This window comes from Peromyscus leucopus, chromosome 23 (genome assembly GCF_004664715.2).
Source record: "Peromyscus leucopus breed LL Stock chromosome 23, UCI_PerLeu_2.1, whole genome shotgun sequence".
NCBI lineage: Eukaryota > Metazoa > Chordata > Mammalia > Rodentia > Cricetidae > Peromyscus > Peromyscus leucopus.
Window position 1 is genome coordinate 4,143,426 of NC_051082.1, and position 69,690 is coordinate 4,213,115.

Here is a 69,690-nt window from a genome sequence, read left to right on the forward strand (position 1 = left end):
GGAGGACAGCCATTCCAGGGGAGCTACTGCCCCCTGGTGTCCACACAGCCAGCCTGCTTGCTGCTCTGATGCTCCCTATCACGTTCCCCTGTGCATTCTGTGGTTTTGGATTGTTGTTACGTTTTAGATGTTCTACCTATATATTTTGATCATATCCCTTCCCTTTTCCCTCAAGGCCTCCAAGATCTGCTTCTGTCAGATTACAGCCTGGTCCACAGACGTGCCGACTATTTAAAACTGTAGAAACTTTACTTAATAATCCAAGCCGGATGAGTCTTCTGAAAAACGGGGGGCTGGGGGTTTCCTGTCAACTGTCAGAGTGCACCCAGCCTAAGAGCTGTGGGTTAGAGCTGAACATGTTCCCTGCAGTCCCTACCTCTCCTCAGTGGCCCTCAGAACTTCTGAATCAGCCTCTGGTGGCCTAAGGTCATTAGAGACTATTTATGTTGGCCTCTCAAGAAGCCCGGAGAGAGGAGGGCTTTAAATATGAGGATTTTAAAGCAAGGCGTTGGTGGAGCATGCCTTTAATCCCAATACTTGAGAGGCAGAGTCAGGCTGATCTCTGGGAGTTCGAGGCCAGCCTGGTCTACAGAGTAAGATCTAGGATGGCCAGGGCTACACAGAGAAACCCTGTGTGTGTGGAGGTGGGGTGTGTGTGAAGATTTAATATCTGAATGCCTCTGCCTGGTAACTTCAGAGGGTAAGTGACTTGTCCAGGGTGGTGGCCCAGCATTTGAACGGCCGTCAGTCACGTGAGAGCCCTCTTGTCCTCTGTGACAGCAACTGCCTCCCTCTTCCCTTACACCAGGTGCCTCCTCTGGGAGAGGCTTTTACAAAGGTGTTACCACTTAGGGCGTCAGGCTGAACCCTCAGAGGATGCTGAGAGAACAATGGTGAAGAGCAAGGTTCAACATAAGAACCAGGCGCTTGGCTGGCCAGTGCTGTGCCAGCTCGACACGTGCTGGAGTGTTGTCGGTTGTTTTTGCTTTTTGGGGGGCCTGCCACCCAGCTTCCAAATAAATTCACACATGGAGTCTTATTTTTACTTATGAATGTCCGGCCTTAGATTGGCTTATTTCTAGCCAGCTTTACTTAATTATCCATGTACCTTTTCCCGTTCTTTTACTTCTGTAAATCTTACTCCTTGGGTTCCTGGTTGTGTAGCTGGGTGGCTGATGTCCTGACCTTCTCTGATTCCTTCTCAACCTCCCTTTCCAGATTTCTACCTCTATATATTTTCTCTGCCTGCCAGCCCCACCTGTCCTTTCTCCTGCCTTGCTATTGGCCTTTCAGCTCTTTATTAGACCACCAGGTGTTTTACACAGACACAGTAACACAGTTTCACAGAGTTAAACAAATGCAACATCAACACAAGTAACACTGTAGCTAGAGTTTCCCTGCCTTGCCCACAGTCAGGACAAATCTTTGTCACCCACCAGTCCCACAGCCGCTCAGACCCAACCAAGTAAACACAGAGACTTATATTGCTTACAAACTGTATGGCCCGTGGCAGACTTCTTGCTAACTGTTCTTATAGCTTAAATTAACCCATTTCCATAAATCTATTCCTTGCCACGTGGCTCGTGGCTTACTGGCATCCTCACGTGCTGTTTGTCATGGCGGCGGCTGGCAGTGACTCCTTCTGCCTTCCTGTTCTTTCTTTTCTCCTCTCTGTTAGTCCCACCTATACTTCCTGCCTGGCTACTGGCCAATCAGTATTTTATTTATTGACCAATCAGAGCAACACATTTGCCATACAGAACATCCCACAGCATAACACACCTTAAAATAATAGTCTACAGCACTAGAGCAGCAGTCCTCACCGTTCCTCATGCTGTGGTGACACCCAGCCATAAAATGATCTCATTGCTACTTCATAACTGTTATAAATGATAACATAAATATTTTATATGCAGGATATGATATGAGACCCCTGAGAAAGGATCATTCTACCATCCACCCCCACCCCCTCCCTCCTAGGGGTCAACCCCCCACTGGTTGAGAATCACCATGCTAGAGTTATATGGAAGGAAGGAACCTCAACTGAGAAAATGCCTCCATAAGATCCGGCTGTAGGCAAGCCTGTAGGGCATTTTCTTAATTAGTGATTGATGTGGGAGGGCCCAGCCCATGGTGGGTGGTGCCATCCCTGGGCTGGTGGTCCCAAGTCCAGCACTTGGGACGCAGAGGCAGGAAGATCTCTGTAAGTTTGAGGCCAGCCTGGTCTACAGAGTGAGTTCCAGGACAAACAAGGCTACACAGAGAAGCCCTGTCTTGAAGAAAAAAAAAAGGAAGGAAGAAAGGAAGGAAGGAAAGAAGGAAGGAAAAAAGGAAGAAAGAAGGAAAGAAAGAAAGCAGGCTGAGCAAGCCATGAGGAGCAAGCCAGTAAGCAGCACCCCTCCATGGCCTCTGCATCAGCTCCTGCCTCCAGGTTCCTGCCCTGACTTCCTTCAGTGATGAACAGTGATGTGGACACGTAGGCCAAATAAACCCTTTCCTCCCAGCATGCTTTTTGGTCATGGTGTTTCGTTGCAACAACAGAACCCCTAACTGAAATGACCAAGACAATCACCACCCTAACTCTGTATCCCGAGAACAGTTTGTCCTGCTGCTGGTATTTCCAATTCAAGTGGCAAAGTTTCTTGAGCATCTACTATGTGCCACACTGTATGGATGGGAGGTGAGAAACTGGAGGGCCAACAGACAAGGATGAAAGCTGGTCCATCTCTTCACAATGTTCCTCCGGTGTCTGTCACAATGGGTGACTCTGGCCATAAGTCTCAACTCTGGTCTGGTCCCAGGCACTGTAGTTTGTCCTGAGGGTCAGCAGTTCCCCTCCACCAGACTCAGAATGAGGCTCTCCTCAGGGCTGGGGCAGCCTGCAGCTCTGGAACTTTCTTCTGTGGAGAAAAATAAAGTAATGACCCCTTGGTGTTTTTTTTCAAGACTCTGATAGTTTGGGCATGGTGGCCACATGGTTAACTCATCACATGGGAGGCAGAGGAAAGAGGATCTCTGAGCTTGAGGCCAACCTGGTCTACATAGTGAGTTTGGGGCCAGCCTGGGCTACATAGAGAGACCCTGTCTCACAAAATAACAGCAGGGAAAGGATAACTCTACTGAACAGACAGAACTCATCAAACGCACTATCCATCAGATGTTTAGACTCGCACTCAAAACCCCAGAAACATGATCACTACTTGGGAGGTTGGGGCAAGAGGACTGCTGTGTGTTTGAAGCCAGCCTGGGCTACACCGTGAGTTTCAGACCAGTTTGAGCTACCATCTCAAAATAAAATAAAATGAAAAATGTAAAAAGATTCCACAAGCACATTACCTGCAGATGACAGATTGGCAAACTGGATTGGCATCATCAAATCAGTTCAACTCAATTTGCAAGTGGCAGAGCTGGGATTTGAACCCAGGGCTGTGTGGCTCCACAGCAGAGTCAGCAAATTAAGTGAGAGGGCCAAGCAACTATCATGACAGGCCCCTAATAACTCAGTTAAGAAGCAGGCCTCACCGGGTGGTGGTGGCGCACCCCTTTAATCCCAGCACTTGGGAGGCAGAGCCAGGCAGATCTCTGTGAGTTCAAGGCCAGCCTGGTCTACAGAGCAAGATCCAGGATAGGTTCCAAAACTACACAGAGAAACCCTGTCTCGAAAAGTAGGCCTCAGTTCCTACAGTACTACGCCTGGGCCAACCCCTCCCCACACACAGATAATAACCAAATAAGGACAAAGCCTGGGATTTGTCCAGGCCTGCCCCCAAATGGAAAAGCTGTAGCCCTAATTAGCCCTTAATTAGACCTGGCCAATTAGAACGTACTAATATGATTGCCACTTGCTTAAGCCAATCATATCAAATGAGCTAGCTGCCCTAGGAACTCCCCTTAGCTGTGCTTAAAAGGAGCCCACCCGTCATGGCCATTTTGTACAGGTGTGTGGTGATATTGTGTTCCCCAAAATATTGTGCACCCTAATTAACTTATCGGGGTCAGAGAACAGAAGTGCCACTAGATACAGAGGCTAGAACATGGTGGCGCACACACCTTTAATCCTAGCATTCTAGAGGCAGAGATTCACCTGGATCTCTGTGAGTTCAAGGCCACACTGGAAACAGCCAGGCATGGTGACTCGCCATGGAAGTGATGGCAGAAAGCAGAAAGGTATATAAGGTGTGAAAACCAGGAACTAGAGCTGGTTAAGCTTTTAGGCTTTAGAGCAGCAGTTCAACTGAGAACCATTTGGATGAGGACTCAGAGGCTTCCAGTCTGAGGAAACAGCATCAACTGAGGAATTGGCAAGGTGAGGTGGCTGTGGTTTTTTTCTGCTTCTCTGATCTTCCAGCATTCACCCCAATACCTGGCTCCAGGTTTGTTTTTATTAATAAGATATTTTAAGATTTGTGTTACACACATGAGCAACACCACATGCATTTGATATAATAAGTGCTCTTGCTGATTGCATCGTTGTGACTGGTGGTCTTTGGGGGACTTCTCAAGGACCCTAACATCCAGAACCTGAGGGCTAAAACAAGGTAGGAGCCAGTAGATGGGAAAGAACTCTTGCTACCAAGCTTGGTGACCTGAGTCCGATCCTCAAGCCCATATGATAGAAGGAGAAAACCCACGTTTGCAAATTGGCCTCTGTGCATGCACACGCACATAAGCGTCGATAAAACGTTTCTTAGAAATTAAGAAAGGTGGGCTGTCGTCCCATTCTGCAGGAGGGAGTTCCTTGCTCAAAGGTCACAAGAGGCTGAGGGTAAAATCTGCATCTAGCGGGGCGGTGGTGGCGGCGGCGGCGCACGCCTTTAATCCCAGCACTCGGGAGGCAGAGCCAGGCGCATCTCTGTGAGTTCGAGGCCAGCCTGGGCTACCAAGTGAGTCCCAGGAAAGGCGCAAAGCTACACAGAGAAACCCTGTCTCGAAAAACCAAAAAAAAAAAAAAAAAAAAAAAAAATCTGGATCTATGGGCCCACTAACTTCTCAAAACGAGCATTTTCTAGAGTAGGCAGGCCCTGGATGCTTCCTTTCAGTGTTTGTGGTTAAGAGGGAGACTTCAGCTCTGCACCACGGAAACCTAAACCTATCTGTAGCCAAAAGGCCAAGGCAGGCTGCTCCATGGAATGCAAACTAAAAAGGTCAGGGAGGGCACGGTGGATCAGACGGATCTCTGTGAATTCTAAGCCAGCCTGGGCTGCACAGTGAATTTCAAGCCAGCCTGGGCTGCGCAGCGAGACCCCGTCTCAAAAACAGCAACAAAGAAAAACAGAGGGGAAAGAAAAGGGTCAAACGCCGAAACGGGGGCTAAGAGGTGGAAAATGTTGGGTGGCGTGGCTACCGCCCAATGCACACCAGAGAAACTGAGTCACAGGAAGCCTAAGCGTAGGCCAGGGAAAGCTGGGTAGCAGTTGCCAGGGAGGTGAGACAGGGCGCGAGCACGCCCACCGGCCTGGGACCTCGACTCCGCCCCCGCCGCCGCTTATTGGCTGCCGCCTGCACGCGACGCGCAAGCGACAGCCAATAGGGGCGGCACACGGCGCGCCTTTTCCCAGGGAGGCCGGGGCGAACTTGAGAACCCGGAAGCGCGGCGATGGACAAGGGGGATCCGCCAATTCGCCGCGGCGAGGGCGGCGGGTCGCCCAATGGCGAGGCGCCGGGGGCGGGGCCGACGGCCGTAGCCCCGAGGAACGGCCGCGCGGGCTTGGATGGTGCGGCGGGCGCGAGCCCTGGGCCAGTTTCTCAGCGGCACCTTGCGGCAGGCCTGGCGCCACTCCCAGCCTCAGTTTCCCCCGCTGCGGGAGCTAAGCCCAGCGTGCTGGGCTGCAGCAGCTGCACAAGCCGCGCGCAGTGATGACGTGGCGGATCAGGCCCTGGAGTCCCGGCGCCGCCGCCTGTCAGAACCGCGGCGTCCCTCTTCCGTAAACCGGAGCTACAGGTAGCTTGCTTGCTCTTCTTCGCAGGGGTTGCTCTGACAGGATGCAAGGCTAGCGGCCAGCGCGGGGCTCGGCGCACCATAGTTGCCCCATAAATGCTTATTGTTGGCCAGACGGCGTTTGCATACCTGCACCTCGCTCCCCCAGCCAGTCCCCGAGCCGGTGTCCGCCCTGAACCGAGGTGGGGCGTCATCACCCACTGTTGTTGCTCAGGCCCTGGGCTCCTGGTCCAGGATGGACAAGCTAGGGAAGGAAGGCCAGAAGGGACACAACACTGTGGGCACTGAGGCGGCGTTCGTGTGGTAACAGATCAGGACACCAGCCATTCGTGCTTAGCGAAGAATGTGGGGGGGGGTGTACGTGTGTACACGCGCGTGTGCAGGAGTGGCGGCCCCCAACACTAGGTGTCCAGTGGCAACACACACTTATGGGAGTGAACTGGTGGACTTCGTGGCTGAGAAGGCTTCACTTCGGTTTCCCCACCTGGAGGGGGCGGGGTGGAAGCATCACCTGCTGGGGTTATCGTCTATTATGGGAGTTAATGTACACAGTCGGTGCTCAGTAAATGCATGAGATTTCCGTCTCACTGCCCAGGAAGAGCTAGGGGTTAGGATTAGAGTCTTTCCAGGCTGACCCTCCCCTATGAGTCTCCGTACCTTCCCCCTTCCCCCTGGTCCCTAATACATTAGAGGATGTGACGATTCTCCACACCTGTGTCCCCACCAGACATCACGTTACTGGGAACAGGTCCATCCCCCTGCCTCATTCTCTACAATGCTTGGTTCCTCGCAGATTCGGCTTTTCCTCTGTGGCGGGACAAGTGCTCCGGGCCCAGCCCTTAGTCCAGATGACACTCATGCCCATGGCTTCCGTGATGGCGGTGGCTGAACCCAAATGGGTCTCGGCCTGGGGCCGCGTCCTGTGGCTCACACTGCTGAGCATGGCTCTGGGGTCGCTGCTGGCCCTGATGCTGCCCCTGGGAGCCGTGGAAGAGCAGTGTCTGGCCGTGCTCAGAGGTTTCCACCTGCTCAGGAGCAAACTGGACAGGGCACATCACGTGGTCACCAAGTGCACCAGCCCATCCACGGAGCTCAGCGTCACCTCTGGGGACGTGAGGCTGCTGACGGTCAAGACTAAGACATCTCCAGGTGAGCACACTGGCCACCTCGCCCTTGTCAGTTAAGATATATTTATGGCATGCCTGCAGTGCCCTGGGTGTGGGCATCCTGTGTGTGGGCATGAGGGTGTTATGGTGAATGCGGCCGGCAGTCTGGAACGCCTGTTGGGTGAGTGGCCGAGAGCAGGTGTCCCCGTGTGTGGAGGGAGACTCACAGAGGGTGAGGCCTGAGCTGCATCTGGGCTCTAAGTGGGGGTGGTTTGAGGAAATTTGCCTGAGAGCCGGGCTCTGGCCAGAAACCGCAGGGCGTGGAACCTGGGGGCACCTGAGGGGTTCAGAGAAGCTGGGTGTGCGTGCTGAGCCTCAGAGACAACACAGAGCTGGGAAGAGGGCCGCCTGCCCAGTGGGATCGCTCCCCTAGTGTGCCCCGTGTAACAGTGACGCGCCAAAGGATGCCAGCAGCACACTGCCCCCCAGTGGTGACAACTAGACATTGCCACAAACTGGAGTCATCAGGGCTGGAGGCATGGCTGGATAGAACACTTGCCTGGGTGTGTACAAAGGCCTGGGTCTCATCCTCACAACTGCCAGGAACAAAAACGGTCCAGGCATGGGAAGGCCCCAGGAATTAGCTGAGTGGAAGGTATTGGCATCCCCAGGCCTGAAGGGGGTGGGGCTCAAGAGATGAGGCCACCTGACCACAGGGAGGGCAGGCACCTGGAGTTGCCACACTGTAGGGAGAACACAGGGATGGTCAATGCCCAGACTATGTCCAGGCAGGTGGCAGGGGAGCCCAGCTGGTGTCTCCCAGGGTAAAGTGGCTTGGGACACAGCCCAGTGACCAGCATTCCCACCCCACAGGGCTGTGGAGAGTGGCCGTACCGGGGCATGTTTAACACAACCTGCATGGTAGACCCACGCGGGGACATCTCCTGAGTGTCCCCCGCGGCCACCCTCCTCATCAGGCCTCTCTGGCTCTCTCTCCTCCAGCAGGGAAGCTGGAAGCCAAGGCCGCTCTGAGCCAAGCCCTGGAGATGAAGCGTCAAGGCAAGAGGGAGAAAGCCCACAAGCTCTTCCTGCACGCCCTCAAGATGGACCCTGGCTTCGTAGACGCGCTCAATGAGTTCGGCATTTTCTCCGAGGAGGAAAAGGACATCATCCAGGCGGATTACCTCTACACCAGGGCACTGACCATCTCGCCCTTCCACGAGAAAGCGCTGGTCAACCGGGATCGGACGCTGCCGCTCGTGGAGGAGATCGACCAGAGGTATTTTAGCATCATCGACAGCAAAGTGAAGAAGGTCATGTCCATCCCGAAGGGGAGCTCGGCGCTGCGCAGGGTCATGGAGGAGACCTACTACCACCACATCTACCACACGGTGGCCATCGAGGGCAACACCCTCACCCTCTCGGAGATCAGGCACATCCTGGAGACCCGCTATGCCGTGCCAGGGAAGAGCCTGGAGGAGCAGAACGAGGTGATCGGCATGCACGCGGCCATGAAGTACATTAACACCACCCTGGTCTCCCGCATCGGCTCTGTCACCATCGACGACATGCTCGAGATCCACAGGAGGGTGCTGGGGTACGTGGATCCGGTGGAGGCCGGAAGGTTTCGGAGGACCCAGGTCCTGGTGGGACACCACATCCCACCGCACCCCCGGGACGTGGAGAAGCAGATGCAGGAGTTCACGCAGTGGCTCAACTCGGAGGATGCCATGAACCTGCACCCGGTGGAGTTCGCAGCCTTGGCCCATTACAAACTGGTGTACATCCACCCTTTCATCGACGGCAACGGGAGGACCTCCCGCCTGCTGATGAACCTGATCCTCATGCAGGCGGGGTACCCCCCCATCACCATCCGCAAGGAGCAGAGGTCCGAGTACTACCACGTGTTGGAGGTCGCCAACGAGGGTGACGTGCGGCCCTTCATCCGCTTCATTGCCAAGTGTACGGAGGTCACGCTGGACACACTGCTCCTCGCCACCACCGAGTACTCTGTGGCGCTGCCGGAAGCCCAGCCCAACCATTCTGGGTTCAAGGAGACACTCCCTGTGAGGCCTTAACCTTGTGGCCAAGGGAAGCCAGGAGACGGCCTCCTGAGAACACCTTTCTAGAAACATAGCTCTCCCCAGTAGCAAAAGGAGACATTCATTCTTTACCTCCAGATGTTTTTTAGGTGGGAAAGAAAACTAAATTATTAAGCCTTGTCTTTGGGGTAATTTATACTTCAGCCAAGTTATTTATTTATTTTTTGAGTGAGCTACCAGTGCCGAGTGGTGCCGCGATCCCAGCGCCCTGCAGAGGACCATGCTCCTCTATGCCCTGAGCCTGGCTTACAGACAGAATTTGCACTAAGTGGGGGCAGAGGGGCCAGATCTGTGGGGCGAAGCCCAGGGCCACAAGGGTCCCTTAAATGCCTTTGAGGTCCTGTGACTTCAGAGGGAAGGCTGCAGTCCTGGGCAAAACCTGCCCTGCTCTGTGGCGGGCTTTCACTCCTGAGAGGCTGTGGTGGTGGTGGCCGCTTCCACTGACAGAGCAGCCCTCTGAAAACAGGAAGCAGACGCCGCCATCTCCAGCGGGAGACTGCAGATTTCCAAAGACCCTCTGAGCCATTAACTTGCTAACCTGAGGGGCAGGGGCTGTTCTTTTCCTCTGCAGACTTTATAGAGGGCGGCCAAGCTTGGCTTTTTCTTTCTCAGTACTTCACTTGCGCCAACTCAGACCAGATGCTTTAGACAGTTCTCCAAGCTTGTCAGCCTGCTCCATCAGGGCATAAAGCAGGTCTGCTTCTGTTCCCATTCAAGTCTCCTGCATGAGGACCCTAGAGGACGTATCTGAAGACCTGGAGGTGAGGCTCAGTGGTGTAATGCTTACCCAGCATGCACCACGCCCCAGGCACCATCCCTAACATCAAAAAAAGAATGTATCTAAGATACATACCTATCCCAAATAAGCATTTCTGATAAAAAGCATTAAAAGCAGACACCTGTGACCACAGCCCAGACTGCTCCCTTCTGTCCTGTGTTTTTTAACCCCCTTCCCCTATAAAGCCATTATAGGGTCCGACGTCCCCTTGGATAGGTAGAGCCTCGGAGTGGCCTTGCTTTTCCAGTAACTTGTAACGTGATAGTTTTGTGCCCGATACAGATGCATTTCAAAGTTGTCATCTTAGGAAAAATAACCTTTTCCAATCAGGTGGCTAAGTGCCAATCTGCTGCTGCTATTGAGTCGGAATGGCTAGAGGTCACTGGGCTTGTTCTGAGGGACAGCCCACGAGTCGCACACAGTCCTGCACTTTTCTGTTTGGATGATGGTAAATTCACACCAGGGGTCAAACCCCAGTTAGGTTCTGCCAACTGATGTGTTGGTGTTTATAAGATACTCATGGCAGTTTCTGCGGGGCCGTGAAGAGTGAAAAGGTGTGTGTGTGTGTGGTGCCACACACAGCTCTCCAGCCTGCGATGTCACACTGCACACCACCGCACGGTAGTGCGGCCCCAAGCTCTTCTCCGAACACCTGTATGAGAACCTGCACTTTAGATACACGTGAAAGATATTTTAACAAATTACTGGTTCTAATAAAGTATTTTATTACATAAACATTGATTGCATTGTCTTATTCAGGGAGGGAGTTCTGAGCTGCCACCGTGTATCTTGCTCTGAGAACAGATCTCAGAGGATGCTTGCCCTGAGCTAAATTCACTAAGTTTTTACCCAGATTGAAAATGATTTTTGTTCTCTTTCCGATGCCCTCAGTGGGCCCTTCTGCGTGTGGAAAGGCTCCCTGGTCATGAACCCTGTGGAGAACATTAAGTCATACGTGTGTACTGGCCACCAGTGAGAACCAGATGGTTTCTGGGAGACCATCAGGAAATCCACACAAACCTAGTAGGATTAGCTCACGGCCACTGTCTTCTCAGCACACCCCCATGTGCACACTGAACTGCCTAGTCAGCTCACTCACAGATCCAGGAGCAGCCCAGGCCACAGCAAGGCCCCTGCTATCCATAGCTGTTGTCTAAGTGAAAGGCAATGCCTAGAAAAAGGTCTGTGTGCGATATGCAATAAAGATGGAGGAGACCTACACCTTAAAAACTGATTTACAGGAAGGGTAAACTACCATTTACCAGATGGGAGCTGAACTTGGGCTAGGTCCTGGCAGCGTTAGCTGTTGGCTGATGGGTGCCCTGCTGTCTGGAAAGGGAGATGGCCGGAAACCGAGAGGGGGGCAGGAGCTGAGTGCTAAGAGCCCCAGGATGCACACAGCCCCGGCTACACTTAAAAACGTTACAGGCCTGGAGAGCTGGCTCAGCGGCTGGGAATGAGAGTGTCTGTGGCTCTTGCAGAGGACCTGGGTTCTGTTCCCAGCATTCACATGGCAGCTCACAACATCTCTGACTTCAGTTCCATGGGATCCCTTTTCCAAACTATGGGCACCAGGCATACACATGGCAAAACTCATAAAATTTTTTAAAAGGGTTTTTTTTTAAATGTTAAAACTTAGGCTGGGCACGTGGCTGACGGATGCATAGACTCACACAGGAGCAATGTCCAGCGCGCGCGCGAACACACACATACACACACACACACACACACACACGCTCCCTAGTGTTTTCCTCCGAAGTCCTTTTACCGTGAGATATTTCCCCACGGCTCTCCCTGCCCCTGCTGAAAGGCTTTCCGAGCAGGGGCTGCAGGGCGCAAAGTGAGAAGTAAACTCTTCCAGCAGCGTCAGGGCCGCTACAACCAGGTCTGCGTCACTGCTGGATAGTAATCACACTGTCGCAGGACTGGACTCACGCAAGCTGTTAGCGCACTCCTTAGGAAAGCGGTGCATCCCTGTGGAACACACCCGCTCTAAGTGAACACAAACCCAGCAGCACTGTGCAAGGCTTTGGTAAGAGAGAACTTCACTTTAATAAACAAAGCTAAGTGGGGGACGACTTTGCGCTGGACACAGCATTTAGACACAAGGGTGGACAGAGGACACAGGTCTCCAGTCACCAGGCAAAGAAAATGGTCCACAGCAGTGGCACACGCATTCCTATATAAACAAATTCCGCAGACATTCCGCTTTGGGAACATAAAACAGTTGATGTGTCAATTACAAATACATAATAAAAAACTCGCGCCTCTTTGGACAAAAGCCCATCATCACGTGTTCTCTGCGATGGCCCCGCCCGCCCGCACTGTACTAGCCAGGCCATCCTGATGAGTGACAAGCATCTTCCACTGTATCTTTTTAGGTCTAAAGAGCGATGGGCACTCGTGCTGTGCAGGGCTTGGGGGGGTAGGGGGTTCGTAGAAAAGGGGCCAGAGGTGGTCAAAGTATCAGGACAAGTGGGCCTCAAAAGCTGAGTCCCTCCTTGTTCGACACTGAAGTCCCTGGGGACAGCCCGTAAAGCAGCTGGCCTCCGCCCTCAATGTGAGGGAATACTCCTCGCCGCCATGCTCAGTGTAGGCTCTTCCTTCTCGTCTCCATCAGAGGAGAATCTGGGAGGCAGGTGAGTGCCCAGCCCTCCTGTCTCCAGGGCCCACAGTGACCTGTCTGGCCAGCATGAAGGAGTAAGTAAGGCATTTCCCATCTCTCAGAGTCCTCTTCACTTCCTCAGAAGCAACTTCGCAAAATCAGCATTGGACATCTTAGGAGCCTCGGTGGTCATGGAAGCGGTGGCAGCCGGCCCCCACAGCAGGGCCGTTCTCGGCCTGAGGAGCAGCAGTGTGGCGCTGCAGAGCCCGAGGAAGAAGAGAAAGCTGGGTCCTTCCCTTCCCGCGCCTAGAAAGAGCAAACACCATGACCCTTTGGTTAGCAGATTCCATTGCCCCAGCTGGACTGCTGGGGGTATCAGCCAAGCCAGAAGATGGAAACGGGAAGAACCACGACTGGTCAGCGTGCATGCGGCTGAGCTCCACCCCCACACCAGGAAAAGCAAGCACGGGAACCACGAGACACCCTCTGCCAAGTCACAGAGGTGACAAGAGGCTGCCTCTGCGGGGTGACAGCTCCGCCGCAGACTGGCTGGCAGGCACGCGGTTCCAGTTCTGCTCCAAGCGTGGATTAGTGACAAAGACACCACGCACATGCGCTGCCCGCGCTCACCTCAGCTGGATGCCTGTGCTCCCAGCTCTGAGGAGGCGAAGGCCCTGTCTCAAAATTTTCTCAAAAGCTAAGACTGTAGCTGGCTACGTTTTTGTTAACTTGATACAAGCTAGAATCATCTGGGAAGAGGGAACGTTGATTGAGAAACTGCCTCCATCAAATGGGCCTGTGTGCACGTCAGTGGAGCTTTTTTTTTTTTTTAATTAATGTGGGAGGGCCCAGTTCCCTGGGGTGGTGCCATCCCAGGCAGGGAGGTGTCCCGGGTTATGTCAGAAAGCAGGCTAGGGCTGGAGAGAGAGCTCAGCAGTAAGAGCACAGGCCGTTCTTCCAGGACTGGGGTTTGAGTCCCAGCACCCACACAGTGGCTCACAACCACTTGTAAGTCCAGTTCTAATGCCCTCTCCTGGCCTCTACAGGTACTGCACACACATGGAGGGCAGACATTCGTGCAAGTGAAACACCCATATGCGTAAAAATAAATAAATACATCAATATTAAAAATGAAAGAAGGCAGGCAGGATGAGGGGTTAAGAGCACATCTTGGAGATGACCCAGGTAATTCCCAGCACCCATAAGGCAGCTAACCACCACCTGTAACTCCAGTTCCAGAGGATCTAATCCCCTTTTGGCCTCTGTGGGCACTGCACACATGTAGTGCACAGACGTATGAGCAGACGAGATGCGCATAACACAAAAAATGAATGTAAATAACAATAAAACTTTTTTAAGAAAGCAAGCTGAGCAAGGCCTGGCGTGAAAGCCAGTAAGCTTTCTGTGGCCCTCCACGGCCTCTGCCCCAGGTTCCTGTCTTGGCTTCCTGGTAATGGACTAACTCTAAGTGGTGAGCCGCATAAGCCTTTCTTCCCCATGGTTTTCATGGCAGCACCAGGAACCTAATAGCTGCTCTGCACGTTGAGGCCCTGGGCTCCATCCCAGTGCCCCAAGGAAAGGTGTGAACTGCAAACACCACACCATGCCACCAGGGCCGCTTCCCTTTAGAGACCTGCATGCACATCTTGGCCGGTGACACCAGAGATCACTCAGCAGCAGGTCCTGGCGTTTCCGACCTAACTCACTGACCTCCAGACATGACTCACCCCTGCCCCCAGCACTAGCCAGGACAGACCTGCACCAAACAGCAGTAGACACTTACGCTCCATACATCTGCCGGGGTACCATAGGGGTCCTCACTTCCGGCTTCTCTGGAACCTTCCGCTGAGGGGGATTACTGATTGCCACCTTAATGACATTCTCTTTAATGGTCATGCCATCCATCTTCATGACTGCCTGGGACGCCTGGGACTCGTTTTCATACTCCACATAGGCCAGACCCTGAAAGACAATTCACAGCTCGGTCAGATGTCAAGGACCTGATTTCCTTCAGGAGAGCAGCACCCATCGGCAGGGACCTCCCTAATGCCACCTCCTGGCTGCTGATTTACCCCCAGTCCAACCATTTGCCCTGTGGCTGTCACTGACTGGAAGCTCAAAAACCTCCGGGCTCGCCCCAAAGACAGAAACAGTGTAAGGCCAGCGAGGTGGAGAGACACAAATCCCAGACGGTCAGGATCCTCGGCCTCTTCTTCCACCACACTCCAACTCTCCAAGTGGGTAGAGTCGGGGCTTGAAAGATGACCCCAAATGTGTCACACGAAGGATCCAACAGAGCATAGAGAGGAGGAGGAGGACAGGGAAGCCCAGGCTGGCCACTCCTCAGCAACAGACCCAAAGTCTGCCCGCACCCACTGACCTTCGGCTTGCCAGCCCTGTTGGTAACCAGCCTGAGGTCCTTCACGGTGCCATGAGCCTTACAAATGTCCTCAAGTTCCTCTTTGGTGCAGGAGAAGGGCAGGCCCGAGATAAAGAGTTTGTGTTTCTCCAGGGTGGTGCTATATCTGAACACCTGCAAGAGAGGCAAAGTTCACGCACAGTTCAGGAAGGCACACGCCAGCGTACGTGCCCAGGAACTCACAGGCGTGTGTCCCAGCCAGCCGGACACTTGAGTAACAAAACCACTGGGCACATGACCTCTGTACAACGGCCAGAGTAACAGCCATGCACTGAGCACAGGTGGAGCCGCTCTTGCCATGCTCTTGAGCACCCGAAGGAAGCAGCCATCTTTCCACACACTAACTATATCCACCACCAAGTCAAGGAGGCTCCGAGTGGCCAAGCCTGGCAGACGGCTCCTCAACAAGCCTTGCGGCTGCCAGCACATGATCCTGTGTGAGCTCCAGGCACTAAGCACTGCCCATCTGGCAGCCCACCTTAAAGGCATCCTTTTTCCTAAAACATACCTTAAAATCGGGGTTTTTGCTCTTATCCACACATGGGGAGACAAACATTGGCCTTCCTTCCACATTCTTCCTGTCCAGCTCCAGGGCCTGACGGGCTGACTTCTCCTCTTTAAACTCCACGTAGCAGTAGCCCCTGAAGTCCCCACGGTTGCTGAAGACCGGCCTGATCTGGACCACCTCCCCGCAGGCCTCAAAGAGTGGCCTGAGCTTCACCTCTGGCTCGTCCATGCTGTAGGGCAAGTTGCTAACAAAGACCGTGACGCTGTCTTTACTGCTGTCGTGAGCCACCTTGGGCATGTCCAGCTTGAGGGAGGCTGCCTTCTCCTTCTGCTTGGAAGGAGGAGCAACGTCTATGGTCACACATCTCCCAGCCACTTCCGTGTCTTCCTGCGTGGCTGCAGCCACGGCAGAGGCCACACTATTCTCCAGGCGTCTGCGCTTGCAAGGCTGCTCTGCAGACATTCAAGAGAACAGAGGCAGTTAGCGAGTTACACATTCCTTCTGCACCAGCACGTCCAACACAAACGAACTGCCCCGCAAGGCAGGGACAGCCACCAGGCCCTCCATGTGCAGGCCCAATTTACACACCAGCAAAGGACTAGCTATGTAGTGAAAGCGAGAACATAAATCCCCACCCCACTGTCCAGTCACAACTGCACATACAGTCAGGAGTCCCAGAGTCCCTTAAAGTGACCCGGAAGAACAGACGCTGGAAGCAGTACGGAAGCCTGCAGGTGACAGACCACCCACACATCCTTTGTTGGTACAAAGGATGTCTCTAAAACTCTTTCAATACTGACAGAGCCTTCTGCATCCCAGCAGCAGACGTGGGCTGGACCTGGACAGCCTCTACCACTGCCTCAAGAAATGACACAGAGCAGCTACACAGAGCACTGATTTTCAATTGGGACTTGACCACAGACTCACTACTGAGAGACACGGAGATGGTGAACAGAGCTGCGAACTGGATGGTATGAATCCTGACTGTGCCAGGGCAGCACAGCGGTGACATCGGTGTGCTACTCTGAGGACATCAAGGCCACTCTTGGACATGTTCTATGGACCTGTGTGCGGGCCTCGGCTAAGTTGACCTTACCTTCCTCCTCCTCCTCGCCCCATTCTCTCTCATCCTCCTCGTCTGCCTTGCGTTTGTCTGCCCGCGGGTCTTTTTCTTCTTTTTCAGGGCTTTCTTCTCGGCCCTCACCTTCTTCCGCTGCTCAACCCTTTCTTCCTCCTGCTGCACAAGAGCGGCTTCCTTCTCTGCAGCCTAGGGAAGAGGGCAGGACGTCCCAGGTGCCGTTAGGCTGGCTGGCTTGTGAGGAGACAGGACCTTGAAGGAGATGGGGGTCGGGGGAACAGGGGCTCTCTTCATGCAACTCAGGAGCATTGGACATGGGAAGAGGAGACTCGTAACTCATATACTCTCAATATCCGCAATCCTGACACACCAAGCAACAGAAACCCATTCCTAAAGCTAGGGCCCTGCCCTGGGTTCATGTCTGCTGCTGGGACAGAATGCCCGACAAAAGCCACCTAGAGGAGAACGGTTTATCTGCGCTCACAGCTGCAGGCTGTTTACAGGTTTACTGTGGAGAGGCCGGGGAGGAACTCAAAGCAGCCAGCACCCTCCACAGATAGACAGAGAAGGAATATCCACGGGCCATGCTTAGCTCGCTCTTCATTTCATTTCAGAGCCCAGCCCATGAAATGATGCCACCCACATTCAGGGCGGGTCTTCCCACCCCCAACTTAGAAAATCCCTCCCAGGCCACAAGCAAGCCAGGTGCTCATGTTCTACTCATAGGCCTATTGTGGCTCCTTAAAAAAAAACCTCCAAGAATTTCATCCATATATACAACACATTTAGATCAAATTCCCCACCCCACCCCATTCCTCTCGGATCCTGGCCACCACACCTCCCTCAACTTCGTTCACTCACTCTTTCTTTCTGTTAAACCAGAGTCTAACTGGTACCACTGGTCTGTCTGCAGAAGCCATCCAGTGGAGGAGTGTGGCAATCTCTCCCAGGCTGCACTACACCCGAGAGGGAAACTGAGGCTCCTCCCCTCCCCAGTGGCCATCAAGTGCCAACAGCTCCCACGAGTGAGACCCAGGAGCCCCTCTGGGCTCTTGTGTTTGATCTAGTGCGGTCAGTTCTTGTTAAACTGGAAGTTCTAGGTGAATCTATAAGACGCAAGGGCTAAGTGTAAATACTGACCCAAACGGTTTAGTTAGCATCTTACGAAGGGGCAGGAGAGATGGCTCTATGGTTAAGAGCACCAGTTGCTCTTCCAGAGGACCCAGGTTCAATTCCCAGCGCCCATATGGCTGCTCACAACAGACACTCCAGTACCAGGGGATCTGACACTCTCTGGCCACTGTGGACACTGCCCACACAGGTGCAGACATTCACACAGACAAAACACCCACAGCAAACCACGGGGGGGGGGGGCAGTGCAGTCCCAAACCCTCGGGAAGATCACTGTCACCTTCATCCTCTGCTCATTCACACGAGCCAAGCGAGTTTCGGTTTTCTGAACGGCCACATCCCAATCTTCTAAGGTCCCTGGAGAGGAAGAAGAGCAGAGCCTGACGGTCACCTCTGGGCTGGGGCAGCGCTCCCCGACCCCGGCGATCCAGAGCAGACAGCTCCCATCACAGGAGCCGCAGCTGCTCCTCTTGAAGACAGTGCATGCCGTCAGACTCCAGTCTGTAATTCCAACAACCTTCTGGGTTGCTGTGTCCTCCTCCTTCCAAAGAGACTTTAAAACAAAAGCCGACTTTACAGGCTCTCAGGGGTAAAGATTAAAAAAACATTCCAAAGCAGAGTGCACATGAAACTCAAGAGTCGAGGGAGCTACTCCAGTGTGCCAGCGTCTCTGTTCTGGGTCTAATCTGCAGGTCTCAGGCTCACACCCTAATCCAGACAGGTGCCCATGGAGAAATCCACACTGTTTCCCCAAGTGCTACCGCTATGGCTTAGGGCCAACACCAAGGACCTAAAATTCCACAAGGGACCAAAGAACATGCTGAGCTGAGTCCTGCTTTCTGAGTGCTCATGCGGGATCCTCCCATCCAACGGCATCTGTGAGGGTCCCGTTTGGTTGTGGCGGGGAGGATGAGGTCAGCCAGAGGTGTGACTGCAGACTGGGGCTGCTGCAGAGGGCCCCCCCCCCAGGCAAGCAGCCGGTCTGTCCTTACAGACCAGACGCTTCCCCTGGCCAAAGGGCCACACTCTAAGCCAGAAGCAGAGGCTGGGTCCCACCTTCCGTCCTCTCCATGGTGAGCAACACTTCGCAGACATGCTCAGGGTAGTCACTGGTGCACTGGACAGCTCGGTGCAGCGCCTTCCGACAGTGCTGCGTGTCGCCGTGCGCCCTGAGCAGAGGACAAACGGCTGCCATTAGGGCCCACGGCAGAGAAAGTGGACGGGGTGCCTGCGGAGGCAGAAGAGCCCCGACTACAGGGGAGACGGCGGCTTTCAGAAACACCAGGGCATTTGCTCCCCTCCACACACCTCTGCAGGTGCAAGGGGAGACCCTTTTCTACACATGCTTCTCCTTGGAAATGCACCTCAGACAAGAGACTCTAGTCAGGCTTTCTGTGCAATGGGAGGGAACCAGGCATCAACTGAATGCACCGAGACCTAGCTGCTGAAGAAGTCTCTGCAGTCCACCAGAGGGCGCTGCACACCCACTAACATGTTAAGAGATGCTACTCACACTGGCATGTATGTATGTGTGTATGTATGTGTATGTATGTACTAGCATACTCAAAACCCTCAGAGCAGTGGTTCTTTGACTATGATCCACACACCCAAGACCTCAGGAGGTCTGCAGAGTCAGAACACTTCGCACGGAGTCTCCAAATGTTCTGAGGCTTTGCCAAGCGCTGGCGTTTGCATGGATCGTAGAAAAGCAATGGAGACTCAGCGCAAAGCAAGTACATGCCTCTAATGCTGTGCAACGCCAGCAAGTACACAGGAGCTCTGTGCACACTCAGAAGCTCTGTGCACACTCAGGAGCTCTGTGCACACTCAGGAGCTCTGTGCACACTCAGGAGCTCTGGGCACACTCAGGAGCTCTGGGCACACTCAGGAGCTTCGCTAGCTAAAAGGTTTTAAGCCAATTGTGATGGTGCACGCCTTTAATCCCAGCAGCTGGGGAGACAGAGCAGGTAGATCTCATGGGTTTGAGGCTAGCCTGGTCTACATAGTAAGACCCTGTCAAAGAAAAATAAAGTTGTTGTTGTTGTTTTTAATGCCAGACTGTGTCATCAAAGTATGTGAAGTTTGAAAAGTATAGAAATTTCTTTTTTTTAAGTGTATTTATGATTTAACATTTACGGATTTGTCATCTTTTAAATAATTTTTATTTCCAGTTACAGTAAAATCAGCATAACCCACATAGATGCTGTTGAAGTGTGAGTCGCTGGAAAAGCCTGACAAGCTTCTGTGGCGGCAGGGCAATGGGGACCGCGCTCTACCACACCCCTCTGTATGTGTTTGAACTACTGTAATCTGGGCACGTGTTTTCTAAATAGAAAAACTATTTTAAAAAGGAAAACGGTATCAGAAATGGTGGGGATTTTCAATAGGCACCGAATCAAACAGTGGTAAGACAGCCGTGGCGTAGCTCACACCTGCCATCTCGGCATGCACTTGAGGAGGCAGAGCAGGTGAATCACCATGAATTCAAGGCCAGCCTGGGCTATGCATAGTCTCAATCTTGGGAGGAAAAGAGAAAAGGAAGGTCATGTTCTCTGTCTTCCCACGGGGTGTAGTTTACTAAATTCAGTAATCTAGAGTGGTCACAGCCTGGACACACTACAAACACACCATCGAGGAGCCCCCCAAACCACTAAGTCTGGTCAGTGGCTCCTCGTTAATCTGATGCTTTGCTTGTGTCTTTTAGTCTTTGAACTTTCCTATACAAACTGTAATAAAAATAACCCCCCCCCCACACACACACACACACAAAAGTCCAATCACGCATGTTCAAAACTCAAAACAAAAACACAAAAAGCTTACAAGAACTTCATGGCTAGGGAGCCCACCCCACCCCTCAACCCTCCCCCCTCCCCCAGATACCCACAAAACACTGGTTCTCAAGAAATGCCTCAGAGCGCCGCTCACCTTTCCAGGTTGTAGTACTCCAGCCACATGTTGGCATACTTGGCGTTTCCTCTGGTCATGATGCTGTCCCAGAGCTCTCGAGCTTTCTGCATGTTGTTGCACAGACGAGCCTGAAATACGTTAGCAAGATCAGCTGCGACAAGCCCAGACCCTTCCTCTCACGGCAGCGTCCACACAGGCATGCCTGCAGCACTCCTTGCCCCGCGCCTGGGTCACACGAGCCCCCGCAAGCTCCAGCACTAGCAGGCCCGAGGCCGGCTGCCTCTCTGCAGCAGGGAGTCTAAAGGTCTGCACAGAGCTGTAGCTGGGCTGCAAGCTGCAGCACAGAGCGGCCTGGTGCCGCAGGAAAGACAAAAGGTCCCACTGTCAGCTCTTGCAGACGTGGCTGAGACGGGGCCGAGTTTACTTTTTACACAAACCTGACTACAGATGTCTGCCTGGAGAGCATTACAGAGGAAGACACTGACCCAGCCGCAAAGGCAGTGCAGACACTCCAGTCACGTGATTTGAACTAGTAACTTCACCTAAGCGGGGAGCCTGTTTCTCATCCTTCAAAGTTCAACAAGAATCTCACAGAATTACCCAACAAGGTTAGTTTCATTGACCCAACTCCCATCATGGAACAGGACTGGAGCTGCAATAGTCTATCTATCAGCTGATGAAGAGGGGCTCCTCACTCAGCTCGGGGTCCCTGGCTCAGGAATAGCATCCAACTGTGCCCTCTATTGCTCAAACCGTCCATCTTCTGGACGAGGTGAAAAGCTAAGTACGCAGACCGGCTCATTCACAGCACCTGCAGAGTGCTGGCGAACAGCAGGTACTCAGTACTCCCTCGAGCATCAGTGAGGGAAGGGCTGAGGAGGTGAAGGAGTCGACCCCCAGCATCCAGGCACTGTTGCTAAGCAGCTACTGGCTGAGAATGTCTACAGCAAGAAAACCAATCAGGCCCAGCAGGCCAGGTAAACACGAATCCTTCAGCACCGAGACCACACCCTCCTCAGACTCTGCCCCGGTTTTCATGAATGGCAAACAGAGCACTTAACCACAGCCGTCAAAGGAGGGCGTGACATACAGGTCTGTGAAGATGCTCACCTCAACCCGCGCCCAGCTCTGCATGATCACGCAACTTGGATCTCCGCTCTCGCTGAAACCTTCCAGAACGGAAAGGAACAGTTAGGACGGATGTAAAGGAAGTGCCCCTGGCCGGGACGAGGTTCGACAAGCAAGAACAGGGAAGGCAACTGGGCAGCCCGGAGCTGGCCACTTACGCTCCTCAACCTCCTGCTGCAGATACTCCAGAGCACGTGTGAACATGGACCGCAGCTCTTCCAGCTCCTTGCTAGAGTCTGTTGGAAAAGGCAGAGGAACTCCGTGAAGCCACGACAGCCGCCATTCGAAATCTCACAACCCGAGACCCAGTATGGACACAGGGACCTCAGTCACACTTCCTCTCACAACAATAAACACTGGGAAGGCGTGGTGGCAGTGAGAACACAGACACTGCCCGGCAGGGACAGGCGGGGGCACAGGGCCGTGTGGAACAGCATCTGGCACAGTGTACGATCTGGCATAGTTTAAGTCCACCACAGGCTTCTTCTCTAGTTGACCTCGGGGTGGCGCAGGGATCTGTGGACAACAATCTAAAAGAACACGGCAGTCTTACTGGGAAAAGACCTGGGGTTTGTGGTGGTGAGTGTCACTCCACAGAACTAGAATCAGCAGGGAGACGGCCCCCGGTGTGCCTGTGATGGATGATCTCGGTTACATTAACTGAAGTGGGAAGGCCCGCCCGCCCACTGTGGTCCTGGGCTGTGCGATGGACAGGGCACACGCAGCGTCTGCTTTCTCTGTCCTGTGACGGCTGCTCTAACCCCTCAGCCCTGACTCCCCTCGTGCCGGCCTGGGCCTCCACCCAGGGCTGCTTTTGTTAGAGCACGTATCACAGCCACAGCAGAGAAACGGAGACAGGCTTGGAAAGGTCAGACACAGAAAACAAGAGGCCGTGATGGCTGCCGGGACCCGCGTGAACACGGACTGTCATCCTCTTCACTCCGGTTCTGCTGAGGGACCGGCACAATCGTAAGGTTTTTGCCGTGCCAGCGTGAGGACCCGATCCCCAGCACCAAGTGGTGAGGAGATGCGTCCCACTGCTGCGGATGGGACAGGGGGGTCCCTGGTGCTCACCACCAACCAGCAAGCTGAAGCTCGGGCAACTCACGGGAGCCCGTCTCACAAATCAGTGGATGGCTCTGAGGAGCAGAACCCAAGGCTCATCTCTGACGTGCACGTGTGTGTACACACACATACACACACACACACACGCATGCACGCACGCACGCGGAGGGAGGTGGGGGGACGTGATGACAAAGTCCAGTTCTGAGGAGGCCCACACTCTACCTTGTCTGAAGTCCACCCTTCTCCTCAGGTAGTCCAGGTACACCTGCCAAATCTCCACATAGTCAGTGGCCTGGATGAAGCCGGCACTCAGAGCAGTCTCGAAGGTCGCTGCAGTGGAGAAAAACACAACATTCACTAGACAATCCAAAAAGAAATAAAGCCATCAAAACTCATAAATGTGTGCCTCATGCACTTATAAATGCACAGGCTGTAGATGTCCATCCACAGCACCACACACCGGGGAAGTACAGACACACTGTTTGCAGGGGACGCCCCTCCAGCACTGAGCTCTAGAAGGGACTCTTCCAGAGAGAGTTATAGAGTCCCAGTCATAAAAGACAGATCGTGACTTCTAAGAAACCCACTGAGTATGAGAGGCTAACGCGCTAAGAAGCCAAACAGCGTCTGTCAGGTACAAGGCAGGCCCTGGGGCGCTGGCTCAAGACTGTCACAGCTCTGGTCCTCACTTGGGACAAAAGGCTGGAGCTGCCGGGCATGGCGGTTCATGGGGTTCATCCCAGCAAGCCCAGGCTCCACAGGAGCTGCACAGGAAGAACATTCCAAAAAAAGAACTGAGACGTTCTCCAGACAAACATCCCACCAGAAATCATTTGATGGTCCACTCCGTGTCTCTCCATGGCCAGGAGGTACCGAGTCCACAGGGCGACTGTCCAGGGGCAGTTCCTCACAGCACGGCTGTGTACAGATAAAACCAAATCCTTTACTCTCAGCTGCCGATCCTGTGACAGAGAGCCAGAGTGAGGACAAAACTGCAGGCCTTCTCGGGGTGAAAGGCTGAGTGTGAACCCCACAGGCGCACCTTCCAGCCCTCGGGACCAGCTGCTGGCACTACTTTGGGAGGCTGTGACACTTTGGGGAGGCAGGCCCTAGCTGAGCAAGCGGTCAGTGGGAGAGGTGAGAGCCCTGAGGGTTACAGCTGGACTCAACCAAAGCCCACCCTGTATCTCTCTCCAATCCCTGAGTGAAACCATGCACCCAGCAGATGCCACCTCCAGAAGCACATCGGCACCCCCCACACCATCAAGGGCTGCTGCGCCCCTCAGCCGCTTCCCCTAAGCTGCTTCTGTCCGGCATTTGGTCATGGATGAGAAAAGTGACTAATGACATCAGTGAGACACCCCAGCACAGCCACCTGTTGAAGAGACCCCTTTAAAAGGTGAAGCAAGGAATGCACAAGGTGTGCCCTGTCGGCTCAGCACTCAGGAGGCTGTGCTGTGGATATAGTTAAAGCTGGGTTACATTCGTTTAGGCTGTGGATATTTGTTTAATGATGCAAAGATGCACTGCATTCTTTCACGTTGCATTTGTTCAACTCTGTGAAGCTGTGTTACTGTGCCTATCTAAAACACCTGATGGTCTAATAAAGAGCTGAACGGCCACACAGGGCCAACAGCGAGGCAGGAGAAAGGATAGGCGGGGCTGGCAGGCAGATAGGATTAAGTAGGAAGACAAGAGGGAGGATCGAGAAAAGGAGGAGAGGAGGAGGCCAGTGGCCAGCCACCCAGCCACCCAGGGAATAAGAAGGAAAGAAAGATATGTAGAATAAAGAAAGGCAAAACATAGATAAAGAGAAATGGGGTAATTTAAGTTAGAAAAGCTGGCTAGAAACAAGTCAAACTAAGGCCAGGCATTCATAAGCAAGAATAAGTCTGTGTATTTATTTGAGAGCTGGGTGGCAGGCCCCTAAAGAGTAGGGGAAAAAAAAAAAACTACAAGGCTGAGGCAGGAGAGTCACACATTTGAGGCCAGTTTGGGTTACATACTGAGACCTGTCTCAAAAAAAATGAAAACAACAATTAAAAGAATGCTGTGGCCTGGCTTCTTCAAGGAAGAAATCACCAGGAGCATGCAAGATGGGCAGGGCAGGGAGCTGGTAGTCCAAAATGGCCCACCAGACACAATCCTGATGTGTGGACTTCCGCCAACCCCTTCACTCAGGAAGGCACTTCCTGTACATGCTGAGGCAGCCGTAAAGAACAGCAGAGATGAGACAGTAACCATGCAGACCTCTGACTGCTGCTGAAGGCCAGCGGTGTGTATGGGGTGTGTACGGGGTGTGTATAGGCTTGCTTTAACCACCTCTTTCACATCTAACATTCTTCCATGATGAAATGCAGCTTGAAATGCTACTGCTGCAGTCCTCAGTAAGAAGACGGCAGACAGGTTCTCTTGGAGCTGTGTAAGTTTAAAGCAGCATCGAAAGCAAGGGGAAGGGGTCAAGGGGGACAGAAGGGGAAAAAGCAGAGGGGGCACCATGCTGCTCCGAGCCACCCCCTCCTAAGACGGCTCTGCCTTGACACACACAGAACTGGAGCACATATCTTACTAGGTACCGACTGTAGCGGATCCATAAGTCTGGGACCAGGCAGTTCTCCACCAGGGCACGCTCAAAGATCAACTGAATGCGAGCAGGATCCCCAATTTTCATCTCAAAATCAATGTACGCTTGGTATTCTGCCAGCCTTGGGGCCTCTGCTTGCAACTGGAACACAGGAAAATCACACTTGTTAAATCTAGATGCTTGACACTCTCAGAAAGCATCTTCAAATAGTTCAGCGTTGGCAAGAGCCGCTAACCCAAGATGAGAGCTCCTAACTGCCCACACCAGGACAGAGCTGTGACCTGTGAGCACTGGAAACCTCCACACCCGGCCCCGCCCCCAGGATCCAAATCCTTTTCTACAACCACTGCTGACCACAGACGACAGAACAGCACCCCTGCCTAGGACCACTGCTCACGTCCTTCCGGCGCGTGCAGTGAAAGGTTCACACTCCAAACACGTGTCAGGAGAACACGGGTGCAGGCCTAAGACGGGGGCCAGGCTGAGTGCTGCCAACCTGACACACAACACAGCCTCTGCACCCTCTCACCCCGTCTTCTCTTCCGCCACCCTTCTGCTGACGGCCACAGTGGAACAGACACACAAGTGCCCACACGCTGTTCAGATGAAGAAGAAAGGAGGACATGGCTCTGCACACCTGACTAGAGCGGCTCCAGTAGCCGGCCTGGCGCGAGGACGGACCCTGATGAAGCAGAAAGCCTGCTCGGGGTCAGGCCTCTGCTGACTGCAGCAAACTGATCCCTAAACGTTTGTAGGAGGCAGGTCTCAGAAAGCATCTTACATTCAGAGAAAGCGAAGCACAGGGAAGCTCAACACCCCGAGTCAGAGCTACTAAGTGCCAGAGCTCGGTTCAAAACCGGCGCAGGCCAACTCTCAGTGTGGCCTCTTCCTCTCTGTGCTCACAAAGATGCTGAAAACAGAACCGAGATGCCTAAGGCATCTCAAGAAAGACAGACAAGGCAGCCAGCCCCACCTAAGGAAATGAGATTGTGGGACAGCCAATCAAACCAATGGGAGATTAAAATCACAGATGGTGACAGACAGCTGAACTGCCTGTGACAACAGAAGACAAGAGAGATGTGTTCTGTTGACAAGAACAGCAAGCACATCAGTGCGACGCCACGGCCCGAGAAAGCAGCTGTCGAGAAGGAAAGCAGAGACGGCCTGTAGAGTCAAAACGGAGAAACCCTGCCGCCAGGGAATCCCAGAGACAGCACACTCAGCTTCAAGCCGCAAGGGTCCAGATACAGAGATAAGACTCCAAAGGAACGAGCAGCAAAGCAAAGAGCATGCAGAGCCTGTCTGAGACCGCGCAAACTGTAATGTCGTCTAGAGGGTCAAACCGAAGAGCAGGACAAGTCAGGAGAATGAGAGCACACACAAGGAGGTGTGGGGTAAGGGTCACCACATCAACACTGTTAACACGTGAGCGAACACGACAGATGAAGAAGAAAACCAATAACGAGAAGTGTCAATTGCGCTCTTGCACATCAGGAAGCACAACCAGAAAACGAAAGTCTTTAAGAAGAACCAACCGACAAGGACACCCAAAGCACTGTCTGTCTAAAGTTCTGAGACAGCGGCCGCCCAGGGCGATCACAGCCTCTCAGGAGACCTGCGGGTCCACATGCCAGGAGCTGGGAACTCCCTCAGCTGACCCGCAGATCCAGGCAATAGCAATCAACGTTCAACAGAACTGACAACAGGCGAGTGTGGGTCTGACGGACATGCCAACCGCTGAAGCAAGCCAAGCTCCTTTGGGAAACGGGCTCAGTGAAGAGTGCTCAACTGTCACTACCAAGACAGCAAAGCGGGCAGGCAGAGTCATGGCAAACCCGCAGTCTCTGTACTGCAGCGAGGGACACACTTGTCCTCGTCAGGACCACAAGTGGCTCTCCACAGACTCTGACCCTACTGCCCGCTCCCACTGGATGGAAACCCTCAGACTACAGCTTCACGATGAAATCAGCGCCACAAAGACAGCAGTTCAAAAGCAAAAAGATGCCAAGAGGAAGGATCAGAAGCCAGGTCTCCCCAGAAGCACTAAGAAAAAACAAAAAACTTCACAACTTCTAAAAGTGAAAAACCCCAACAGCCAAGGCACATGAGCAAACGCTCTGTCATTAGCAATCAAGGAAAACACAAAACTCCAACCCTAGCTTGTGGAACTGGTAGAGCTAGCTGAGGGTCCCTGTCACTGCTGGCAGGGTGCAGGCACCCAGGGACACCTGTAGCGTGACACTGTGACCTCTGACACACGCTAGAGAAACTCCTCCACGCACACAGACAACACTGCACCACTGTGCTGCACATACGGCCCCACAGGGCGGCCATGGCTGAACCGTTTATGACATAAGCTAAACCCACACACGCGGGAAAGAAACACGCCTAAGCCACCAGGCCAAGTTCAACGAGCAGGGTCAAGCGGTACACTCCAGGACGTACACCTGTCAAGGGGAGGGATTATCATAAAAAGTCATCAGCGATGGATTACCTCATGGGAGAGGGAGGAGGAGGCAATCGGAGAGGGCACATGGGAGACTCCTAGGGCACTGCAAGGCTCTATTTCTGAACCTGGGTGGTGGGTACAGGGATGTTCACTTTGTTAGGACATTTCTACACTCTAGACAGCACACAGTAAGACACACTTAAACAGACTGTTGAACGTGCAACTGCGGATGAGGGAGCTTGCAGGAAGGCCCGGAGCAGAGCACTCACCAGCGCCTCCTCAAAGGGCTTGTATTTCTCCAGCTGCTCCAGGGCTTTCTGGTAGTTCTGAAGGACGGACTCCGGGATGGGCTCTTCTGACCACTCTTCATACTCGGCAAAGGTGGCCTCCATATCTAGTGGAAGATGGAGTCAGCCCATGGGTTGTGCCACTGAGTTTTATCAACACAAAAGAAGCCAGGAGACTGACGCCACCCAGCCTTCCCACATCTGTGCCCACGACAGCTCTCACTGGTCAGCTTCCCAGTTCTGTGGAGCCCACTGACATGCAGAGACAGACCAGCAGCGGGACTCTTGGCCAACAGTGACCTTTTCCAACTGTGTCTTCAGAGTAGGAAGACACGGCAGCTGAGCTCCAGGGAACAGGCTCTCTCCCCTGCCTCTGCCCCTCCTACGTCTCAGCACTAACAACTCCTAACAGACTTCTCCAGTCAGAAGGAGAGTGACACTCCTGCCCGCCCCGCAGGACCCCGGGGAAGGACATGGACAACGGCACTAGCCAAGCAGAGGGTCTACTGACGTGTCTGCTTCTCTTACCGTACAGCGGGATCGCCAGCTGTCGCCGGAAGAGGCTGTGGACTTTCTCCAGCTGTGAATCAAAGGTTTGTTCCCAGTCAGAAGGGGAAAGGAAGGCAGCTATGGGCTAGAGAAGCAAATCGGTGGTAAAGGACAGGGTTGGCTCCTTCTACTTCAGAAAGACATTCCAAACTAAGAGCCTATGATGTCCTAGACAGGAGGTGTCCTCCATACTGTTGCCTCTAAGGGCTCATGGCAAAAAGGGAAAAGGGAATACAAGGAACCCGGGGGCCAGTGAGATGGCTCAGCAGGTCAAGGGTGCTTGCCACCAAGCCTGACAACCTGAGTTTAAGCCCTACGTCAACAAGGTAGAAGGAGAACACCAACTCCCCCAAGTTGTCCTCTGATCCCCACGTGCAGCTGTGGCACACACACCACACATACACACAAGAAAAATGCAACAAAAAATTTAAATACAAATCTTAAAAAAAAAAAAAAAAGTCCAAATGACTACAAGGTACAGAGCCTAAGTATCACAAGGCAAAACACTTAGGGGTCACAGCCTTGGGGACCTGCTGCCGTCACAAAAGAAGGCTGGGAAAAGACAGGGTAGCAGGCTCCATGACTCCGGGGGAAGCAGTGTGGTAAAGCCACAGCAGAGACAAAATGCCGGAGGGTTTGGAAAGCCAGGCATGGTAGGGAGGCTGAGGCAGCAGGTGCTGTGTCCGGGGCCAGCCTGGACCTGTGTCCAGAGATAGTCTGGGAACAGGGTCGAGACCAGAGGGAACAGACAGAGCACAGGCTCGGGCTTCACTCCACGCTCCCTGTCACTATGGGTTAACTGTTAGACTCTTGGACGTCATTTCAAAGTAATAATACTTCCTACAAGCTTAGGTCAGAGACCTGGGCACTCACCCGAGCAGCTTCCACAATGGCACTTTCAAACTCTCGGTAAGCCTCCCAGATGGCCAGGCCTTTTGTCATGTGTAAGCCAACAGATGACAGGGCCCTTTCAAACACAGAGCGAACCTTCTCGAGGCCACCTTTCTGACCAATGCCTCCAACTGAGTACTGGCCATACTCTAGCCAAATGTTCGGACCTAGAAAGGAGAAGCAATCTGTAAGTTCAGGTCATAGTATGCCCAGCGTCGCCCTAGTGCTAACAAAACACATGCCCCCACCAAAACGTGCTCATCTGTGCAAAGAAGAACGCTGCCAACAAGCACCCCAGTTTCCCACGAGCTGCACTCTCAGAAGAGCTGTCTCGTCCCACTGCAGCACAGAGATCTGGCTGCACAGACAGACAGCACACCAGGGACGACATGTAATGAGTTAAAACAGAAGGGGGGAGCAGGGAACCACGCAAAGAGACAGACAGATGTGTGTGTGTGTGTGTGTGTGTGTGTGTGTGTGTGTGTGTGTGTGTGTAACGTATTTCAATGATTGCAGTTATAAATCTGAAATAAAAATATCAGATCGCCCTGGTGCGCAGCTTTTCAGCCTCAGAGCGAGCAGCGGATCTTGTGATTCGAGAGCTGGATACAGGAGTCCAGAAAGGCAAAGCTACACAGAGAAACCCTGTCTTGAAAAAAAAAAAAAAAAAAAACTATCAGATCCTAAGCTTTTCTGCTGACCGTAGTCTTGCAAGTCTTCAGGCAAAAGGAAAGAATAAAACCAAAGGCATCAACCTGCTTAGAAATCATTTTTGTGTGATCTTCCCCTACTACCTTACCTGCCCTTGAACTCGCTGTGAGACCTCCCTCTCTCCCTCCCTCCCTCCCTCCCACACGTGGAGTCTGATACCAACATCTCCCTCACAGAGTGGCACATCTGTGACAAGCCATGGGCCCGCCTTAATGGGCGTGGTGGGGACAGCTGTGATCCCAGTATGGAGAGGCAGGGCAAGAGCACAGGGAGGCAAGGAGAGGCAGAGGCAGGCAGAGCACAAGGACGAGGGCCCCGGCCACAGCCTGTGAGCACGGCCATTCTTTCCTTGTCGGCTCGGAGCTGGGACCCAAAAACTGTCCTCATGGGTTTTGGTTTTGTTTTGAGACAACATCTCATGTGTCCCAGGAGAGCCTCCATCTCACTACGTACCCTAGGCTACCCTTCATCCACCTGCCTCCACCTCCTGAGTGCTGGGTTGACAGGAGAACATCCCCATTCAGCTTTCTTACAGTAATTTTAATGTTCTTCTCAAACATATGTCGTCTAAAACTGGTAAGAGGCTGTGCAAAGCCGATAGTTCAGAATTACTTTGGTTTTTGAGGTGGCGTCTCACTCTGTAACTCAAGCTGCCCTTGAACTCACTGCGTAGCCCAGGCTGGTTTGGAACTCAACGACAAGGATGTGGTGTAAGGATGTGGTGTAAGGATGTGGTGTAAGGATATGGTGACGCACACCTGTACGCCGTGATGGGTTGGAACTCAGATGACATGTGATGGGGTGGTGACAGGCTCCTGGACAGCACACTGGGAAGCTGAAGCAGGGCCGGCCTGAGCTGTATGACGACAGCTTGTCTCAAAGCAAGGACAACAAAAAGGACACAGAGGGACAGACACCCAAGCCTTAGGAGGTAGAAGCAGGAGGGTCCCAAACGGAAGGCTAGCCTGGGCTACAGAGTGAGAGTCTGTGTCAGTCAAGAGATCCGAGCTAAACTTGAAGTGCCTGAAATCCCGTGTAAGCCCTCCCTGCCGGAGGGATGCTGAGGGAGGGAGGCTTCACTCTTCTCCTGCCCATAGTTCTCCACGTGTCTCAAGCCCAAATAACCTCTACTGAACACTAAGACATGATACAGGAAATGGAGCTCTGACTTCCTGGCAGCATTTCAAATGCAGCACAAGGCAGGAGAGATTACCCAGCAGCCCCAGGGCCCGGCACTCACAGATGTAGTCCTTCACGGCTCTCTCGAAGAGCTCGTACACGTGCTCTCGGTCCAGGCCGTCCATGGCCATGCTGATCTCATCGTGCAGCCACTCCAGCCAGAGCTCTAGAGATGACAGCAAACCTCAGCACACCCTTTCGCCTGCTCCCACAGGTTCCCAGAGACCCAGATCTTAAAGCCCGACAGGGCACACGGACTGTGAGCTTCCAGACACAGAGGCCACTGCAGCCGTCGCACGCCAGGCATCCCCACTTTGCAAAGCCCTTGCACATGTCCCCATTCAAACTTTATGTCCATCGTGTAAGACACCGAGTGATGACATGTATCTGACGACTTAGAGTCAGCTGGCCTGTGACACACCTGTCCACAGGAGTGGACCCTGCTGTCATGTTCCAGGGAAGAAGCATTGCTACCCTAGGCTAACCGTGGGAAACTGCTTCGTCTGCTACTGAGAAGCTGCATTAGAAACATACACCGCGGCCTCTCTTGGCAGCTTCCTGAGCTCTGCTTTGTGAGACGGGACAGAGACTACCCCAAGGCCGGGGTTTCTGAGCTGAAAGGTCAGGCGCAAATATGAACCAAGACCCAGCCACAAAGTTGCGCACTACAAGCAAGTTTCTCAGATCCAAATGTGTGGGAGTGAACAAAATGTACAATTACTGTACAAAAGGAAACGTCTGCATTTAAACTATTTAAGTTTGGAGGCTGCAAAGATGGCTCCGTGGTTAAGAGCACTGGATGCCCTTCCACAGGACCCAGGTTTGAGTCCCAGCACCCACATAGTGGCTTACAACCGTTTATAACTGCAGTTCCAGGGAATCTGGCGCCCTCTTCTGGCTTCTGTGTGCACCAGGTCCACACATACATGCATGCAGACAAAAGCACCACATACATGAAGATTTTTAAAAGAGATTTAAATCTATAAATTTACAATTCCATGGCACTATGCGCATAGACTAAGTATACACTTGTGGAATGGGAAAGAGACCACAGGGAAGTTAAAGTACGTTAAAGAAAATGTTTCTCATAGTACTGGGGTAAGAAACCAGTATTCCACGTGTGAATCTGTGTGATCAGACCACGTTCTGCAGAACAGTCTGAGACAATGAAAAAGTGAGAAGCAGCCAGCTTCCCTTGATCTCCTTTACCTCAACCCCGCGCCCTCCCGGGAGTGGCGGCCTTACCTTCAGTCAAGGGGAAGAGCTCGCTCATCTTCTGGCGGGCCATCCTCACTTTGTTGAGCTCTCCTTCCAGGCGCAGCAACCTGATCAGCTCCACGTGGCAGTTGTAGTCAAAGCCATTGATGGACAGCTAAGAGGACAGTCAGCATCTGTCACCTCCAGTAACAACAGACCACCTGCCCCAAACAGCACTGGTGTCTCCCTGGGAGGCCACTGAGTAAGCAAAGCAAAGCAGCCCCTGGCCCCCCACACAGAAGACAGGGTGAGGGGTGCTCCATCCTAACAGGAAGATCCCCCCACCCCACCCCACGCCCGGGGCCCTCTCTAATGAGACAAAGAGCGCCATCCCTAGGAAGTCGCCAGTGTCCTCCTCAGCCTCAGCTCTCCATCTATAAGGGGGGGGGGGCACTGCTAGTCTCCAGCCCACAGAACTCACAGGGATTTCTAAATGGCAGCTGTGCCGTAGGAATCCTTTCATTTTACTGAACAAGTAAGGATAGCAAGAGGTTGGTGGGAGACCCATCATAATATGACTGTAGCCACCAACTCTGGCACACATCCCAAACCTACAAACCAGGCTGGCCTCGAACTCACAGAGCTCCACCTGCCTCTGCCTCCCAAGGGCTGGGATTAAAGACTCACACCACCACTGCCCCAGCCTGGGCTGACTCTTAACTGACACTGCCATGTTCATCATGTTTTATTTTTAATATTTTCTTGAACTATGTATGCTGGGAACCAAGCTCAGGTCCTCTGCCAGGTGCTCTCACCACTGAGCCACCTCTCCAGTCTCAGGTTTTGAGAAGGGCTGGTGGTGCGTTCTGGTTAGCCCTGGCCACTGGCCTCCTATATGGAGTGCAGACCTTGCTGTGACTGGAGACTCACAACCAGCTGCACTTGGTGCGGTCCTGGCCCAGCCTGCCTGCTGTTAGGTGCATACAGGCTCATTTTACACCTGAACCTTTTCCAGCTAAAGGTTGGCAATGTTTTAGCTCTTATACATCCACAGAAGGGGAGTACTGAAAAGAGGGCACAGAGACAGCTGAGCACAGAGGAGCACAGTCTCCTCGGAAAGTCACGTAAGGAAGACACAGACAGTGCAGACATCCGGCCCCAAGACAGTAACCACAGAGGGAATGGGAAGGACGCAGTTCACTCAACGGCACAGCCCACAGCCGGGAGCTGAGTCAGCTCAGCGGAAGACGTACACACCGGGCACCACCGCGAGTCGGCCAGTGCAATCCCGGCACTGAAGGGCAGATCGGCAAGACTGAGCTCACCGCCAGCCGTGGCTGCTTTGAGAAATCCTGTTTCAAGGAGAAAGCAGTTGCTCAGATGTGGTAGTGCATGTCTTTAATCCCAGCACTCAGGCAGAGCCAGGAAAACCTCTGAAGCTAGCCTGATCTACAGTGAGTTCTAGGTCAGTCGTGTCTACACAAGAGATCCCATCTCACAAAAGGAAAAGAAAAAAATGACAAGACACTTTCCTGAGGTCACATGGACAGCAAACAAGACAACTGAGCGAGTGTTTAACACCCTCAGCCAGCAAGGACACCCACACTGCAACCAGTGTCAGCAAGGCTGACAGACGCCATCTAAGGTCTGTTAGCAAAGTGTCTGGACACTCCCACCTCCCTTAGCTGTATACAGGCAACAGCCAAGCTTCTCAGCCTCTGCCTCCATGCCAGTCAGCACTCGGTCGTCCCCAAAGGATGAAGGAGAACACTGTCACCCTGCATGGGAGTGCTCGTGCAGTGTTCTTCCTAGCCCTCCAAACTGCTAACAGCCAGTGTCCTTGTGGTACAAGGCTAAGCCAGAATGGAACACCCACATCCTGCCTACTGCCCAGCAAAGGAAGGGACCGATGCACCCTGTGCCGGCGAGCACATTCTTGAAGTGGAAAGGTGATGTTGAGACAAAAAAAAAAAAAAAAAAAAAAAAATCAGTGTCATTTTCCTCTTAGCAGATAAGGGGAAAACAGTGATGCAGAAAAGCCATCTTATAAAACCACCCAACCATGATCTGAAATTTTTAATTAGCAAAACAAGACCAGAGAGACACAGCCTAGCCTGTGATCCTGCTCCCCAGTGATCCCTAGTAGACATGCACCCAGAACCTTCTAAAATCACATGGAGATGCCCACAAGTGAATGCTAGTCAACCAACCTTGGCTCAAACAGCCAAGCAAAGAAATTAGTGACCTAAGGGGAGAGAAGGTGACAGCTACACACAGGCCGGGGCTGCACAGTACACCAAGACTAACCTCCAGATCCTGAGAAACAGCGAGCGAGCGGGATTAGCAAGAGACAGGTGTCTCTGTGCAGTTTTGATGCCTGTCCTGGAACTCACTCTGTAAACCAGGCTGGCCTCGAACTCACAGAGATCCTCCTGCCTCTGCCTCCCGAGTGCTGGGAGTGTGCCACCACTGCCCAGCTCCAGCTGACAAATTTGAAATCAGAAATGTTATGTGATATTTCGAATGGGTTCTGACAAAGCTTGCTTGGAGTCAGAGGGCAGGGCTAGCCACTAACTGACCATGGAGGTTTGGAGGACTGTAGACCGATGAGACAGGAAGTAGTTAGGCGGGCTGAGAAAGGATCTTGGTCCTTTTGAACTGAGGAACTAAAGAGGCAGAAAGCAGCTGGCAGCTGCTCCAGGTTCTCTGATCTTTCAGGTTCTTACCTCAATAGTTGACTCCCGATTTTTTAATTGATAAATATTAATTAAATTAACACTTCACAGAAAGTCTGGAAATAGCACTGCAGTATGCTGGCACAGCACAACCCAAACTGCAGAATGCCAAGACACCCGTCTCCTGAGAGACTGCGTGACCGCGGGGCAGATGTCTGCAACACTCCTGAGGTACTAATGTCGCCGTCAATAAAGCTTATGTGCCATATGTGCTACGTTCCTGGATTCCAGAGCTGTGGTGGCGCACATATTTTAATACCAGCACTCGGGAGGCAGAGGCAGAAGGATCTCTCTGAGTTCCAGGACAGCCAAGGCTATTTTAGAGAGATCCTAACTCAAAAAAGAACGTTTTAAAAGAAGAAAAAAAAAAAAATTTTAGTCAAGCATGGTGGTGCACGCCTTTAATCCCAACACTTTGGAACCAGAGGCAGGAGAATCTCTGAGTTTACAAAGCCAGTTCCAGGACAGCCAGGGCTACACAGAGAAACCCTGTCTTGGAAAACCCCCTCCCCCCCCACACACACACACTTGTGTTAGGTAACAAACATCAGTGCTAAGAAATAACTAAAGGAAAATTAAGTTTTCCTGCGACTATCAGACCGTTAACACCATTTGGTTAGGAGTGGCCGTCCTGGCTGGAGAGATGGCTCAGCACTGTCAAGGCGCTAGCAGCCAAACCTGATGACCAGAGTTCAATCTCCGGAGCCCACAGGGTTAAGAGACAACCTTGTGTGTGCATGCATACAAACACAAATTTCAAGTATTAAAAAGAGCCGACGTCCTGGACTCGGCTTAAAACAAGAAAACACTTCCAATCAAGTGTTGTTGCCTTGCGCCAAGAGCCCTTTTTTCACGGGCCTCAGTTTCCTCACAGTGAAACTGGACTACGACTGCTTCCCTCCCAGCCTGGGGGGAAGAATTCAACTGGAAGGCATCAGCAAAAAACACGGGCCACGCAGAGCCCGGAACGCAGGGAGACGCGACGGGTGCGGGCGCGCTGGCGACCTCAGAGGTCTCGATACGGCGGAGCACCAAGGGGGCGGGCCAGGCCCGGGGACCCCGGGGACGGAACCGCCCGCCGCCCGCCGCCCGCCCCCGCGGCGCCCCACCTGCTCCTCCAGGCGCTCGATCTCCAGCTGGTTCTTCTCCTCCTCCTCGTCGTACTCCCACTCGTCCTCCCCGGGGGAGCTCTCGGCGGAGGAAGCCATGGCGTCCTCCTCATCCCCGTCACTGTCGCTCACGCCTTCCTGCTGCAGCTCCCACCCCGGCCCCGTGGCCTTGGCCGCGTCCACGGCCACGGCGCGGGGCAGCACCTTCCTCTCGGCGCGGGCCGCCTTCGCGTCATCCTCTTCCCCCTCGGCCTCGGGCACGGCCCGGGGCTCAACCTCCGGCTCGGACGCAGAGGATGCGGCCGCGGTCGCCATCTTGCGCAGCCTGCGGCTCTCGGGTCTTCCCTCGCCCGCCGAAGCCCGGCGAGCGTCGGGCTGTCCGTGGCGTGCGCCTGATGAAAACTCCGCTTAGTCACGACCTGAGGCGGCACGGAGGGCCTCGGGACGCGGGGAACCCGTCAAATGCCCACCGCGGACAGTGTCTTTATATTTCTCTGGAAGCCGCTGCCGGGCGAAAAAGGCTCCTTAGCGTAACGTGTGTTCCGTTACCACCGTGAACAGTCGCTGGGTCTTCGAACCGGACGTGGCGGCCATGGCGGAAGTCGTGCGAGCGTGATGTCTGCGGTTAAGGTCGAGACGCCATCTTAAGAAGGTCAAAGCCGTTCTTGGGCTCAAGAAACGCCTCCTGCAACGCTCCGCCAGCTCCAGTGCGCGCTGGTTTCCCAGCAACCGGGCCTCGGGCGCAGGCAAAACTCCAGGCCCTCGGCGATCGGATCGAACGCACCATTCATGAGACAATTCCGTCTCCCGAAGATCAGCGCTCCCTCCCCTTCGGTCGCGTCTGGGGCCTTGCGGCCGTTAATCGCGTGGATCGGGTGACTTTTACCGGTTCACAGCCGGCATGAGGAGTACGCCACAATAAAGTGCTGCTCGGGAATGCCGTGCACTGGCCGCAAAACCGAACGTTCCGCGCCCAGGCGCGGTGTGTGTGTTCCCGTCTTACACTTGGCCCTCGCGGGGGTAGAAAAGCACTCGAGTTTTTCCTCTTTCCTTTGCCTTTCCCCTTTTTGCAACCTCGTCTGCAAGGTTGACGGGCACCGTGTCCGTGTTGCTCCCCCGGGCCCCCCGGCGGCTGGGTAGTGACACCTAGTGAACACCGTGTGTCGGACCCACGGACTGGAGACGAGAGTCCGCTTCCGGAACCACACAGCCAGCACAGGGCGTCTCCCGGGGACGCCTGCGTCCGGGCGCCAGTCAGGCCCCGCGCCCCCCGCACACCCCGGACCCAGCACCCGCGGCCGCACCGCAGCCGCCGCGCCCACGGCTTCAGACCTTCCCGCCCTGCGCCCGTCCCCGCCCCTTCCGGGGGCGTGGCCAGGAAAAAGGCCCGGCGAGGGCGGCGCCCCGGTGACGTCAGGCGAGTGCGCCAGTCCTTGGACGTCGCCGCGGCCGACGCGGGTGCCAGCCGGCGACATGGCGGCGGTCGGAGCGGGCCGTCTGCGGCGGGCGGCTTCCGCGCTGCTGCTCCGGAGCCCGCGCCTGCCCGCCCGGGAGCTGTCGGCCCCAGCCCGGCTCTACCACAAGAAGGTATGGGCGGGCGTCGGGGGTGGGAGGGGCGCGAACCACCGAGGGGACGGGCGGGCGAGCGTCCCCGGCTCCTCCCCGGCTTGCTTGCCCCCCGCGGCGCGGTGGCCCCCCCACCCCCGGCCTGCAGCTGTTGGCACAGAGAGCGCCCACCCGCCCGCCGAGGACTCCGATCTTCGAGGGTCCCAAGTCTGACAGCCCAGAAGGGGGGGTCCTGGTATGTCCTGCCGGGGTCAAGGGACCGCTCACACAAGCACACACAGAGACACACACACGCACACACACAGACGCACACACATACACACGCACACACAGAGACACACACGTTTGAGGCTCAGCTCACCATCCAGCACCAGCGTCCTCACCAACCAGGCCACTGCCCTTGCCAGGTGGCCTTGAGCAAGTCGCTGGCCCCCGCCTGACCCCTGTCCCCCCAACTCCGAACGGGTCCTTCGGCCGTCGTCGTCGTCGTCGTCGTCGTCCCCCCCCCTCGTGTATGGAGAAAACGCTCACGGTTTTGATGATGCTATTTCAGGAGCTGATGGCCCCCAGGCGAGCCAAGCGCCTAACCAACATAAAACTCTGGTTCTCGGCTGTTTGTGTGTTTTCAGGGAGCAGAAAGTGTCGAGGGGCGGGTAGTGTGTGACCCCCCTACCTTCTAAGGGCCCCTTGACGTGAGACTCCCTCGGAAAAGCAAAAGTCTGCCACAGATGGACAAGACATCAAAATTAGATAATGCGTTTCGGGGCCTTAGGGTTTAGACTCAACATCTGCCAATGAGGGTGCCTCCCGCTAACCAGCCAAAAAAATTCAAGGTTAAGTCTTAATGTGCCCCAAACTTTTAGTGGCTGTTTTTTGTTCTAATCTTGCTTGGGTGCTTTTGCCAAGGCCTTCAGCCCCCAAACGGAAGGGTGTTTTGTTGACGTTAGAAGCTACGGTCGGGCTGGCAGCCTTTTGGCACCAGGGGGCGCTCCTGCACCAGGGTGGTGGTGTGTTTGTTTACAGCCACCAATGACTCATCCTCCGACCTCGGATCATCTCTTAACAGCCACCTTGAAATTTATGAGGAAATCTTCCATTTGGGGCCATTTGTATTGTTGGAATTTTTAAAGGCATAATTCTCTTAGGACGGTGTATTTTGTTTGGTTAAAAACACAAGTGGTGTTTGAGCCCAAATCTCGTCTCATTGTATAAGTCATTGTGTAAATCGGGTGATTAATTGTGGTTGAAATCCCTCTGAAGCTAAGATGTAACTGAGTTGTTTGCCAATATCTCCGGCAGTATCTCCAAGGTGAAGGTCGCGGGGAAGGAGCTGGAGAGTTGGGGTCACACATTGTTCTCCCTCCCCTGTATCCGTTCAGGTTGCTGACCCGAGGGAGACGGTACCGCCATGGTGAATGCTATCACTGTCGTTTCAGGTTGTGGACCATTATGAGAATCCTAGGAATGTGGGGTCCCTTGACAAAACATCTAAGAATGTCGGAACCGGATTGGTGGGTGCTCCGGCATGTGGTGACGTCATGAAATTGCAGGTACTGGCTGGATGAAAAGCCATCACCGTTTGCTCACAGAGCATTTTGTCTGTCTGTCTGTCTGTTCCTGTGAGATGGGATGAGTGGCTGTCATGGATGGTGAGGGTAGAGACCTGTCTTGTTCTGAAACACTTGAGTGAAAGGATTTGTGAATGCTACTGACCAAATGAAGACTCCAAAGGAGCTAGCACTCCCCAGCGAGGAAAGGAATGTGCTAACCAAACCTCTCCAGGAGAAGGAAGGGGCAAGGAGATGGTGCGCTCGCTGTACCTGAGTAAGTCCTAGCTTTAGCTGCAGTCTCCTCAATGGCCAGTAGGAAGGAGCCACTAATTCCAGTCGGGGTCCGAGAGAAAGGTGTTAATGGAGACCTTGATTGTAGGCTCCCCCAGTGCCTACGGAGGCCAGGAGTGACAGCAGCCGTGAACAGACTTCTACAAATGGGGATTGACATACAGCAGGCTAGGGTTGAAACAGAACCAAAGTGAGGCGAGAGCTTCATTTCCTGTTCCTCTCTGCCAGCTGGGCCTGTGTGGACCCCGAGTTTCACTGTCAGTGGTTGGGCTCTTTGAAACAAAACAGTGATTGATGTCCTAGCATCTGGTGTGGACAGCAAGCCAGGGCTCACTGGGAACAGCTGCTGTGGGCCCAGGAACCACCTCCCAGCCCGTTTCCTTTCCAGATCCAGGTGGATGACAAGGGGAAGATTGTGGACGCCAGATTTAAAACGTTTGGCTGCGGCTCTGCCATCGCCTCCAGCTCCCTAGCCACAGAGTGGGTGAAGGGGAAGACGGTAAGAGAGCTCACAGATTGTACGGAACTGTCGAGTCCCAGCACTCAGAAGGCAGAGGCAGCAGGAGCTGTGAGTTCTAGGCCAGCCCTGTCTACATAGTGAACCTGTCTCAATAACTATAGAATTAAATCAGAATTCCCTGTGACCCTGGCTCTGGAGCAGGAAGATGAAGATGCTGAGTTCAAAGCCAGCCTGGGTGATGCAGCAAGACCTTGCTTTAAAAAAAAAGTGCCTATGATTTCTTGAAGCCATTTTTCTAAAGTTTAATACTGGTCACATTGCTCACATTGGAAGTTGTGGACCATTTTGTTGCTTGAGGCTTTTTGTTAATTACTGGTATTTGGTTACCAGCTAAGTAGAAGAGGATCATCACCAGTCTTTCCAGAAGAGCAGAGCTCAAAAACCACCGTGGGCTTTCCCTAATGTTTCTAAGGTCCTTACACAGTTTCCTGAGAGTTGCTGTGTGACAGTTACTGTTTATTTCCTCCCATCTCCTGCCTCGAGTAGGATTCCAGAAAGCCACACTCACAGAGTGGTGGATGTAGCTTGTGTTGAAAGGGGTTTAGAAACCAGAATCACAAGGGTGAGAGCCAAGTAAGCAGCAGAAGGCGAGCAGTGGTCCAGGTGGTTGGCCCGGAGCGTCTGAAGGGGATCAGGAAAGACTGTGACGTCTTTTCTGTCCTTTTCTCTATCTCACACTCCCCAGCAGCTGAGCTGAGACTGCTAAGATCCAGCTGCATCAGAGCCACCCACACTAGCCCGGTGTGGTGGTGGTGCATGGCACACCAGCCTGGAATCCTAGTCCTTGGGAGGAAGAGGCAGGAGAATTGGGGTGGGAAGGTCTTCCTCAGCTACGTAGCAATTTAAAGATGACCCTGCCCTGCATGAGACCCCATTTTAAAGCAGCGTGCTCATCCTTTGTACCCTCACAGGACCCACTTCAGGAAGCTGAGTTTTGGAGGGTATTGCCAGACAGAGCCAGCTCTCCAGCAGAGCTGTTTGCTAGCCTCATGCCGCCCACTCCACAGGATTCAGGCCTTCGGGGTGTAGAGCTCCTAGAGGCCAGGGAGGCCCAGGCCTGCTTGTTGAAGAAGAAAATGGCTCAAAGGAAACTGGTTAAGAACTTGCCTTGGGGAAAGGGGAAGTGAAACTGGGCACATGCTCCCAGGACCTGGCATTTAGAGGGCCCTGACCTATGATCAGAAATAGGAAGCCTCGTTCTCTAACCTTGAGGTCGCCTGTCTGAGCGAGACTGGCTTTCTTTGATACACAGGCCGTGCCTCACTGCCTCCCATCATCCCTCAGCACTCTCAGACCCCAGGCATCCTCGGGCAGAGGCTGCTCAAGCAGCCAAGGCAATGCCTGCCTTCAGTGGGCAGGGGGATCTTGTTGCTTACCCAGCCAGGCAGCACAGGGATGTGTGTGTCCCGGAGATCCCTAGTGCACAGTGGCCGTCCTGCACAGTAGCTGTTGTGAATCTACTGGCAGCCTATCTGGAGTGTGTCCCAGCCTCCCTTTTCACTGCTGACCTCGGCAAGATAAAGTCACTAAACACCCACTTTCCCCTGCACCTCAGGTGGAGGAAGCCTTGACCATCAAAAACACAGACATCGCCAAGGAGCTCTGCCTTCCACCCGTGAAACTGCACTGCTCCAGTGAGTCTGCCCCGAATGCCAGACAGCTGAGGCGCTTGTTAGTCATAAACTCCCCGTTAGGAGCCCACGCTGTGACCACAGAGAACATCTGCCGTGGGGACCTTTGGGAGGTTGGAGCCTGTGGTCTCCCAGCCCAGAGCTCTAGGAAGTCAGGCTGAGGCCCTGTGCCCTGGAGCGGCACTGAGCACAGACACAGCACAGCAGGCAGCATTGCTCCCAGAGATGAGGAAGTGAGCCCCGTCTTTGTTGAGGGTCTGTACTGTTCCCACCACACCATGGCCCAACAGGCTGAGCGAGAGAGTTTGCTCCACCGCCCTGGTGACTGCATTTCCTCAGGTGAGGCCACTGTGCAACACCCACTGACTGCCCCGAGAGAGGCTGTGCGCCTCAGAACCTGCAGTCAGAGCTGATGCCTTCCACCCTCTTAGGTGTCCCCTAAACATGCTGTATGGTGTACTGACCGAGTTAGTTCAGATGCTGATGTCAGAGGGCAGACAGGGAAGAGCTGGTGCTGGGCTGGCACTCCAACGCCATCCTCAGGCTGCCCTCAGGATCAACACCCTGAGATCACGCTCTTTCCACTTGAACTGACACGGGTTCTTCAGTTCTGGGAAAGCCAAAGCCGTCAGCCTTCAGGTGCCAAGGCTGTAGCCCATCTCTGTGGCTCTCAGCTTCTTCCTCCCCTGTAGCCTGACTCTCCGTGTCCACCCTCGGTAAAAGCTTCCCCATGCGGGACTGCAGAAGGAGGTGTGCAGACCACGCCATCAGAGCTCTTGTGTGTCCCTGCCAGGTGACAGGCACTTTCTGGAAACCCCCCCACTATCCCAGCCAGGAAGGCATGAGCATCCCAGTCTGTGTGTGCCCAGCAAGGACACTCTTGGACCCCTCCCATCTCTAGCACCCTCCAGCTTAAAAAGATTCTCTTCCTCATGACCACCCCCCAGGCCAGGGAGACGGCCCAGGGTAAAGGCTTGTCACAGGCCTGAGTTAGAGCCCCTAAACCCACATGGTGGAGGAGAAAACTCCCTCCCCAAAGTTGTCCTCTCATCTCCACGTGTGCGTGGCACAGCACCCGCTCACATGCATGTACAAGCACATGCATACATACTCTAAATATGTTTTGTAAAAATACATAAATACACACAGATGTGTGTAGATGAGTGTATAAAATAGTAACAGCCACCTCTCCAGTGTCTAGAAATTGAAGCTCTCCACCCTCCCATGCCTTCCAGTGCTGGCGGAAGACGCCATCAAAGCCGCCCTAGCTGACTACAAACTGAAGCAAGAATCCAAGAAGGGAGAGCCAGAGAAGCAGTGAGCCCTGGGGACGCTCTCGCGGGTCACAGCAGCTGCTCCTGCCTCCCGGCACCACATCAAAGAAGCCCCGAGAAACGCACACTAGTCACCATTTGCTTTATGGTTCCAATGCGGGCAAATACACTGTTTGATTACGCCTAATCCTGTGTTCCTTTCAGCTCACTGTGTCCTTAGTGCACTTAATGTCTGTCTGATTTATGTTATGGCCTGGGAGCTGAAATCAGCACCGAAGTCTTAAGCTTTGGTAGCCTTTGGAGAGTGACGGCAGGTTTTACCTAACCCTTTGGGGGGAGATTGCCAGCAGAATGCCTTGTAGCTATTTGATAGAATTTATTACTGTATATTTAACAGATCTGCATATATATTATAATAAAAGAATGTAAGATGATGGTTTTCTCTAGTGAACCTGTCTCTTGAATCCTTCACTCACCCCCCAGTGCTGTCCAAAGCCCCTTGGGGTTCCCCAAGGCCAGGCGCCAGCATGCCAGACAGCAGTAGACACTTGGGTGCTTTTAAAGGGTGGAGGAGATGTCTGATGCTCTTCCCTAAGGGTCGCTGCAGTAACTCCACTGGTCTGTGAAAGTCAGAAATTAACCCTGACCCCGTGGGCCAGGCAGAAGTGCCCCAGGAGATTAAACTGTTGCACTCTAGGCCCAGGCTCCCGCTCAGGCGGCAGATGGTTCTGCCAGCCTTCCAAAGGCCTCACAGGCTTGGTGTGGTGACCAGGGAGCTAAGCCAGAGTGACGAGTTCTCTGCCCGGTGAGTGTGCCCTTCTCGTGTGTCACTGAAGAGTCCATGTACTGCGCCAGCCTCAGTTTGTTCAAAACAGGCATCTCACCGTTCATGATGGCACCCGCCTGTAAACCCAGCACTCGACAGGCTGAAAAGAAAATTAAAAGTTTGAGGGCAGCCTGGGCTACTTAGACCATGTCTCCAAACACACAGCTGACTCGGGCGTGGAAAGCAGCCACTCTTGCCCTGAGCTACCCCGTGGCATAGCTCAGTGAAACGCCATTTTCTAGTGGAGACACTGGAATACTACCGCGGTGAACTTCAAAAGCAAACTGTTCTTCTGATGGCTTTTTTGTCCAGGCATATGCAGGCTGACTCTTAAATCATCCTTTATTTTAAAATATTCTGGGTTCTGGTGAAGGGCTCAGAACTTCAAAGGCCACTCCCTCCACAGTCTGGGGAGACCACAGGCCAGCAGTGTCCATCAGAATCTCAAATTAGCCCCTGGGTGGGGCCATGTCAAATTGTCCTGCTGGGTGTGTCCCGCTGTGCAGTTCCGTCCCTCCCTCGTGGCAGTTCCCCACCCCTATTTGTGATTTTAAAGTGATCCACTTCTGTCCCAGTTGACAGAATCTGAATTCCACACATCAGAGGTTGCCAGCACAGCCTAACCCTAAGAATGTGAGTGGCTGCAGCCCAAACAGGTCCAGTTTCTAGAACTTGCTATAGGGCCAACCCTCTGCAGGCAGATGGACTTTGGGCCCCATGTACCTCACTGAGCCTAGGAGGGGTTTGTCACAGTCTCCGTGTGGATCTCAGAACCCTGAAGTAGTTCGTCCATACCATGTCTGCTATTTGGAGGGTTTGGGTTTTTATTATTTTGTGTTTGCCTCAAGCTCAAAATTCCTCCTGCCTCAGCCTCCCAGGTATGTGATTACAGGTATCAACCACATGGGTGGGTCGAGGTTTTGAAAGACAGTGAATCACTGAGGCCTCTTGACATCCCACCCACCCACCCTTTTCCTGGCAGCCTCTCTTTAAACACACCACCCGCTGGCCCTGGCTGAGCTGCCCGGAGCCTACACTTCTTGCCCTGTCCATCCTGGCAGGTCACTGCGGCTCCAAGGACACCAGAGGCTTCACCTGGAACACCCCACAGGAAGCACTAGCCTTCACTTGCCGTGACTGTCACCTAGAGAATCACCATTGTATGGCTGACGCTTCAGCCGCTCTATGCACCAGGCGCTGTAACTGGGAGTGCAGTCTAGAGAAATCTGAAGTGCTAGGAATTGAACAAAGAAAAAAGTGAAGTGACAGGTCCAGGTGTCAAGGCCCTCCAGTCAGGACTCAGCGCAGGAAAGACCTTGGCTGTGACTGTAGTTGCCATGAACATTGCCATCATCATCTTACTGCGGCTCATAGTAACTGCTGTTACCATGACAACCATTACACACACACACACACACACACACACACACACACACACACACACACACCACTCTTTTATAATAGTATAATTCCAGCCTCGGTGTTGTTAGCCTGGAACTACACAGTACTCCAGATTACTACACCAGAGCACTCCACATATCCTCCTGGTGACATCCACACAGAAGCACATCAGTAACTCCAGTCACACTTGGCTTGAAGGCCAAATTTGCTCCACCACGGTCGGCCTGCCATGGGGCCCAATCCCGCCCCCTCCACCGCCCAGCTGTCCTTGGAAAGTCATCTTAGTCACCTCCACCCCTGGCCTCACTTCACGGAAACCTAACTCTCAAGAGTCCCCAAGGGGAGGAGAACCCTCACTACCCTGGAGCGGATGGTGCAGAGCGGCTTCTGGACCCTCCCAGGCCGCCCCATGGCCTCAGACTAATGGGTCTTGGGAAGCCCAAGTGGGGGATGGGCTGGACGGCACTCTGCCCAAGCACAAGCATGCTCTACAGTCCTCCATCCTACAGCCTGTAAGCAGGACCACGGGACTTCAGGAACAACTTTGGAAAAAAATCCAAAGGCCTGGGTTCTGATCCTAACTACACCACGATCTGTCTACAACAGATACACAGGCATATCACTGAGCCTCTTGTCCCTCACTGGGGGATTGGGACAATCCTGGCTCCTAAACTACAAGATTGTTGTGAGGGTTAATTCCCACGTAAAGTGGAAAATTCCACAACACCAGGCGTCTAGCAAGCACCAGTGTTAGGTACCACCCCTGCTGTCCCAGCCACCGCCATCACCACCAGCACCATCAACACCACCCCAGCTGGTCTCCTCATGCTGGACAGCGGATTGCGTTCCCTCAAAGCCTCTACAGCGACCGTCTCCAGAGAGAGTCTGGTGTGACAATCAAGGTTAAACAGTCGTGCAAATGTGAGCCTAATCCAGGAGAAACGATGGACTTTAAGAAGGGGTCTCTTTCCACTCCCAGGAAAAGCCAGGTAGGGACAAGGTGGCCATTTACACTCCAGGGAAGAGTCCACATCAGAAACAACCCATGGGAACCTGGATCGTGGGCTTTTCCCACCTCCAGGGCTCTGAGAAAATAAGGCTCAATTGTGAAAGCCACACAATCCGTGGTACTTTGTTATGACAGACCAAATGCTAACAGCTACCACCACTACCATCACACCATTACCATCATCATACATCACACCATCACCAGACCATCACACCATCATCACCATCACCACCATCATCATACATCACACCATCATCACAGCATCACACCATCACCATCATCACAGCATCACCATCATCACACCATCACACCATCATCACACCATCATCACAGCATCACCATCACCAGCATCACACCATCATCACACCATCACCAGCATCACACCATCACACCATCACCAGCATCACACCATCACCATCATCACACCATCACCAGCATCACACCATCATCACACCATCACACCATCATCACACCATCACACCATCATCACACCATCACACCATCATCACACCATCACACCATCATCACACCATCACCATCATCACCATCATCACATCATCACACCATCACCATCATCACACCATCATCACATCATCACACCATCACCATTGTCTTAATCAGGGTTTCTATTGCTGTGATAAACACCATGACCAAAAGCAACTTGGGAAGGAAGGAGATTATTTCAGCTTATACTTCCGGGTCACAGTCCATCACTGAGGGAAGTCAGGGCAGGATCCTGGAGGCGGGAGCTGAAGCAGAGCCGTGGAGGGTGCTGCTCACTGTGACTTGCTCCGCCTGCTGTCTCTTCCTTTCTCCTGGAATTCACTGTGTGTAGTCGTACTTCTTCGGTGGGACCGCCAGCCCGATATAACAACACGGAGACTGATTATTAATTATGAAAGCTCAGCCTTAGCTTAGGCTTGGTCCTAACTAGTTCTTGTAACTCAAATTAACCCGTATTTTTAATCTACGTTCTTTCACGTGGTTCTGCACTGCCCATCCTGCTTCCTCAGCGTCTGGCTGGCGACTCCTCCTTTCTTCTCCCCAGAGTTCCCTCTCTGCCTGAAAGTCCCGCCTGTACTCTCCTGTCTAGCTATTGGCCGCTCAGCTTTTTATCACAGCAATACATTTTCACATAGGGTACAAGAATCCCATAACAACTGTGTAGACCAGGCTGGCTTTGAACTCACAGAGATCTGCCTGCTCCCTGAGTGCTGGGATTAAAGGTGTGCACCAACAACCTGACTGTCAGCCTGCTTTCTTACAGAATCCAGAACCACCAGCCTGGGATGGTGTCACCCACAGTGGGCTGGGCCTCATCAATCACCATTTGGTTTGGTTTGGTTTTTGCTTTTTGAGACAGGGTAGCACATGTAGCCCTGGCTATTCTTGAACTTGCTATATAGATCAGGCTAGCCTTAAATTCACAGAGACCCCTCTGCCTCTCTGCCTCTGGATCCTGAGTGCTGGGATTAAGTGTGGGCCACATACCCTACAGGCCAAACTTCTTGTTGTTTTTTGTTTTGTTTTGTTTTTTGAGACAGGGTTTCTCTGTGTAGTTTTGGTGCCTGTCCTGGATCTCGCTCTGTAGTCCAGGCTGGCCGCGAACTCAGAGATCTGCCTGCCTCTGCCTCCCAAGTGCTGGGATCAAAGGCGTGCGCCACCACCGCCCTACAACAGGCCAATCTTATGGAAACATTTTCTCAATTGTGGTTCCTTCTCAGATGATAATAATAATTCTAGCTCATGTCAAGTTGGCAAAAAAAAAACAAACAAATAAAAACTAACCCAGACAATCACCATCCCCACCATTGCCATCAACACCACCATCTCATCTCACTATCGTTATCACCATCTCCATCATTGCTATTATCATCATCATCATCACCACTATCATCACCATAATTATCACCTTCACCATCATCACCACCATCAACACAATCTCACCACCACTGCCATCAACGCCACCATCATTACAGACCCCAGAAAGCTGACTCTCCAACGGATGCCACAAGCAAGGTGTTCACTTGAGACTATTCCTGGGCTCCACCTGTACCCGTAAAAGTGGGGTACAAATTCAGAATGGGGAAGAGAGGAGAGACAAGCACCAGTCCCCATGACGGGGTGCTGTAGACCCGATGCTCCTCCATGTTGTCCTGCATCAGGACCTCTGCCGCTTCCCACTCTGGCCCCGGGACTCCTTTTCCCAGAGAGAGCTCCAGTTTGCACTCAGAGGCGATGATAAGACACCCATGACTCAGCCACTGGAATCCCAGGCATCCTCAAAGCTTGCATCTTGGGCCAGAGGGCTTGGTGTAGCCGCTCGCCCTGCCCAGTGGCGCTTCAGCTCTGGGACCCTGCTCTCTTTCCCACAACAGAAGGGTCCCCAGAGAGTGCTCCCCATCAGGGGAGTTCTCGTCCACTCCAACCCCTAAGGGCTCCAGACATCCCGGCCCAGCTTCCTTGTATGTCTAGCTTGGGCAGCCCCAGGCTGAGTCTTCTTCCAAGGTCCCGGTCCTCAGGGGAGCCGGTGTGGCTATTTTATTTTATTTCATCTTATTTTATTTTATTTTGGATCTAGTTAACCAAGCTAAGGGTACCCAGGGACAGAGCTGTCCCTGTACTGTGTGTGTGAGCCACCAAGGGACTACATCGGCTCAGCTGATTTGGATAACACTACAGGGGTAGTTTGCGGTACTGCGAGGTCACGTGGAAAGTGCCCAGCACAAAGTATACCACAGGTGCATATTAAATGCTCATTCCTCCTAGAGGGGTTCCTTACCACACTACAAGGAGGGAATCAGGAAAGACACACGCACGCCAGCCTTTCACGGAGCAGTTCCTCACTCCCCTCTCTCACAGCTTGCTCCCTACCCTGGGCTTGTCTCACCCAGTTCATTCCTACCTCAGGACCTTGGCACCTGCCGTCCCCAGTTCCGGAACCACCTGGCCTAGAGTTCCCCCAAGCTGCTGTGCCTTCAAATGAGCCTCACCTAAACGCCACCTTCCAGACTGGCTCCCAGTGACCACAGCTAAGGTCACACAGGTCTGGTCACCACACCATCATTAGTCACTCTACGAAAGATCGCCTCTGAGGCATCACCCTCCAGCATCACCCTCCATTCACCTTCCTCCAGACCCCGCCCACAGCGAGTGCCCTGGAAAAGCCAGGAGGCAGAGCTTGTCCCTAACTCCTGGGCAACTTTCTCTGCTTCCTTGCAGACGATGAGGTAACTGGATCCCATGAACCGTATCCCCTTCCAGCTCAAACAAAAAGACTCCACAGACTTGGAAAAGTCCTCATTTTTAGCCAATAACCAGTGCAGGCCAGAGCATGATTCATCCGCCCCTCCTCCCTCACCCCAACCTCAGAATCATTTCTCCCCTACTCCAGCCGCGGTGGGGGGGGGGATTGGGGGAACAGAATGCAGGGCATCAAGATCCCCTCCTGACTGTCTGCCACTGGCATTTTTACCCAGCCTCAGGATGTCTCGAGCGCTGTCTGGAACTACTCGGGGGAAGTCGGGTCCCCCTGGGATCCCACCAGCCGGAAACAGCGGCAGAAGTGTGCAGGAGAAAGCGCTGAACCAGCAGGAGTACACAGGATGCTGTCCCTGGGATGGCTCTGACTGCCGGCCCAGCTCCCAGCTCTGCAGGGTCAGCACTTCGGGGAGACACCAGGCAAGACAGCAGCAGGAGGGGGGGCAGGTGCTCAGAAAGCCAGCCCACTCCGCTCGCCCTGGGACATAGCCACCCAGCCTCCCCTGGGGAGGGGAAGCTGTATTCCAGCGGAGGCTGGAAAGCATTCGCTCTATAAACTTCAGTGGCTGTCCTGGCTCATTTTATGTCAACTTGACACAAGCTAGAGTCACCGGGAAGGAGGAACCTCCATTGAGAAAATGTCTCCCCCTTAAGATCCAGCTGTAAGGCATTTTCTTAATTTATGATTGATGGGGGAGGGCCCAGCCATGGTGGGTGGAGCCATCCCTGGGCTGCTGGTCCTGGGTTCTATAAGAAAGCAGGCTGAGCAAGCCACAAGGAGCAAGCCAGTAAGCAGCACCCCTCCATGGCCTCTGCATCAGCTCCTGCCTCCAGGTTCCTGCCATGTCTGAGTTCCTGTCCTCACTGCTTCTGAGGATGAACTGAGTGAAATAAACCCTTTTCTCCCCAAGTTGCTTATGGCCATGGTGTCTCGTCACAGGAATAGTGACCCTAACTAAGACAGTGGCCACCGATGACACGAAATCTTAGCAATCTAAGGCTGGAAAGTGGTTTCCTTACCTCTGAATAGGCCACTTGCTAGGAACGACAGCCTACATCTTGTCACTAACAAAACATTGAAGTGTTCTCACGAGCAACAGACTCAGAGAGCACACTCAGCCGTCACCACTGTGAAGGCCGTCACGGCCTCGCCTCTGCCTGTCACCAGCCGACTGCACTAACAGTGGGACCCCAGCATCACCGCCTCCACCATCATCAGTCTGTCTACCACACCAGGACCCCATCATCAGTCTACCACACTGTCACCGGGACCCCTCCTCCGCCACCACGGCCTCCTCCGCATCCTCTCCTGGGCCATCACAGCCACGTCATCACCTCCTCCCCATCCTGGTCACCATCACCTCCTCCTCCCCTCCCCTGGTCACCATCAACACCCCCTCCACACACCCCAAGAAGCATGCCCACCATGGTCACCGAAAGCCTAGGGCAGGGAAGTCTGAATCCACCTCAGACAGGTACCACTCTGGTCCCAGTGCCACCCCCATCCTCCCTGCACCCCAGGGGGTGCCCTGCTCCATATCTGAGGTGCTGCCTCAGAAAAAACAAAAAAAAAACAAAAAAACCCTCTGATTTCCTTGTCATGAACTCAACCAAAGCAACCTCACAGCAGGTTCTTACATACAACCATTTGTGTGAAATGAAGACCGTGTTTCTGTCCCAGCACGAAACAAGGTCTCTCTGAACATCTTCATTCAAGAATCAGTTTCTAGCCAGGCAGTGACAGCGGTGCACGCCTTTAATCCCAGCACTCGGGAGGCAGAGGCAGGCAGATCTCTGTGAGTTCCAGGCCAGCCTGGTCTACAGAGCAAGATCCAGGAAAGGAAGGTGCCAAAGCTACACAGAGAAACCCTGTCTGGAAAAACAAACAACAAGAAACAAAACAAAGAATCAGTTTATACAGTTGGGCTCTCGCCTGGTGAGCATGAAGTCCTGGGTTCCATCCCCGGTGTTAATACATAAAACCAGGTGTGTGTGGCACATGCCTGTAACCCCAGCATTCACGGGTCGGAGGAAGGAGGATCAGAAGTGAGGTGTCACCCTCGGCTACACCGAGAGTGTGAAGCAGCAGCCGTTTGAGCTGCCAGGCGGACTCAGACTGCGCACTTTTGAAAAAGCAAATGTGCAGGAAAACAGTCCTGAGTTCAGCTGTGAGCTGGCCCAGGCTGGGGCTACCCTTCTCCACTGTTCCCATCTCCCTGTTCTTGCTGCATTCTTTGTGTCCTTTTGTCGTAATAATTTAGTTTAAATGTATTTTGTGATCCTCCCTCACTGCTCACCGGGTGTCATCATGGGACCTTCCAGGAGGGGTGAGGACCCCTCACCAGTCTGCTCAAAGCCAGACTGTGCGAAGAATGAGGCCAAGGCAAGATGTCCTGAGAGTCACAGGAGAAGGAAAAAACCCAGGTTGGCTGCCTCCCCCCCCCCCCCCCCATCGTCCCCATGCCGGCCCAGGTCTCCAGCACAGCTCTGCATAGGCTGAGCCCTGAGGAAATTAGTCCTTGGGCTCAAGGTGCTCAATCTGAGTTAGACAGCAGGAAGGACTTCCCCGGAGTGCAGGGTTGTTGGATAGTGGAGAGGGTGCAAGAGGAGCTTAGGAACTGGGGGAATCCTGAAGATGGGGAGGAATTGATCCCCCTGTGGTTGACTCCAGAAGGAGCCGATCTCTTTTGAGACCTTATGGTGGGAGTGAGTGATTTTGCTTAGGGGAGAATGGCATTGGCAGCCCCCAGCCTCACAACAGCATCTCTCCTGGAAATGGGTTCGGGGAGGGCACTTGGGACTCATCCCAGGCTAAAACCCAGCCCAAGCCTCAATCCTCCCCTAAGTCAGAAATGCAGCTGAGGCCCAGAAAGGGCAAGTAACTTGATCCAGGTGGCACAGCCCAGCAAGGGGCAGAGGCCGGTCCTTCCTCCCGGGGGTCCTGGCACAGGGTCAGGACCCGCCCCTGGACCCCACTCCCATCACAGGCCTGTCTCCGGAAAACATCAGGGTGGGGCGCTGGACTCCGGAGCCCGGGACTCTCAGCATCCACCCACATGCTGCACGCAGGGCCCAAGGGGCAGGGCTCGGCCACCCGGGGTCGGCAACTCGGCAAGTTCCCTTCCACAAGAGGAAGATCAGCAGGTCATGGGTGCCCATGCAAGGTGCTAAGCCACCAGGGCTCTGCCACATGGGTGCCCCCAGAGATTAGCGGCCCGCAGGCAGCTGCACTGTACAAGCAGACAGGAAGGGCCTGGCAAGAGGCCGGCTACGGTCAGCGCCTTTGCAGACTCCCCGGCAAAACCGCCAGAGACGCAACACCAGCAGTGGAGAGGTTGCCACAGACTGCCTGGGGGCCTGAGGAAATCTGAGCCTTGGGTTCCTTCCCCCAAAGCACTCACCCATTCACCACCCACCCACCCACCCATCCATCCATCCATCCATCCACCCACCCACCCATTCACCACCCACCCATCCATCCATCCATCCATCCATCCATCCATTCACCCATCCATCCACCCACCCACCCATCCACCCACCCACCCATCCACCCATCCATCCATCCATCCATCCATCCACCCATCCACCCACCCACCCATCCACCCATCCACCCATCCACCCATCCATCCACTCACTCACTCACAGCACTGTAGTAAGTGCAGGGAACTGACTATAGAGCTCAACCATCCAGGAGTTCAAAGCTTGGCTCAGACACTTTCTGGCTGTGTGACTTTGGGCAAGTCACTTCACCGCTCTGAACTTCCAGGTCTTTCCTCAGCATAAGATGAATGACCTCAGTGCCTCTCTCAGCTCTGTGAGAGCCCAGTGCAGGAGAAAGTGCTTTGTTTCAGGGCTCACATCCATTATCCCAGCACTCGGGAGGCTGAGGCAGGAGGACCTAGAGTTTGAGGCCAGCCTGAGCTGCACCCTGTCTCAAAACAAACACAAGCAAGTGTTGATGGCCATTCCCAGCGCACAGTGGTGCCCGAGAAGGAGTGGAAATTCTAAAGTGGGATTTAAACTCTGAGGGAAGACAGAGCTGTGGCTTTGGGGGCCGGGAGCCCTTCACGACACAGCTTGGCCAGGAACAGATTCGAGGAATAGCCAACACCTAGCGCCCCCCACCCACTCCCGACTCCTCAGTTATGGGCCTGCCTTAGAAAGGAGCGTCATACTCCTTTCTCAGCACTTATTAAGCACCTACTGTATACCCAGCTCTGCCTAGCAGGGTTGGGAGGAGTCGTGTGGGCTCAGGGTCCTACAGCGCCCTCTTCAGAGCCTCCGCCAGTGAGAGCAGTCAAGACACAAAACAATATTCGCGAAGTTTCCTCCCTGAGCCTCCCAGCCAGGCAGAGCCTGTGGACTCTCAGGCTTGGGGTCCAGAGACTCCATGTTGTGGGCAAGAGCTGCTCAAAGTCAGGGTGTGGATTAAATGCTAGGATTTAATCCGTGTCTCTGGGGGCCTAGGGCAGATGCCTCACAGACTCCCTGAGCTGTGCCTGGAAGCTGTCCCCACTAAGACCTCTATAGAAGGTAGAAACACACCCCGGGTGCCCTAACCATTAACCCCAGGGTCCTCCAATCCCCCTATCAACAGCCTGGCACCTGGCCCAGTGAGGCAAGGCCTCCCCCAGCCACGCTGCCAGCCACGTCTCCAGCTGCTGACCCAGACGACATTCAAGCCCTGGCCACGGTCACCTCGTCCCCAAGGGGAGACGAGGAACAGTTGAGATGTGACCCTTGACCTCACTGGACACCCTACACGCTCCCAAGGATGGGGGGGTGCTCAGAGATCTAGTCTCTCGTCCCTCATGCACAGGGTCTTGGGGCTTCCCTGGTGACAGTCTTAGCTCTGACCGCTCAGTCCTCAGGACCCTTTGGCTGCTCAGGAAAGTGCTGCTGTGGGAGTCTAATTGACTCAGGGAGTTTCTGAGCTCAGACTGCAGAGCCTAGAAACTCACCTCCAAGAAGACAGGCCTCCTCCCTCCCCTCCCCTCCCCCTCCCCCTCCCACCCCTCCCTTTGCAGTCCAGCAGCCACAGGGGGCCTGGTCCCAGAAAGAACTCAGTTCCCACCAATACCAGCTCCTATTCCAGAGGGCTTAAGTGACTTAAAGACACACAACTAGGAGACAGAGCTGAGATCCCAGCCCTGGGTTCCTGTCACTGTGCCACGCACCCTGTCCCTCATGCCCACGAGCCCCGCGTCACACTGGGGATGGAGGGGGCCTGGCAGCAGAAGATCCCGTGTCCCCCCTAGATCAGCCCTGTGTCCCCCTCCAGCTCCCTTGATTGAACCCAGCTCCTCAAGCCCAAGGGAGAAGCCCCCGGGGGTCCTTTCAGGGAAGGACAGACGTCACAGACATCTCTGGCACCAGTGTTCCTGGAAAGGCGGTTTACAAGCCTGGCTATTTTTCACTCCGCAGCTGCTGCCATAAACTGCCCCCCAACCCCCACCCACCCAGGGGGAACAGCTGTAAAGGGTCTCCAGGGCCCAGAGCCGGCGCCAAGTCCCCCCTACCCCTTGCTATTTCTGAGCAGCCAGAGAAATCCTGAAATTAAACCTCCTGAGCGAGAGGCGAATCCCTGTGCCTCTCTGACGGAGGCTCATCCTTTCTCCAGAGCAGAAGAAGCCGGCGGCGCAAGGTCGGCCCAGCTCCCAGCTGGGCCTCGTGTGGAAAGAGCAGGGGCTGGAGAGACCGCTCGGCAGCTGAGAGCACTGGATGCTCTTCCAGAGGATCTTGGTTCGATTCCCAGCTCCCACATGGCAGCTCACAACCGTCTACCACTCCAGGTCTCAAGGATCCAATGCTCTCTTCTCTCTTCTAACCTCCACCCACACCAGTCACCCACGCCATATCCACACGTGCATGCAAACTACCCCCCCACACAAAAGAGAACAAAGGGCTGCTTTAGATCAGGGTCTCCAACCCGATCTATCCCCCAAACAGCCACAGAGGGACCCCAGGTGATCCTTTAAAAAGGAATTTATTAGCTAGATATGATGGCACACACCTTTAATCCCAGCACTTGGAAGGCAAAGGCTTGTGGATTTCTGTGAGTCTGAGTCTAGCCTGGTCTACCTATTGAATTCTAGGGCAGCCAATGCTACATAATACAACCCTGCCTCAAAGAGAGAGAGAGAGAGAGAGAGAGAGAGAGAGAGAGAAAGAAGAAGAGGAGGAGGAGGGAGGGAGGAAGGAAGGAAGGAAGGAAGAAGAGAGGAAGGAAGGAAGGAAGGAAAGAAGGAAGGAAGGAAGGAAGGAAGAAAGAAAATAGGTATTATTTATTCATTTTATGCGTCTGTGGCTGAGATTATGTGCACAGGAGCCTCGTAGTTCAGAAGAGAACGTTGGATCTCCTGGACCTGGAGTTGCAGATGGATGGGAGCCAGCAGGTGGGTGCTGGGAGTCGAACCCAATCCTGTCAGCACCCTGAACCACTGAGCCATCGCTCCAGCCCACCTGGTTCTTTCTTACGGTCAGGTCGCTGTGACAGAATGTCCAGCAAACACAGCTTGAGGAAGGCTTTACCGTGGCTCACGGTGTGAGAGGACGTGGACCCTCATAGCCTGGACGGCACGGTAGCGGCAGAGAGGTAGCTCACACCACTCTGTCAGGAAGCGGAGAGATGAATGCTGATCCTCAGCTGCCTTTCTCACTCTAAGGCCCAGCCCACAGGATGTGCTGTCTTCAGGGTGGATCTTACTCAGTTGAACGCCTCTGGAATCTCCTCTGGAAACACCCTCACCGAGGGGCCGACATGTGTGTCTCCTAGGTGACTCCAAATCCTGTGGGCAATAGTGAGGACCAGCCACAGTTCTGACAACCACTAAACTAGAGGCTCCCTGAAGTCATGTCCGCCCCGTGTTCAAAGCTCCGTGTGGCCATGTGATCTTGGACTGGATCTCTCTGAGTCTCCATTTTCCTTTTCCTTCCAGATCTTAGGGACGGGTTTTGCTGTGCCATAGCATAATTACACCATGTTACTCTCTGCACTGGAGGGCGGCACCGTAAGGAGAGTCCAGGAAGCACACTGCCTGCACATGAGTACATCACCAAAGCCACGCTTACACTTGGGATATGCAAATACAGTTAACATGAGCTTTTAGTGGTTTATCGCTTTTGACAGCTTCATACTTGTGCATAGTGCTCTTCACCCCTCCTCACCCCACCACCTCTGGCAGACAGGGTTTCTCTGTGTAGCCCTGGCTGTCCTGGATCTCACTCTGTAGACCACATTGGCCTCGAACTCACAGAGATCAGCCTGCCTCTGCCTCCCGAGTGAGTGTGCCACCACTGCCCTGCAAAACAGGTTTTCTTTTGGGCCACCAATCAGCTCCCAAATAACAACATGGAGACTTATTATTAATTATGAATGCTCGGCCTTATCTTATGCTTGTCCCACTGGTTCTTATAACTGTTTAACCTGTTTCTCTTCATCTATGTTTTTCCTCAGGGCTTTTTACCTTTTCTTTAATTCTGTATGTCCTATTCTGTGTCTGCTGGTTGGCAGCTGCCTGGCTAACCCTGGGCATCTCCCTCATTCTCTCTTCTCTAGCCTAGATTCCTCCTCCTCCTCCTTATCCTCTCTGCCCGCCAGCCCTGCCTATCCCTCTCCTGCCTAGCTATCGGCGGTTCGGCTTTTTATTAGACCAACCAGATGCCTTAGGCAGGGAAAGCAGCACATCTTTACATGATTAAACAAATGCAGCCTAAACAAATGTAACACACCTTCGCACAGCTAAACAAATGTAACACATCTTTACATAGTTAGCACATCTTTGCCTAGTTAAACACAACAGAAACCAATGCAACACACCTTTACACAATTAAAGTGTTATTCCACAACACACCTCCTCGTACCGCTCCTCACCCCTCCTCACCCCACTACCTCCTCCCATCCACTTTGCTCCTACTGAACCTTTTCCCCACAACTTATCCCCCTCCACTTTTGTCTCTGTGTCTCTCTGTGTGTGTTTGTGTATACACCATGGTGTGCGTGTGTGGAGGTCGGAGGTCAACCTGTATACAGGAATCAGTTCTCTCCTCCCACCATGTGGGTCTCAGGATTGAACCCGGGTCACCAGGACTAGCAGCAAGCTCCCTTGCCCACTGAGCTCTCTCACAGGCCCTAACCCGTCTTTCCAATAACACTGGTGAGACGCCCTTTTGCATCCTGTTTAGAAGTGAACGATCAGTTGTGAGTTTCTATTCTTCCCACCCATTGCATTAGGGGGCTGTGAGGAAATAACATAAGCTTTATTTTTGATCGTTTCAAACTGGAAACAAATGCCCAGCAGCATGGGTTGGATGAACAAATCTTGGTACGTCAATGCAATAGAAAACTACTCAGCAAGGAAAAAGGTGAATGCTGCCGCACACCACATTGACAAAAGCATCACAAATATTTATATGGAGTAGGAGAAGCCAGCCGGAAAAAACAGACACTATACACTTCCATTTATACAAAACCCTAGAAAACAAAAGGAATCTAGTTAGTTGTGGGGCTTGGGGGGGGTTGGGGAGCTTGGGAGGTGAGTGTGGGGGTTGAGTGAGAAAGAGGTATGAAGAGGAGAGGCAGAAGGGATTTTAGGAGTCCAGAGCAATGCCTGGAAAGACAGGTGTGGGTCCTGTCATCCGGGTACTTGGGAGGCTAAGGCAGGAGGATCAGGGGTTCAAGGTCACCCTCAGCTACATAGCGTGAGGCTAGCCTGGGCTGCGTGAGACGCTGTCAGGAAGGGAAGGGTTTGTGGGTGACAGGTGTGTTCATGATCTGGCCTGTGGTGACAGTTTTGTGAGGACGCGTGTGTCGCAGACCACCAGGTTGTGCTCTCAGGCACACTAACTACTCCATGGGTTAGTCACACCTCAGCCAAGCCGTGAACACGACTGTGGAGCTCTGATGCTGCGCAGAGCCTTTGACAATCGGCAGCCGACATCGCCGTCACTGTCGTGTCCTCCGCTGCCACACGGCCCCGCTCTGTGCAAACACACGTCCCCAATGGTGGTTGCTGGCTAAACAGCCACGGTTGGGAAAAGGTCACCCTGCATCCTTCCAGCAACCCAGAAACACGAAGGGCTGATGGATCCGGACAGAGAGAGTGAGGAGGCCAGAGGCTGCCACACACACACACACACACACACACACACACACACACACACACACACCCCGCAGCCAGCACCTCGCTCACGTGCATCCCCTAGCCCACCATCAACAGCTGAGTTTGGCCGGTGGACCACTGACATGTTCCGGACGGTGGTGGTCCAGTCCTGCAATCCTAGCACTCAACGATGGAGCAGGAATTCAAGGCCAGCCTGGGCCACAAAGCAAAATCCTGCCAAAATAAAGCAAATCACATTTAAAAATAAAATAAAATGACATGTTCTAAAATAAGGCAGGCAGTCCTCACAGTCCTCCTGCCCAAGCAAGCTACAGACAGACCTGGGTTCGAACGCAGTTCTGCGGGGCTGTGTGACCTCGAGCAAGCTGCTGCCCTCTCTGAGCTGCTGGTCTCTAGGGTGAGGGTTAGATGTGGCTCTGTGGATCCTGGCTGCCTTTCCTCCTCCTCACGCAGGAGCGTGCAGAGCGCACAGCACCCAGTGTGTGTGCGCAGTACCAGGCAGAGTGCCAGGGCAGCCCTGAGACGGGGATGGAGCCCCCACACCCCTCTTCTCTTGGACTTTGTACCCCTCAGTCAGGAAAAGCCTGGGGAGTTGGGCTGGTGCTGCTCTCTCCATCCTTGTCTGCAGGGGTGGAGCTAAGTAAGCACTCTACACTGAGCCACACCTCAGCCCTGAGTCCAGGATAAAATCACCCATCTTCACAGAGCAACAGATACCCAGAGAGGTGGGGTGTACCCAAAGTCACATGGCTGAGAATGGAGCTGTTGTTACAGCAGAAGCTCTGACTCCACCGTGAGAGGGATAAAGACGTGTGCGGATGCCGCGGTCCGCCCGCCTGCTCTCACCTGATGTGACCCAGCCCTGTCCCTGGGACTGACCACAGCCGGGTGAAGAAAGGGAGGTGCCTGCTTCCTTCTGTGGCTCTTTAGTCCCTCACTCACCACAGATCACCAGCACCACACACACACACACACACACACACACACACACACACACACACACTCATGTACTCACAAGCACACACTCACACACACAATGCATAGATGCATGCACTCACAAGCACACACACACTTGCACACTCACATACATGCACACAGGTACTCACATGAACATATACACAATGCATGCACACGCACACATGCATAGATGCATGCACTCACAAGCACACACAGGCTCCCACACTCACATGCACACAGGTACTCTCATGAACACATACACAACGCACACACACCACACACACACATGCATACATGCATGCACTCACAAGCACACACAGGCTCCCACACAGTGGCAGTAGGCCTGGCTGGAAACAGATGAACAGGTTATAAGCCGGGCAGCCTGTTTAGACCTTGGTCCCCCAGGGGGACACTGAGGTTGTCTCCCTTGACCTTCAAGCCCAGCTCTGTCCCCTGTGGTCCCGGCCCACCCCTCCTGATCTCCCTCCATGGCTTCCTGGGTGTGTCCACAAAACAGCCCCTCTGGGCAGATTCCTGCAGATGTGGGGGGATCGGGGGACTTTCAGCAGGAGTGGAGCCCTGCTGTCCCCTCCCTGAGGCAACCATTTTCTCCTCTCTCCGCCCCTCCACCCACTCACCTCTCCATCCATCATCGCTTCTCCCTCCTCCTATCAATTCCTCACGCCCTCCCTCTATTCACACAGCCCTCCGTCCGTCCGTCCATCCGTCCACCACCACCCCTCACAGAACACTCGGGCTGCTGTCCACTGAGCCGAACCCCTGGCTCTGTGACCTGAACAACTGACTGCACGCGCCAGCCCTGTTTCCTTCTTCCGGCTGTGGAAGTCGTAACAGCTCATTTCAAGTCCCGAGAGTTTCAGCGATTGAAGCGTCAAGTGCTTAGACTGGGCCCGGTCACCGGTCACTGGTTGCTCCCGTTCGCCATGGGCCATTGCTGTCACTGAGCCCCGGGGGTGTGGAAGGAGCGGCACCAGGAGAGGGTCTAGACCAGGAGCTGAAGGCTGAGAAGTTGTCATTGCGTGCAGTGTGGGAGGGTGGAAGGGAATCATGACGTGGGGAACAGCACTGGAAAAGCTCAGAGGCGCAGAAGCTCTCGGGCCACCTCCATAATCCTCCTCCCCAACCCCAGAATCAGGGAGCACATGCCATTGTCAAGGCCACGTACCCCATGCTCTCTGGAGAGCTCCCCTGGCATTAGTGGGAGGCTGCTACCTGGAGAATTGCTCTCCAGTGTCGCCTGGCGTGACCCCAGGGAGCCTCTGTACTTCCGGCCACAGTCAGAACCCGGCAACAAGGAGAGAGCCTGACACCCAGAGAAACTGAGGCACTTGGCCGGAGCCACCCAGCACATCAGAATGGGAGGTATGTGGGTGAACATAGGCAACTCTTCTGGTGCTCTTGGAGGAAGCTGGGCTGGGCTGAGGGGTGGGTCCTTTCCAACTGCACAACACAGAGGCCATTGTGTGCTCCGGAAGCCAAAGCACAGGCCCCTCAGACTGGATGTGAGATCCTTGAAGGATCAGGGTTGTAGGAGACAGCCTCCCTGCCACCACCATCCGGGGAACCTGGCACATGTTCCCCAGCCCCGACACATCTGGATTCCAGAAGGCAGTTCCTGGGCTCAGGCAGGAGGTCATCAACACAGGAACTCACCATCAAAGCAAAGGAAGGGGCTAGAAGTGGGGGGCTGGGGGGGGTCTCTGGAGGCCAAAAGACCTGCGGAGGGTAGGTGTCGGCAACACTGTCCCTGAGGCCCCTGCTGATGCTCACTCCACCTACAGAGAATGGGCCACCATGACCTCACCACGGCCCTGTCCCACAGCACAAAGAGGTGGCTGCGGCATGGCCACCCCAGCTGCAGAGCCGGGCAGCCAAGGGTGTCCACGTGTTTGACACACCACCTCCAGGAGTCCTCAGGGATGTGGGCCCCAACAGCTACGGGCACCCAGCTTTCTCTTTGCCTCGCCCATCCTGAGCTCTAGGACCTGGCTGACGCGACCCACAGCCCGCAAACACCCCCTCACTGTAGGTTTGTGCAGCCATAGACAGTCCAGAGAGACTCGAGCCAGATCAAGGTTTATTATGTGTTGTATTTCCAAACCTGAAGAGTTGGAGTCCCTGAATGGAGGTGCGGGGAGCCCCCCAATGCCCCCCACAGAACAAAGCCTCCACACTGTCCAGGACTGAGGGATGGTGTGGGCGCAGGCTGCCAGACCACTGTGTGAGCAAGGGATGTGCCAGGCCCCTGCTCCAGCCTGGGCGTCAGAGTCCAGAACAGCGGTTGTCCCGAATGCCCCGTGGCTTCCCCGTGCTTCTCCGATCCTTCCCCTCATCATCGGTACCAAGATGAGTCGCACACTCTCAAGTCAGGGCCACTTGACCCTTGAGAGAACGAGACTCCGTGCATCTCACATACCAACTCGGAACCAAACCAGAAAGTGGGGTGCCTTAGAAAACTGAGAACAGTCTTTTCCAGAGTGGGTGCTGTGAGACTGGACATTGTATTCATCTTCACCCTTATCATAAAGCAGCGCGGGGGGGGGGGGGGGGAAGCAAAGCCAGCCCAATAGGAAGAAGCCTTAAAGTAGTTGCATCAGCTTGGGGAGGGGCACAGCGGCTCCTCATCGCCCATGACTTGAGTCTGGGTATCCATGGAGTGTCTAGGGGAACTCTTGTGATGGAAGGGGGCGGGGGTGTCCCTTCAAGAGGCTTCCTAACTAATCAAGTCCACTAAACGAGGCAGAGTGGCACCAACGTACTGGTGACCGGGAGATGCGCAGGGGACCCTCTGCAGTCCCTGGCACGACTGGACACACCGGCCGCGCCTTGCTTTCCCAGCGGGGCGCGAAGGCAGCTGAGGACCATGGCGGGGCCATCCGTGTGACGTCTTTCAGATCCGGCAGCCCTGCTTGTCTTCACAGCCAAGATGGAAGCAGCAGCCGCCTCACCAGGGGCCTCTGGCCTCTTCCCCTTCTGCTGTGTGGCGGGCTGGCTGCTTGTGGGGACGTGCCTCGTGCAGCTCCAACTGGGGTGCGTCTGTCCGTCCTCTGGTTGAGAAGCGGCGCTTTCGGGTGAAGACCCCAGGATACATCAAGAGGCGTTAAAGGTGCTGGAACTTGGGGTGGTGTTTCCTGGGGTGCACCAGAGGTCATCTGCTCTGCCCATGTGGGGTCGGGATGGGTACCACCATGGCCAAGGAGGGGTTGGCAAGAAGCAGTCAGAGCTGAAGGCCCTTCTCGACCAAGGAGGTGACCCTCAAGGACCCAGCAGTCAGGCCCAGCAGTTCTGGGGGGGGCCTGTTAGACCGTTGGGGAGACTCTGCTGCAAGCACAGGAGCTCTCAGGGGGGCTGGCGGGTCCCTGGGACTTCCTGGGCTGCAGAGGAAAACCCTTCTTGTCCCCCCGGGCCCTCATTGGCTGCAGAAGCCCCTTCAGCCTCAGACTGGTCTGGGACCCCCGGCTTCTCTGCAGCGGCGACCCCGCATCCTGGGGTTTCCTGGGCCGCCTCCTGGCTGCTGGGCATCTCATCCTCTGACCCACCCTTCCCTGGCTTGGTTCCCTCCCCACCGCCTGGCACCACTCTGGCTGGAGAGCGGAGGTTCTGGGTAGCGGCCAGGATGTCAGCCTGGAGCTGCTGGGAGGAGTCCAGGGCCTCTTCCGGCCGGCTGTCGGATGCCCTGTCAGGGACCTCGCTGAAGGCACGGGGCCCCCAGCCCGGTCACTCTGGTCCACGTACTTCTTCTCAGGGAAGGAGGATGGGTAGTAGGCCGTGGCCTTGTGCTTCTGGCGGGTGATGAGCGCGGCGCAGACGATGAACATGAGCAGGAAGGTCAGAGAGCCCACCACGGCAATGAGCATGACGTACTGGCGGAAGAAGTCCATGATGCCATCCAGGAGGTTAGTGGGGGGCGAGGGGCCGTCCAGAGCCGTGGGCTGGGGCATCCCTGGTGTGGGGCTGAAGGCTGGAGTCCGGGGTGGTGGCGGGCTCGGGGAAGAGGCTGAGGAGCCCTCGGCTTCTCCGCTGCCCCCCACATCCTCCAGGAAGGTGGCCGGGAGGGACACAGAGTAGCCCACCGCAGGCACAGGCCTCGTAAGCAGCAGCAAAGACAAGAGGAGGCTGGAGACCATGTTGACCACAGAACCTGAGGGGAGATAGGGAGAGAAATCAGGCTGAGTCTCCTGTGTCTCCGGGGTCTCGGGGCTCAGGAGCGGTTCGCTCGCTCCTGGGGGACGGCAGAGAACCCAGGTCACCTTCCAGCAATTCGCTTAGCTGAAACCGCTCACCATACAGCAACATGAACACACTCCTAGGCGTTATACAAGGAATGTCACCTGTCCCACCTTCTGACGTTCCTGGGGACAGAGACTGCGTCTCGTTCGCATCTTGGTGGCTTCAGTGCTTTGCACCCAGAGTATACACGAAGCGCTCAACAGATCCTTCGGCGCCAGCGTGGCCGAACTCACAAAACTAGCTTACACGCTCATGGTTCACCACGCATCGGATACTAGTTGAAACATCTTTGTGTGAGAAGAGGGATACATCTGGAAAGCAGAGGATAACCCGAGTGCTGTTCCTCCTCAGACACCCTCCACTTCATGTTCGAGGCCGGCCTCTTACGGGGATCTAGCGCTCCTGTGTTAGGATGGACAGGCTTCCAGACCCCGCCTGTGTCCGTCCCCACTGCTGGCATCTCAGGCATGCGCCGCCATGGTGCTGGCTTTTGACATGATGCTGGAGATGCAACTCAGGTCTTCCAGCGTCACCTCCGATGCCACCTCCCAGCCCGATTAGAAATGTGTCCTGGAAGCCTGAGAGCCACCCAGTGGGGGAAGGCTATGATTGTCCCCATTTCCAGCTGCAGAATCAGGGGAAACTGAGGCTCGGGGGATCCAGTGACCTACCCAGGGAGATCTGGCAGGCATAAAGGAAGCAATGGCCTCAGGACTCTGGGAGATGGGGGTGGGGCGGGAGACCAGATGCCCGAGGGACACCTCTGCACAGAAAGTGTCCCCCGGGCACCGTGACTCCGGGGGGGGGGGGGCGCTGGTAGTTCCAGCCATAGGCTTTTCCAATCTACCCACTTCCTTTTCCAGAAGATTCTAGGCTCTGGAGCTGCCAGGTCTGCAAACTCTATAGGAGGCCTGGGTGCCAGGCTGGGGCTCAGGGCATCTGTGCCCCCCATCTCCCCAATCCTTGGAAGCCTGGACTTCACTGGGAGCCTCCAGAAACCCAAGAGGTTCCAGGGGGAGGCACAGTTCCTGGGGAGACAAAGCTAGCGGTCTCTCCCCAAGGCAGCAGCCCCTCCCCACAACCGCCACTAAATGGGAACCAGATGCGCCCCTCCCCCCACCCTGGAAGGCTGCTCCAGGCATGAACCCCCCAGACCCCATCTGGCCCAGACAGCCAGGCTAATTAATAAATTCCTCCTTGCCCAAGTTTACACTAACTCTCCCAGCCAGTGGGGACGGGATCCGGGGTTCCAGCTCTTGCTAGCACAGCAGCAGAGGACTCAGGGTCCCTGAGGCTGATTAGAAGTCTAAGACAGAGCCGGCCTCAGGGCCCTGACTCAGGGGGGTCTCCCTCAGAGGACTGAGGTGGGGAGGTAGAGGCAGAGGCCCAGAGCAGGCAAACAAGCCACACACACAGCAAGTTCCTGAGCTGCACCATGGCCTTGGGTCCTGCTTCATGGGGTTGGGGAGGGGGGCATTACCTGCGTCTGGTGTGACCGGGACTCAGGAGGTAGGTCATTTAGTGACTATCCCAGTGGCCTGAATAACTGAAGCCTTCCAGTGACGTGCCCTGAGCCCTGGGTCTCACCGGAAACTGGCACCAGGATGTCCCCACCCCCGTCCAAAGGAGCCAAAATCAAGCCGTGGCCAGGAACATCATCTCTCAGCCTCCTGGTCTTACAGTCAGCTCTGGGTGACTCACAACCCCACAAATGCTGTGTGTGTGTGTGTGGGGGGGGTTTGTTAGCCTGGTCGTTTTCATTGTGAAATTCTTTTTTTTTTTTTTTTTTTGATTTTTCGAGACAGGGTTTCTTGCGTAGCTTTGTGCTTTCCTGGAGCTCACTTGGTAGCCCAGGCTGGCTCGAACTCACAGAGATCGCTGGCTCTGCTGGTGCTGGATTAAGGCGTGCGACAGCATTGTGAAATTCTTATAGCTTCATTTTTAAGATGCTTTCTGTCTTGGTTGGATCTGCAGCAGAGGGCCCTGAACTGGTGCCAGTTTGGTTAAACCGGCTCAAACAGCAAAAGACCGGCGGCGGCGTTCGTGGCAGAACAGAAAAAGAGGCTGGGCGGGCCAGCGAGATGGCTCGGCAGGTAAGGGAGATTGCTGCCAAGCCTGATGCCGGGAGTTGGGTCTCCAGGACCCACAGGATAGCAGGAGAGGACATGTCCCACAGGTTGACCTCTGACCTCCACTCTTACACCATGGCCTGCACAGCCCCTATTATATAAATATATAAATGGAATAATAAAATTTTTCTAAAATGATTAAATTACCAAGGGGCTTGTTCCCCCCCCTTCTGCTGCGCCAGGGCCTCCCTCACGTGTGCTAAGCAAGTGCTCCGTTGTTGAGCCCCCGGGGCTCATGGACCGTGATGGCCTAGGCCTCCGTGGGGAATAATTCATCTCAGCCCTCTCCCTTGGTCCAGGCCTACAACGCCCTGGAGGTCTCTCCCTGAGAACAGAGAATCACCAGCGTGGACTAGGCCGACCCCTGTGCCCGCCTTTCCCAGGCTGAGATCTCGGGCACACCTCGCTGCGCCTGGCTTTTTACCTGGGGGCTGGGCTTAAACGCCTCGCTTTTTTCTTGGCAAGCATTTTACTCCCCTGCCCCCCTCCCTGGACCCTCCCCCTTCTGGGGTGTGCCTGGGACTGAACCGGGGGCCTTAACGCATGTTGGGCAAGCGCCCTGCCACTGAGCTGCACCCAGCACCGCGGTGGTCAGTACTTGGGAGACAAGAGGCAGGATGGCAAATTCAAAACCATCCCGGGCTACATATGAAGTCGCTGTCTAAAAATACAGTGGGGGCACGTGGGGACTGTGGCTCCAGAGGGCCGCGCCACGGTGACCACCATGCCTGTGGGCGCTGGAGAAGTCCCCAGGCATGCTGACCCCAGACACATCAGCTGGAAAGCCACTGGGCCGGCTTGATCAACCTGGCCATGCCATGTCTAAATCTACCAGCTGCCTCCCCAGGGCCTTCAAATGGGCAGCAGTGGGGTGGTGACTCCAGGCTGAGACCCGGAGGGCTGCTGGGACCGTGTGAGAGAACGTTCTAGAAGTGCCAGCACAGGCTGGATCCCACAGGAGAGCTGGAACTCAGGAATGGAATGCTCCGGGATAGGCCAGCATTTTCCCCTCAGCAAACCCATGACTGTCCTCACTTGCTCTGGCCCCCAGCAACCCCAGGAGAAGAGCAGAACGCACACACACACACACACACACACACACACACACACACACACACACACACACACACACAGCAATTCCCCCAGACAAGAGAGCACTGGCCTCCCACTGGCACCCCGGAATCAGCCAAGGGGTTCAGAAGAAACCATTCCTGTCTCTAAAGGGCGAGACCCTAACTCTCAGAGCCCACCACCTTCCTCGGTATCTCCTGGCTCCCCAAGAAAGGCGGCTAAGTGTGGGGACTCAGCCCTGCGTGGAACTAGCCAAATCTTGCAGGAGATGGTCATGTGACCCTGGGTGGTTCCCCTAAACTCTCTGGGCCTCAGTTTCCTCTCTGTGGCATGGAAGAGCTGACCCGAAGAGATCTGAAACGACCACCAGACCTGCCAGGCGCCCCTCACCTGCCCCCTGGGGAGAGCGGGGCCTACTTGGCCTCCTGGGTCCGTCCTGTGCAAGGGCTGAGGGTCTCAGGCTGACAAACCTCTGCTTTTCCCCCAGAGGAAACGCATTGCCCAGCAGAGCCCTGATGGAGAGGTGGCCCAGAACAGTCCCGTGTCACCTCCTCGCTGTGTCTGGGGTTGGGCGTGTCAGCTCCCTGAGTTTTAGCTTCCACATCTACGCAGTGGGGACAGGTCACAGTGTGCAGTGCCCGGCACATGTCAGCAAGTAGACACAGAGGACCATCCAGGATGCCCTCCAGGACCCTGTTTCTTAGGAGCTGCTGTTTTAAATCGATATCGTCATGAATAAGCAGATGAGGCAACCCCCCCCCAGGACTGGGTACCCCAGGACCTGAGGCTGCCTACCCAGAGCCTCTGTTCCACCCCCACCCAGAAACTGGTAGCCAGTGATGGAGGGGCGGGCCATGGAAACCTGGCTTCAATTAGACTTGGGGGGAGGGGGCTCTGGCTGAAGCATTGTATCCACAGCCTAGTCCCTTGGTGCTGCCAAGGACAGAGACCTGGACCCCTCGAGAAGAGGCCTGGAAGGAGACTGAGGTCTCAGAGCCTACACACAAGCTTGCACACACACACACACACACACCACCACCACCACCACCACCACCACCACCACCAGCAATAGCAGCAGCAGCAGCAGCCAGAGCCCACAACACAGACTCAGAGACCCACACACAACTCCAAAACACTCCAGCAAGCTCCCACAGCTCCCCCCCCCAGCTCGTGTACACCCATACACCAACCAGTGCATCGGACATCCCAAGTACAGCCTGCAGGAAAAGCACACAGGACAATACAAGTTCACACCAGCATCCTCCCCACGTCCCAGCTACACACATGCACCCTCCTGGCGACCCCAGCACCCATGCGCACCCATCTTAACCACATGCACATCCTCAGATTGCACACACACATTTAAGGATTCTTCTGGCAAAGTTCTCCAAGAACTCCAAGCCGCCTGACTTTCCGAGCCGCAGGCTGGGACTTACCAGCTTCCCGTGAAGGAAGGCCTGGCTGCCACTGCCAGGTAGACAGACAGACGAGCCTGGCCTGCTAGACAGTCCGACTCGACAGACAGTCCTGTCGGCTGCCCGCGGCTGCCGCCAGCTGCTCTGGCTGGTGCCTGCCCACCTCGGCCTCCAGGCCCTCCTCCTTCCTCCGCCCCGCTGGACTGGAGGGCCAGCTTGATTTCATTAAGAGCGCTTGGGGTGGGGACAGTGTAGGGCGGGACTATGCTGGGCCACACGCAGTCCCACCCTCCTCCTCACACTCGAAGCTTGCTTCCTTCTGACCTCAGGTCCCCTGGGCAGACTCAGACAGACTGACAGACAGAGGGGCTTCCAGGAGCGCTTCCCCAGAACTTCGAGCTGAAGTCCTTCCCATCCCCCCCACACACACACAGTCCCTGGAGGACGAGGTCAGGAGGCCCTGAGGCCCCCCAAAAGTGGGAAGGAAAACTCTCCATGGCCCGTTCCAGCTGTGACTCAGGATTTCCAGGCTTAGGGTGCTGAGTGGGAATGGGGGTGTTTCAGGGAAGTTCGATGGTGCCGAGTTCAGGCGCTGTCCTGGCCCTTTCTCCCCAGGTCTCTGTTTCCCCATTCTAAGGGATGAGAAGGAGCTCCCTGAGGTACTGGCATCCTGCCCTTTACCTCACAAAGCCCCCAGCAGGGCAGCTTGAGCAGAAACTATGAACCCATTTCACAGAAGCGGAAAGAGGATGCGGGAATTCAAACGGTGCAGCTGCGTCCTGTGGACCGTAGCTAGCTGACCCCGAAGCACCCTGGGTACCTTCCCTGGGGAACCCAGTGGTCCGTGGGCCCCTAAATTCACTCACTCACTCATGCACACACACACTTGTTTATTTCCACAAACACCCGATGCATTCCCACATGCAAGGTCAGCGCTGAGCAGGCCCCAGAGGGAACTCA

At 54.3% G+C, this 69,690-nt stretch overlaps 4 protein-coding genes across 4 annotated transcripts; 2 read left to right on the top strand and 2 right to left on the bottom strand.

Annotated features, from left to right (window-relative positions):
- The first annotated feature begins 5,680 nt into the window (after positions 1–5,680).
- Ficd (FIC domain protein adenylyltransferase) lies at positions 5,681–10,661 on the top strand. Its single transcript, XM_028860838.2, has 3 exons — positions 5,681–5,941; positions 6,732–7,087; positions 8,047–10,661. Exons 1-3 carry the CDS (start codon positions 5,712–5,714, stop codon positions 9,120–9,122), a joined length of 1,662 nt encoding a protein of 553 aa, XP_028716671.1. The 5' UTR covers positions 5,681–5,711; the 3' UTR covers positions 9,123–10,661.
- A 1,291-nt stretch (positions 10,662–11,952) lies between these two features.
- Sart3 (spliceosome associated factor 3, U4/U6 recycling protein) lies at positions 11,953–37,762 on the bottom strand. Its single transcript, XM_037198607.1, is given in 21 exon segments — positions 11,953–12,743; positions 12,745–12,835; positions 14,313–14,491; positions 14,910–15,062; positions 15,457–15,908; positions 16,553–16,612; positions 16,615–16,723; positions 17,946–18,022; positions 18,722–18,834; positions 20,591–20,700; positions 21,683–21,741; positions 21,859–21,936; positions 22,988–23,095; positions 23,589–23,727; positions 25,335–25,490; positions 28,068–28,192; positions 28,614–28,719; positions 29,508–29,692; positions 31,477–31,581; positions 32,661–32,787; positions 36,457–37,762. Coding segments are annotated over 21 exon segments (2,931 nt in total). The 5' UTR covers positions 36,772–37,762; the 3' UTR covers positions 11,953–12,659.
- A 135-nt stretch (positions 37,763–37,897) lies between these two features.
- On the top strand, positions 37,898–43,722 carry Iscu (iron-sulfur cluster assembly enzyme). Its single transcript, XM_028860835.2, has 5 exons — positions 37,898–38,043; positions 39,459–39,572; positions 40,252–40,362; positions 41,939–42,017; positions 43,250–43,722. The coding sequence occupies exons 1-5, from the start codon at positions 37,930–37,932 to the stop codon at positions 43,333–43,335; spliced, it is 504 nt and encodes a 167-aa protein (XP_028716668.1). The 5' UTR covers positions 37,898–37,929; the 3' UTR covers positions 43,336–43,722.
- Positions 43,723–61,942: 18,220 nt separating this feature from the next.
- On the bottom strand, positions 61,943–68,956 carry Tmem119 (transmembrane protein 119). The gene is given in 4 exon segments (XM_028860841.2): positions 61,943–63,250; positions 63,252–63,586; positions 63,589–64,026; positions 68,752–68,956. Coding segments are annotated over 3 exon segments (825 nt in total). The 5' UTR covers positions 64,013–64,026; positions 68,752–68,956; the 3' UTR covers positions 61,943–63,184.
- Between the last annotated feature and the right edge of the window lie 734 nt (positions 68,957–69,690).

What these genes read in the sequence shown, in the direction of transcription:
- Ficd (XM_028860838.2), top strand. Translation starts at nt 5,712, where the DNA reads ATGGTGCGGCGGGCGCGAGCCCTGGGCCAGTTTCTCAGCGGCACCTTG. An exon ending in TCCGTAAACCGGAGCTACAG is followed by an intron (nt 5,942 to 6,731) that starts GTAGCTTGCTTG and finishes GGTTCCTCGCAG; the next exon opens with ATTCGGCTTTTCCTCTGTGG. An exon ending in CAAGACTAAGACATCTCCAG is followed by an intron (nt 7,088 to 8,046) that starts GTGAGCACACTG and finishes TCTCTCCTCCAG; the next exon opens with CAGGGAAGCTGGAAGCCAAG.
- Iscu (XM_028860835.2), top strand. Translation starts at nt 37,930, where the DNA reads ATGGCGGCGGTCGGAGCGGGCCGTCTGCGGCGGGCGGCTTCCGCGCTG. An exon ending in AGTGGGTGAAGGGGAAGACG is followed by an intron (nt 40,363 to 41,938) that starts GTAAGAGAGCTC and finishes CCTGCACCTCAG; the next exon opens with GTGGAGGAAGCCTTGACCAT. An exon ending in CGTGAAACTGCACTGCTCCA is followed by an intron (nt 42,018 to 43,249) that starts GTGAGTCTGCCC and finishes CATGCCTTCCAG; the next exon opens with TGCTGGCGGAAGACGCCATC.